Below are 72,089 nucleotides of genomic sequence, written 5' to 3' on the forward strand. Positions count from 1 at the left end.
ACAGAGCAAATCATCATGCGGAATTGAATATTACAAATCCTTCACATTAACAGAGAAGCCTAGGAAGGCACTGCTGCTATTTTCTTGCAAAAATGTTATGGCATGATTTGAATTCTTGACCAGAAACGGGTCATCAACTTCTAGAACTTTGAGTTTGGCTTGTAAAAAGCTAGCAACCAGTTTTTGGCAAGCACGGTTCTCCGAAAGCATAAAGCGGAGCGGGCACTGTGGTTTATGCGTCTTTGCGGTGAAGAACACACTGAGGGACATTTTTTTTTTGCTATTCATTATCGAGCGGGAAAGCCTATCCAAGTTTAACCGTTCACATAACTTCTTTGCTGTGCTTCTCACTTCGGTTAAGGAAACACCGTTGCATTTGTCAAAACAGGTATTAATCGCTGTGGACGCTTTCTGACTGTAGACATCCTTAGGTAGGAATACGAAACCTCCTTCCTTATCGAAGGTCAACAAAGACAAGTTAGTCTTTTAGATACGATACAGTCTCTTGAAGAGGGGGCTTTCGTTTGCTAGCGTTCTTTCTCTGACAATGAATAATCAACTCGCCCAGCAACATACCCAGTTGATTGGTTGTAGAGTACTCGGTAACAGAATGGTAGCTCATAAATTCGTTTAAAACGCGGTATTTAACCTTCGTGTGGCATCCAAGATAACTTCAAGAGCCTGAAACTTTCTACCTATGCTAAGTCTATCGCCATAACATGGTAAGAGCGGGAGGCTCCAATGCAATAAAAAAAAAAAAAATCGATTTCTTCGAAGATGCCCTTTATAATAAGGGAGGCATTCTTTGGGTGCAAAACGTTAGCGAGCCTTTACATCATGCATTTGCTATATTGCCAAACATTTTTGAGGCAGCTGCAGTTCCTACTCAAATTTCTCGGATCCGCTTTTGCGTTACGATCGCCAAAACGTTACAAACGTTTGTGCGTTAGCAAGCAGCTGAAAAATTGGCATTGGCGGATTCCTCTGATGTGTAGCAATAGCCGCATTTGAAATAACGGGAAAGATTACCTCGCTTTTCTCTCTCATCCAGATAAATGATGCGTCGCATCCGAAGACTAGGAATTGTGGGAAATACCATATCGAATTTTTGAGCAGAGTGTCACATATTACGTTGGTAACAAGAAAACAGCGTGTATTTTCCAACTGGTTGCATTTACAGGAGCTGTGTATTGACGGCAACTCACAAGATGTCGTAACAAAGAGCGCATGTGTCACGGCGCCAGTCAAACCTTTTAGAGGGGCTCAACGCTGCTGAACCGAATGTGGAGCGAATGCGGCTGCGGAACCAGAGTATTCGACGGCGAAACTGATCGCCGGCAGCTGCGTTTCAATTGAGGCGAAATGGAGAGGCGTCCGTGTGTTGCGCGATATTAGCGTATACGTTTAATATCCCCAGGTTGTCTAGATGACTTTGTAGTAGGCGGAATCCACTTTCATGCCCTGCGCATGCGACATCGGCAAATGCTTCCTTTTATTTTCTTTATTGTCGGCTGTCTATACAGTTCATAAAATGCCGCACTTCGGCTAGCACAAAACAAATCTTCTCAGTAACGCCAAGATCACCAACTACAGCCGTCCACTGAGGTAGATCTGGCAACGCTCGACAAACCTCTCGAAGACAGACAACATGAAGTGTTCGCGCAAGGGGTGAAAAAAGGCGCGGCATGTTAAAACTATTTTCGTTTTCCACAAAACATGGAAGACCATAATTAAATCATACGGCATTTCAACCGATGAATCCACAGGCAAAAAACTTATGCCATATGGATCTAGCTGGAGCTATTTCTTTATTGTGCGCTGTAATGCATTCCAGAAAAATATTGGGACGCAGCAGTCCAGGGATAAGTGTTCTATTCTATCGGGTTTCTTGCTAATAAAACAGCTCGTTGTCCATGGTATAGGGAATCTGCAATCGTCGGGCGGCGGCACCAGTGCACTTTGATCTGCGCAACCAACGGTGGTGCCGCCAATCACGCAGACGCTCCATCGGGCGTCGGCGCCGTTCTAGCGATTCTTTCGGTTGCTGCTTCGGGCTGTGCTATCGATCTTCAAACGCAGGTGCATTTGTTCAGGGCGTGTTTTGTTTTCACTATAGGCATCATAGGAGACAAAGAGCGAGCTATATACCCGCGACGGCGTGGTTCACAATGCGATTTCAGGTCTGTGGATGACTCGGACGCTACTCGCTCGAAAACTGTCACGTGTTCAGAGCCTAAATTAGAAGTACACGCTTCATGTATTCTGGCAGGAATATTTTTGTTACCATCGAGATGCAAATAAATGCGAACAGTGCAGCGCCTACAGTTCCCGCGGATAAAATTTCTTACCGTCGCGCTTGTAATTAGGTTCCAACAAAAACACGCTGAAGTCACTCATTGTTACATCGTAGACGACTCTAGCTCAATTTCGTTAGTACCTATGCCCATGTATAGGGCTAGAAGAAATCGAAAATCGGGAAGGGAAGAAAAAGAGAGTTCTTTGAATTTCTTTTTATCTGCCCTATAAAGTGCGGCAGACTGTATTCAAATGCACTCGGGTACTGCTGTTTTGTTCCAGCGGGCAAGCCAACAAACGTAACTAGCAAAGAAGGTGGCGCATGCAAGGCCACAAGCTGGCAACTCTTTCGAAGGGATAGACATCATAATTCTTACTATAAATTTTCAAGCAAGTACTTTTTTATCAGAATAGAACAAGGTATGATCTCCTTATTCACAATACAGTATCTAGAAAGTATCGACTGGTATATGTTCGGAATTTGTTATAGCAACCTCACAAATACACTAATACAGCCCACCAGCGATATGATGTAGGATGCAGTAAGCACAGACCAAAACATATCAGCGACCAATATGCACACTAAAAGCAAATGACACAAAGAGGAGCTCACGTGTAAATCCCAGCGGTAGACAATTTCAGCGTGGCATTGACGATTGAGTCGAAAGTTTCACGACCTCCCACGATCAACCAGTTCCAAGATCCTACCTTGCCGTTTCTTCACACGCCACGAGCTTATAGCGCTAAGTACTTCAGACAAAGCGAGAAGCGTATAATAGCGGAGCAAGAAGACAACTTCCCGCTGACCGCACGCAAAACGAGAAAACGATGGACTGCCAAAACTGGGAGCCAGTGGCGTATTAGTCCGAACAAACTGCAATGACTGGGAAGCAGCTATAAGTGTGCAAGCCAAAAACATTTAAACCGACACGCTTTGAGACAAGAAAGTGAATTTCATACCATTCCCGGCCGGACCAGTGCAGGCAGCGGGAGGGCAGCGATAATAAACTGTTTCGTTGCATGCTTCGTAAGCGCTCGCTGCCGTGACAGAAAAGCAAGACAAGACATGCAAAGTAGCGCTGCATTTGCAAATTCACTCAAACAGTAAGCGAATTGAGAGCGCTAGAAGAAAGAACTACAAAAAATTTAGCCTAATGCGTCTAGCAAAACACGAAGGTATACTTCATAAAACAGTGTGTTTGACGTTTAGGCTTGCTGTCTTGGAGCGCAACAGCCTGATTAATAGTTCAATAATTTATTTCTGAGAATGCTCTGAGAACCACGAAACGAGGAAAGTTCTCTCTCTCTCTCTCTCTCCTCATGGTGTACCTTCATCCAACTGAGAACGTGTATGACCAGAACACATTTCTGGTCCCTCTGAAAGCATCCTGGTTAGGCATTCAAATGCTTCAAAGATGGAGAAGTTCTAACCAAAATAAGCTTTTAATAAGTCTAGGGCGTTCGAAAACGCATCATAGTCACTCGCCAATGAACGTATTTTCTACATTGGCAGGAAAGTACCTACTTTTTCCAGTGCTACTACCTTGGCGAATGCAGATAGTACAGATCTGGGAAGCTAAAACAACTAAGCTTTAAATTATGTGCCCGCTATTGTGTGAACAGTAGGTGTGCACTCGGAACGTTTTTTGTTTTTGTTTTCACCCCTAACGCCTCTCAGAAGTCGAGACAAATATACTTTACCTTACTGGACGAAATACTAATACAAATTTATCGCGGCGAATCTGAGCACAGAGAGAAGCAAGACCTGGAGACTAATTATTTGTCTTCTAGCTTCTTGAGGAAATTTGTCGTTTAGCTCCGCGCTGAATTCTATGAAGTGTGCAAGCGTAAATCTGCAGTTATGGTCTCTTGGTTGGGCAAGAATATGAGACATTATTCAACTTATGCAGGCGGATTTGAGAAAACAGCTGCTGATTAAGCTCGCAAGCATGGAAACTGTGAAGAAGAGTGCGTTCGCCATTGTTGCCTTGGCCATGCTTTGTGAGCTAAAGAAACAGGACTCAATACTCAAATTCATACAGCAAATCAGCTGCAAGTCACTTCATTGATATACTTTTCCCTAACGAGGTTGTTCGTGGCATCTGTCAAGTGTAATTGATTGAGGCTGAACATTTAATATTACGCAGCGCTCAACAGCAGCTACACTTCAAAGGCCAACGCTGTCTTGAGCGTTACCACTTACCACTTTGGAGCGCCAGCTGTCAACGTCTAAGATGTCAGTCAAACGCAGCAATGCCCTCAGCTAGACAGCGAAAGCTAAAGCCCACAAAGACTTCTTTTTTTACTTCTTTGACTTCAGCACCACTCATTTCTTTTCGAAGCCAGCTTAGGGTTTCGGTTCTTGCAAGTACATTCCATTCCAGCTTTAGTGAAGACTGCGCCTACTCCAGAAATGACAAATTACGATGCCAAATAAAAAGGAAACCCTAAACCTGGAGTTTGAATTACGATGCTTAGATGAAACTCATAGTGATCATCTCACCTTCGTCTCCTTTTTAAACATAAGGAAGAGGAAAAAATATTGTGCGTGCGGAAAAAATGGTAAATCGCTAAATGGGTAGTGAAAGCTGTCAGCGGGGTGTGATGAGTGTGAATGCGCTGTTAGTTGTAGGCGGTATACCCACATGCAGTGGCTAGGCCGGTTAGCTTGGCTGCGCTGCTGCGTGCTCACGCGACGGTCGCTGCGGCTGGCACGTGTCTCGTGATCGTGCCAGTGTTAGCAATGAATGAATGAATGAATGAACTTTTATTGATGGGGAAAGGCCTGAGGCCGTAGTTAGAGGATGAGGAATAAGGGGAGAAAACGTCCGTGAGGTAATAGTTCAAATCGAGGACAAGAGTACAAGTCACACTCAAGGTCAGAGAAGTCCACTGAGCTGGGTGAGAAGTCCCGCCTCACACTGCTCGTATAATAAACCTGTCTTGTTGGCATCTCTCATTGTGCTAGAAGTGGATCAATTCCCCAAATAAGCTCAGCCACATGCAGAAAGGCTGCTTCCTACCCCTTTTTCAGTGACGCACTTTACAGCAGCGTCTACGGCCTGGACTACATGCTCAGAACATGAGATCTTTCGTCATACAACTACCCGAGGCTTTCCGCTTGACGACGCCTGCCGACTGGTTGAAATGGAGGAAGCATTTTGAGCGTTTCTACTCTGCATCCGGTCTCTGCGACAAGCCAGCGTCGCACCAAGTCCACACGCTGCTCTACTTGATAGGCGACCAGGCTGATGACGTCTTCAGTACTTTCCAACTCGCCATTGAGAACGTCCAGAACATAGACCTCGTCTTGGAGCAGTTCGACAGCTTCATACCACGGCGCAACGTCAGCTATGAACGGGGATGCTTCAACATGAGTGTCCAACATCACGGCGAATAAGTGGAAGACTCTGTGACTACGCTTCCCTCTTTTTCCAACAACTGTGAATATGGCACCCCGAGACGATCTGGTTCGATACAGACTGTTCGCCGGCATTCAGGATCAGAAATTGTCAGCGAGACTGGAACTTGACGCTGATCTTACTCTCCAGAAGGCGCTTGAGTCTAAAAGGCAGGCCGAAAGCATGCGTCAGCAACAAGTGGAGCTTCACCCCGAAACGCTGACCTTCAACAAAGTTGCTTCAGGCAGACAGCACGTCAGGCATCCGACAAGCGCTACTCACGTCAACGATGGCCGAGAGCACTTTGAATAAAAGCCACTGCCGCGTAAAGCTAACGAAGTTCTGGCTTTGATTCGTTGGTGTGGAAAAGGCCGACACCCGCGTTCGCTGTGCCCAGTGCGGTCACAGGTATGCAAGGGCTGCCACAAGAAGGGCCATTACGCGCCTGTCTTGTAATTCTCGGAACCGTCTCGTCCTTCGATACGTCGACATGGGAGACAACAATCCCCGTGCAAGGCCAATCTATCAAATTTAAGATTGATACAGGCGCCGACGAATCTGCCCTCCCATCTAAGATTTTCAGCATGCTCCGACATATCAGCCTACGTTGTCGTGTGCTCCTCGGCAGCTGTATGGTCCTGCTGGGAGGCATCTAGCAGCTAAAGGTGTAGAGTGCCTGTAATTCGCATACCATGGATGCGAAACGTTCCAAGACGTCGACGTGCTCGAATATGTCCACACTCCCTTACTCGGTAAGCCCGCCATCAGACATGTAGATGCTAACTTTCGTCAGCGCCATAGAAGATGAGCCCAAGATATGAATTTCCTTCATTGTTTCAAGGTCTCGAGAAGTTACCGAAAGAGCTACACATTCGCCTGCGCGAAGGTGCGAAGCCATTTTCTTTCAGCGCCCATCACCGAATTCTATTTCCGCTCTACAGGAAAACAAGGCTTGAACTGTAGCGAATGAAAACATTGGTGTCATTTCACCTCCTGATTAGCCGGCTTACTGGTGTGCGCCTACGATGGTTGTCCAAAACCCACGCGGGGACGTTAGAATCTGCGTGAACTTCACTGATCTCAACCGCACGTCCTGATAGAGCGGCATTCCAATCCTTCCGTTGGGCATACACTCGGGCTGCTTCATAGGGCCAAGATGTTTCCGAAGCTCGATGCCAACTCCGGGTTCTGCAAATACCACTCAGTGTAGACAGCAAGAAGTTACCTTCATCACGCCATTCGGTATTTTTTCTTTTAACAGGCTTCCACTTGGCATTGAGTCCACTCCCGAGCACTTTCAGAAGCACATGTCAAAATTCTGGAAGGTTTCAAGAGAGCTTTGTGTTATATGGACGATATCCTTATATGGGGCTCAGACGAAACATAGCACAGCGAGACGCTTCGCACCGTTCTTCAACGACTAACTGTAGTAGGTGTGACGCTAAAAGAGAGAAAGTGCCTCTTTAACCTAGACTAACTCACATTCTTAGGTCACAATCTTGATCGACACGGAATTAAACCCAATGAAAAAAAAATAGCGGTGGTTTAGCTTGCGGTTAAACCTGGAGTTACGCGAGAGCTATCTGCATGGCTACGCTTAGGTTCGGCTTGAAGGTAAATGTATGGCTTTTGCACATAGTAGTTTACTCTATGGTTTCACCTTTATTTATTCCATAGGGGGCACTTTTGAATAATAAAGTGCGATGAGACGAAAGCCTATCGCACGGCGGTCCGAAGCCCCTTTCGCTTCTGTTTTGACTCCCATCATCGCGATGACGCGATAGCTTAAGCTACCAGCCAACATATAACGCCCCGCTTTAACCGAGCCGTATGAACGTGCAGAGTGGCCTAAGGATAACGTGAATGCAAGGGTTTTGGTAGCCTGATTCTGATATCTCTCTCCCATATGGAAGGAGAACCCCGAGTTGGCAGCTCCTGTCAAACGTAAAGTCAGGAAGCCCTACGTTCAGTTGGTGCTCGGCCATGTCTGCCCCCGACTACCTCCTCCGACGACATCTTCTTCTTTCATCGTTTCCCGGACAGGCACGGGGAAATCGCGAGAATGTGGCCAATGTAGCTCTCACTAAAAAAGGTTAAAGCCATCTCAAAAATGCCCAGTCCCATTAACAAGCGAATTGCAAAGGATTCTCGGAATGGCTACATATATTTTCCGCTTTGCACCCAGCCTTGCGGATATACTACAACCGCTTACTCGTTTTTTGTCTAAAAAGCAGGAATTCGTTTAGAACTTTCCTCAACAGCAAGCATTCAACAAATGGAAGCAGCTACGTTCGTCTCGCCCAGTGCTAGGGGTGTACGATCCTGCTAAGGAGGCAGTGGTCAATGCAGACACTTCTTCCTTTCGGGCAGTGATTCGACAAAAACGTACCAGTGGCAAGTTTCAGTCAGCGCCTATGCCTTCCGGCTTCTATCTGACACGGTGAAACGCTATGCGCAAATAGAGAAAGAGGCTCTTGCCTTAGTTTGTGCTTGCGGGAAATTCAGTGATTACCTCGTCGGCGAGCTGTTCACAATCTAAACAGACTTCAAGTCGTTGGTAGCAGTGGCCAAAGACATCGAAACCAGCATAAAGCATTGTCAAGAATGTGGGAAGACGTCCAGAGAGTTGCAATGTAGCTTTTCTTCTTCAACAGCCACTGATGGTTATTCATCAGAGATTGTTTTTGCTCTAGATGCCCGGAGCTCATCCATCTAGAGAAACTGTAATCGGTTATAGCTATAAACCACTGTTAATCAATATTCGCCCGGCATGGTATTTCATAGGTGGTATTGGGTCTCCGACAACGGTTATCTGATTTCACCAAGTTTTCTAAGGAATGCGGGTTTAAACACCTAACTTCAAGCCCACACTACCCTCAGAGCAAGACTCACCGAGGCTGCGGTGAAAATCATCAAAACTGCAAGAAAAAGACCCAAGACCAGTACTTGACCCTCTTATCGTACAGGTCAACTCCACTGAACAATGGCTACAGCCCCTCCGAACTATTTATGGGAAGGCGATCGAAGACTACTCTTCCTCTGACTCCTGGAAGTCTTGTTTGCCAGACATCTCTAAACTTCGCAATTTCGAAGCCCGATAGCGCGAACAGCAGCGGAGAAATTACTATGGACAACCTGGCATACCGCATCTTCCAACCCTTCTGGAAGGTGATGAAGTCTATGTTACAGACTTAAGCAAAAAGGGAACGTGGTGACGCCCACAAAAGAGCCCAGGTCATATGTGATTGACACCGGGAACGACACTGTACGGCGAAATCGAACCCATCTAATCCCTTTTCTCAAGCCTGCAGAGAAGAATAGACAAGCAAGACGTCGTGTACTAGACGTTTCTGTATGGCGACACACAACACACACAGACGTGTCTCCGGGAGACTCTCAAACAACCTGCGGTGACGCCTCCCACCAGCACACCCCGAGTGGACGTTGCGTCATTCCTCCCAAGAGACAGCTTTTCTGTCAAGGGAGATGTATGCAGTAACGACATAGGTCGGTAAGCGTGGCTGCGCTGCTGCGTGCTCGAGCGACGCTCGCTGCAGTTGACACGTGTCTTGTGCCAGTGTTCGCCTGGAATAAACCTGTCCCGAAGGAATCTCACGAGCCCGAGATCCAACCGAAAAACTCCGGGAAGCTGCAGCTGAGGCATCCTCACTTTGAAAAGACTACTCGGATCTGGCGACAGTGCTCGATGAGCACTACTTTTGAAGCGAGGATCATTGGCATGAGGACCGAGCTTTGTTTGTTTTCATAATTTCCTTATAGGAACAATATATAGAGGCTTCCATGTGCTTCGGGGTGGTTTTTATTTTCCCGCGATATAGGCCTTATCAGCATTCTTAAATTGCTGCACCTGAACTGGTGTATTTGCAGGTACCGTGCTTTTTGTCTGCATTGCATGCTTTCATATTGCATCCTTCTACGTTGTAGTGTTCAGTGCGGAGCACCAGTCCCCAGTCTCACTCCTTATGCACCTTCGAGAGAATAGCTTGGAGGGTTATTTACAGGGGAGACGTGCGTAGATTGAAGATTGCTTTACTGCAGTGTTGCTTCGAGGGATAGCAGAGCTTCGCTACCGTTGCGAATCATCGTATCACTCCGAGCAAGGTACTTTTCTTTTCACAATTAGCGGGAACATTCGACATTGTTGCCGCCTTCAAGGACGTGGATCTCACGGACTCTGGGCAGTCCGTCTGTATTGTTGGCAGGCACTGGTATGCAGCCAAGTTTTCACGGTGGAGGTTCGAGAGCAATGGTGTAGGAGCAGTTACAACACAGGAATTACAGAATAGCTGCACTGCTATGCTCAAAGCACGTCATGCAAGACAAGTATGCAAAAACTACAACAGATATACAGATACAGTAATAAAAACTGGTTGCAACCCATAACATTCGTAGCAGTTAGAGAGCTAAGATCTTGAAGACATTCTAAAGTACGCTTGTATGAGCGTGCACGGCTCTGCGAATCGCTAACAAGGTTGTACGGAAGCGAAACACTAACATGTAATCAGTGTCAGCAGAGCGAGGCACGTTTTTGTTCCTTTGGTGTCAGTTCAATGTCAACTGTTCATATATATCTTCGAAATTCATTCGTGGAAGAGTTCTTATTTGCCAAACCGGGTTGACACAATCTACTGGTGGTTAGGATGAAGCACAAGTGCACCAAAAATACTTCATGCATGAGAACCAAGACTTTTGAAGGATTTCAGAAAAGAGCCGACAGCCTGAGGGGCTTCTAATGAGCTCTTTCTCTTTTCAGCTCGGCAGTTTGCCGTGACACGCCGTTTGAAGTGCAATTCAGTTTTCTTGAAGACACCGTGCCCCATGCAGCAGCGGGAACTCGCCTCAAATAGCAGAATTTTTATAAAGACGATGGTAACAACATTATGGCCATTCGCCTGCAGATGTAAGACCAGGATCCTAATAGTCTGCGCCTCCGGAACCTGCCCCGCTGTCACCCGTTAATAATTAGGGGGATATTATTAACGATGCGCCCTTAACGGTGCGCACACTCCCAGACACCCTTATAGTGAGTGGGGGTAGCTGTTCCGGTCGCAAAGGAGATGCCCTCGACCTGCGTGGCAAGCTCAGCCGGAATTCAGTTACCTTGTAGTGACAGAAGGGGGTGGTCGTTTTGTGCCCAGCGGTCGCCGGTTCAAACCAGAGTAAGGATCGGAGTCAGAAGTAACAAACAAAACACAATTTATGCACAGCAAGAGACGATACAAAGGAATACACAAGATCACTTGAAACACAACAGACGAGAGGTTCACAGAATACAAACGCTAAGCCTGCAATTACACAGGTATCCAATAACATAGAGGCTTTACAACAGATGAAACACGAGAGAGTACATAAACAAACACCAAATTGTTCACCGGGCACTGTTGCAGTCCGACGCCTCAAGAGTCACGATGTGGCCGCCATACGAGACGAGCGCCGCTCCCTTGAAAGTCCGTGGGCTTGCCAGCAGCGGGTGATCCCCGGGAGTCCAGCCGAACACGTCGCAAAGCACTGACGAACTGACTGACTGACTGACTGACTCATCAAACGGCGCGGTCTCTTTAAATAGGGCGCGCCGCGTCTGTTTGTTAGCACGCGTCAAAGCTAGCGCGCACACACACATAGCTTCGCTGGTTATAGCTCCCTCTTCTCCTCCCGTTGAGCCGCGCGTCGTCATTGGCCAGGTCCCATAGAAAGTTCTCGAAGGGCCTGGCACATTCCAGGCCGATGAACCACCGTCCTCCCCGGGCAATGGGAAAGAGGGTCACGGCAACGCGTACAAAGCTACGCGCTCTCCCGCGCGGGGAAGGGGCTTTTCTCTCCATGCTCTCCACGCGACGCTGTGCGGGCCTCGCGCCGTACCGGCTTGATGAAAATGGGCGCCGATTTCGTGACACCCGCACCTACGAGAATTTGAATTTTTAAATGCTATTTATTTCTGAGCGCCCTGTTCTTGTATACGAATAATTCCGACTTTTTTGGAGAATACTCCAGCCCCTTTCCGCCGCGTATGCTACAGTACAGTTGGCTGCCACCTGGAGAGTTTGCTCAATCTCTCCATCACTGCCCTTATCTATCCACAACGTAATGTCATCTGCATACATGCTGAATTTAAGATTCGGGTTACCAAGCACCTTTAGCTGCCCTGGCAACTTCCTCAGGCCAAATTAAACAGTAGGGGCGACAGGACCGCCCCTTGCGGTGTCCCCCTACTTTCTATCGGAATCACTTCCGAAGTGTTCTCCTGAAACACTATCTCGGCTCTCCTTTCTCTCAAGAAATCCCTGATATAGTTATAGGTTCTTACCCCTACGCCTACCTCATTCAGTCCGCCTAGGACTGCCGAGTGTTTTACATTATCGAAGGCCTTCTTTAGATATTCTGGCCCTGATGTGACGTGCTCATATTAGTTAAGACCTTTATTACAAGTAGAGTGCGCTATGCGACACCTTACTTGAACTTAAAGGCGGCAGAAAGGATAAATGATGCACTTATGAGAAACTGTATCAAGAGGGCTTTGGCGCTGCCTATGATGGCATCCACATAGTGATTGTTTACTATGGGAATGCATAATACTTTAGCGAAACTGATTGAGGCTGTAAATGTCTCGCAGCTATAGAAAGGCTCAGCACCACAAACGCGGGGAAGGTAATTTTGGAAAATGCGGGGCTGAATCCGGTTAGGGGAAGGGGTATGCAGGCCACCATAGGGTGGAAGGCACGAGAATGTATTCGGGTCCCCCATTTGTTGTTATTGTGGCTGCAGGAAGAAAGAAAATGCACGGGCCAGCTACTGGCTCTGTAGATGAGCCACCTCCGCTGCCTCGTGCGGACAGAAGAGAAAACAGACAAGAAAGAAAAAAGAAGAGGGAGAGAAAGACGCGCGCCGCAACAACAGCCGTTGTCCACCCCCACCGAAGCGGTGGCGGGTGCAATGATGGCCTACAACAGAAAAACATCAGTGGCAGGCTAGCCCCGCCGCAGGCGGCGGTGACCTCCCTGCCCCAGCTCTATCGCCCCCATTTCCGAGATTGATTGATTTATAGGAAGGGAAAGGCGCGGTAATTGTCTCACTTTTCTGTGGACACCTCAACCGCGCCGTAAGGGAAGGAAGGAAGGTGGGAGTGAAGGTGGGAAGAGAGAAGGAGGAGCCGTAGTGGAGGGCTACGGAGTAATTTCGACCACCTGGGGATCTTTAACGTACGCTGACATCGCACAGCACACGGACGCCTCTTCGTTTCGCCTCCATCGAAACGCAGCCGCCGAGGTCGGGTTCGAACCCGGGTATTCCGGCACAGTAGTCTGGCGTCTTACCACTGCACCACCCCGGCGGGGCCATTTCCGAGAAGAAACACGCACCCCGAATACAATAGAGAAGGCAGAAAAGGGCTGAGGCTGTGAAACGCATATATTCTAGGAAGCCGGGGGAGGAACTCACATTTGTGGACGCGGCGGGCGGTAAAGGGGGGAAGGCGCCTTAGCGGTACTGATGTGGCAGAAGAGGTTGCAATCGCTCTCGCTTGCGTCGGTACAAAGGCCACGTATGTGTTGAGCGACAGTAAAACTGCAATTCAAAAGTTTGGTAGTGGGAGGATATCTTCCATGGCACTCTAAATTCTAAAACAAAAAGAATTGGATGGGACAATTAATCTGATTTGGACCCAGCGCCTGAATCTGTTAGTGGCAACGAGGCTGCTCACAACCTGACTCGAGATCTCTACTGCCGAGCAGGTCGGGAGGAGCAAGCTGAGGAAGGCTACAACCGAGAAGGGTGTCTGCTGTCGTATTTTGATGTGTGCGCAGTATTTAAAACGCTACCCCCTCCAGAGAAGACTCTAGATGGAAAACAGATGGCGGAATGGAGGCGTCATGCAAGCAGCTGTTTATCCTAATCCGGTCCTAAATAAATATATATTCCCAGATTTTGATGATGAGAGCTGCAGGATTTGCGGGCAGAGGAAAACCCTGAGACATATAACATGGGAGTGTTTGTATTCTCCAGGCAGAGCAAACAAAATTGATAGTAGCGAACACTGGAAGGCTTTGCTGGAAAGCCCCACCCCGGAACACCAGCTACAAGCGGTTCGACTGGCTGAACAGGCCGCCGAGACGCAGGGGATTTTTGCCAGTATCTGAAGCGGAGTAAAACTGACATTCAAACGCGTTGGTAAAGCATGTTGGAAAATTACCAGCGCGCACAGGACAGGGACAAGGAAGAGAACGCCACAAGCGCTGACTCGCAACTAAGCATTTATCCGCAAACGCAGAAAATATATACTAAAAAAAACAGAAATGTATGCAATCAAGCGGCTTCTCACCTTTCCCAAGGCGCCTCTCCTTAGAGGGAAAGGCCTGGGGTAGAAAAGAGCCTTTTTTGGCGGACAATAAAGTTGATTAACTCACTCACTCACGAAGGCGAGTGAGAGCACAACGAAAGAAAATGCTAGGAGCACTTTGGACACCTGAAATGCGATGATTGGTTTGGTTTGTTGGGTTTAACGTACCAAAGCTACTGAGGTTATAAGAGACGCCCTAGTGGTGTACTGCCGAAATTTCGACAACGTGGGGTTCTTTAACGTGTACTGACATCGCACAGCACACGGGCGTCCAGCTTTTCGACTGCATCAAAAAGCGGCCACCGAGGTCCGGATTCGATCCCGCACCCTTATGAACAGTTGTCGAGCACCGTAATCACTGCGGGCGAAAGCCTTTGCAGCGCGGTGTCCGTAGCCCTCCACTACGGGACCTCCTTCTCTCTACTTTCACTCCCACTTTCCTCTTTTTCCTTCCAGCTGGTCAGGTGTACGTGGAGAATTGTGACGGATATTGCGCCTTTTCATGCATGTAAACCCATTTGAAACGCTGCTGATGCCTGCTGTTGTACTTAGTATGCTTCTATGTTATGTGTGGTGTGGCTTTCGACGAAGTGTCAAATGAAAGGCGCGCACGGACGCCTGGATCGGACGTCCGGCTGGTGCCTGTTCGTATATGCATATGTGTGTGTGTGTGAACAACATTTATTTCCACCAGAATGGAGGCACCCAACTCCCCTCCCCCGGCACACAGGCTCAGGGCACGGGGGCCGGGGCCTCCGCGATTAGAGGCCGGCAAAAAGGTCGTGGTTTCTTGTGGCCTCTTCCGCCAGGCGGATGGCTTGCGCCTGAAGAGTTGAGTCCTTGCCCCGCAGAAGGATTTCCCAGGATTCTCTACTAAGTATTTTTGTCTTAGCCGCTGGGGAGCTAGCGCATTCCCAAATTACGTGGTTGAGGGTCCCTCTTTCCCCACATTGCTTACATTTATCGTCCTGTCGCTCATCTTTCTGGACGAGATTGGCCCAGATTGGGTGGTTGTAATTCTCAGCCTGTAGATGCCGCCATACGGTCGCCTCTTTGTTGCTCAGACACTTATCTGGGGGTGGCACCGCAATCAGGCGGCTCCACGGTTACCCGGAAGTAGAGATCCCGGGCTAACTCGTGTGCCGCCTCGTTACCAAGAACAAACGCGTGCGCTGGAGTCCATATTAAACTGACTTTTTTATTCAGCTGTTTTCCAGTCAGGATTATCCCCGCTTCTGGTGCGATCCTGCCCTTTGCGTAATTGTAGATGACTGTTTTGTTGTAGCTAATTGTGAATTTTGCTTCCGTTCCTACGCAAGCGAGCGCTATCGCAACTTCTTCAGCTGTTTCCGAGTTTCGGCTTTTGATAGTGGCTGCCGATACTGGGGCGCCTCGGCCGTCGACTACTGAGGCTACCGCCGCACCCAACTTCCCACTCGCCGCATCGACGTATGCAACTGCCTTGCTGTCCAGTGGTTCTAAGCACTTTTTGAGTGCTTCTTCTCTCTTTTGCCTAATTTCCGCGTTGTATATGGGGTGCATGTGTCGAGGAAGAGGGGAGATGGTTAGCTTATCTCGGTATATCTGTGGGATGCTGTACTGTCTGCTGGCATACCATATTTAAAATGGCTCTTCCTGAAGTTGTCTGGCTTAGCCTTTCGAGTTGCGACTACCTCTGCTATTTCTTCCCACGTATTGTGTACTCCCATAGCGAGCCGCATCTTTGTGGATGTACTCATTGGTAGGCCCAGAGCGCTCTTTATGCATTGTCCAATAAGTGCTTTTAATTTTTTTTCTCTGCTCTAAGGTTTAAATATGGCGTAGAGTAGCTTATGCGGCTTATGACATATGCCTGCATAAATCTGATCGATCGTTTCTTTTAGGCCTCGGCCCTTCATTGTTATTCTTCCAGTTTCTTTAGTATTCCGTCGTTGTATTCATTCTCCTGAATGTATAGCCCTAGGATTTGTATTTGATCAACATTTGTTACGGACATTCCTTCCACTTTGATATCGAATTCTCCGATCTGCTTGCACCTCAACGATTTTGGGTTGTAGACTAGTAGTTCTGATTTGTACGGTGAGCACGAAAGTCCCCTACTAGCCGCGTAGTCAACTACTGTCTCTGTCGCTGCCTGCAGTCGTCTCTCTATGCTCGCATCACTCCCCTGGTTTATCCAGAGATTGATGTCGTCCGCTTACATGCTAAATTTGAGCCCCCCGATGTTGCTCAGCGCTTTTGGGACACCCCTCATCGCCACGTAGAGGAGAAATGGAGAGAGAACCGATCCTTCCGGTGTGCCCCTGCTTCCTAGTTGAAATGTGGGAGACTCAACGTCTTGGAATTTAATGCAGGCTGTTCTGTCTGTTAAGAAGTTTCTTATATAGTTATATGTTCTCGATTTCACTCCGATTTCTTGTAGACCGCTGAGAATCGCCTCATGCCTGACGTTAGCGAAGGCTTTCGTTAAATCTAGTCCCAAGATTACTTTGGCGTCCCTGTATCGTGAGTCTATTATATGCATGGATTGTCTTGTGGTGTCATGACCGGATGTGACGTCACGCCAGCTCATGACGTCACGACCAATGACGTCGCCATGTGATGGCATCATTGTTAGTCATCTCTGTCATTAGTCAAGACTATTAAGTAAAGAGTAATGACTAATTAGTGCTAGGTAATGACTAGTTAGACATAAGCTAGAACTAATTAGTAACTAGTTTAATCATTGTTAGTACTGGCTAGTGATTAGACGTTATCAAACTAAAGCGTCACGAATGGACGGACACGATCGGGGCCGCGAGCATGAGCCAGGCTTTCGCCTTAAAAGAGACCTCCCTCCCATCGTTTCGGTGGTGCAACAGATCACCGCATCATCTTTCATGTAAAACATAAAAATGCAAATCCACTAAGTAAAATTTTTGTCCTTATTTTCAGTGACACACGCAAATGATTTACCCCCTTCCCTGGGTGTGGGCCACTTTTTAGGTCACATTCTTGAATTCTTTTCAATCGTAATGGCCGCAAAAAAATGAAGTCGAACCAGAAGACCGAACCGAATGTTATCGCATTCAACCATTTACAGAATGCAATTAACAGTACCTATACGATTGTCTGTCTTCGCTATAGATATGTGTAACCCTACAAGTTACATCCAAAGCCAAGCCGTGATGCAAGCCGGTGTCACACATCCTCATGATCCCGGATGTACCTGCTGACCACCTTCCCTATACTGACGTCTTTTCTTTTCACAATAACATTGATTTGACATGACTCGAAGTTTCATTCATAGACCCTCTGCATCGAAATTTGAATAATGGTTGAAATTTAATTCTCTTGTCGGATATGACGATGATTAGTTTTTTTTTTAATTGAAAATCTTCATGCACTTTCCTTCTATGCTGTAAATTGGCAGCCCGAATGCTGAGCATACACGCGCTGTAAAAGACGCTGAAGAAGAATAGCACGTGCTAGAGAAAGCGGGACAGAAGAAGAAGAGACACGGGTCACGTTGCACGCGCTGTCCACTGCTCCGTGATCGTCCGCACGATAGGCCTTCCTTGCCTTTCGCTTTTATTCTGGGTTTCGCAGGAGCCCTATAGTCTGGGTACTTCGGCCTTGCAGTCTTCCATCCTCGCCTGGACTCACCTGATCTGCTGCCGTCATGACGGAAAGCGAGGAAAGCGACGGGAGCGAGGTAGGTCTCGCCTTCGCGGGAGAACCTGAGCATATATCCATAAGATGGCGCCACTATTTTACAATACTTTAAGGCTTTCTGCCGTGCGAAAGCAAACTGATACGCTTAGTTCTAAGCGGCAAACCCGGTAGCATGCACGATCGGTATGAAATCGAAATATGCTGGCTCAAAAACTATTCGCTTCGAGATAATAGATAGAAATGCTTGGTTGTCTTTATCCTTCACCCGCTGATATTAGCAAGGTATAGCAGTTTGACGCTGGCGAGCAATTTCCATTTCCAGCAATCTTTTCTGAGAACGGCCATGTGCGTACTCAATAAAGGACGTTCAGCGCTAAGAGTTGATGCGCCTTCGTCACTGTGCAGGTTGCAGTAAAAATTGCTTTGTAGTTGGCGCCACAACAACTCAGGCACGGAATTTCGGCCCGCAGTGTTGACCGAGATTTTGACGAGAGGAGGGAAGGGTGCCAAGCGCATCCATCTCGGCTGCGCTTGGCACCCTTGCAGCGTTAAATATAAAGGGCCACTCGATGGCCGTTCATCGCAGAACGCTTTGTGGTAAGCAAACTGCTATAATTCGTGCATACTGCGTTTTCGCAGGCGACGACGCAGCTGGGCTTTCAAAGCCGCGCGCACAAGCTGGCCACGCTGTTCATCATGACTGCTGGCAGCGCCAACGCCACTCGCTTTCCCGAGATGTCCATCGCTCACGGCGGAGGTGCGTTTACCCATTATCTCTCCAAGGACCACCAAGTGGGCATTTAGTAAGGAGAAGAGGAGGTTGGTAGACTTAAGAGATTCTAAACGTTTCTCTTGCAGTAGAAAAGCAACCTTAATCACAACACAAGCAGCGCGTCTAGTCTGATTGTTCGGGTGGTTAAGACTTTATGCTGGCCTCCACTGAGGCAACCCCTGTAGTAAGATACACAACTAACCCTTCAGAAATAGCCACAAGACACCGTAGATTTCTGCAGGAGAACCATAGCAACTTTCACAACAACTAAGCGGACCTATTAAGAAAACAATCCCTTTTGCTAACTGAAAAGAACGCGGGACCCATTCCAAACCATTGAAGAAAAATTTCTCAGTCTCTGATGGAACACTGCTTTGCTGCAATGGCTCAGTGACGTCGATATTCGTTTCTGTGCAAAGATTGCCATACTGGAAACCCAAGAGCCACGGATAAATTTCTTATGTTAAATTCATATGACCGCTACCATCTCTAGTGCCTAGATTTACTAGCTCAGGCACAGTAGCTGCTCGACTTCTCAGCACCGTTGTTGCTCTTGTGGAGTTTCCATCAGCATCGAATTCATTAGCGACTTCATTACGGGAAATTGTTCTGTCTGCAGTTCCGTTCATGCTGGCCTACCTGACGCTGCTGTGCGCCGTGGTGATGCCCGTCATGCACCTCGAGAGCAGTCTGGCCCAGTTCTCCGAAGATGGCAATCGGGGCATCTTTGGCGCCGTTCCACTCTTCATAGGTACGTCGCTGCCAACGGACATTATCAGAACTTTGGGTGTGGACTGTTTGGTTATCCATAATGACAGACTGGTTTTGTCTGCCTTATTTACCGGCGCGTTTATGCACCAAATTTGGGCATTTGCTGTTGCTTTTCAGTATCCGTTACACTATAGCCTGATACTAGAGTCGGGTACGTGTACTCCGCCGGGGTGGCGCAGTGGTTACGGCGTTCGACTACTGTTCCCAAGGGTGCGAGATCGAATCCTGGCCTCGGCGGCCGCTTTTCGAGGGAAGCGAAAAGCAAGACGCCCGTGTGGTGTGCTATATCATTGCACGGTAAAGAACCCCAGGTGGTCGAAATTTCCGGAGTCCTCCCCTACGGGGTCTTTCACAGCCTGAGTCGCTTTGGGACGTTAAATACCACAAACCAAACCAGAGTCTGGTACAACCCGACAACGAAGCGGCAACAGGAATTCAAAGCAGGTACTTCACACAACGTCGTTTTCTAACTGCCCTGACTTCGCGGTCAAGCGCACTGGACTTGATGACGGGGGATCACAGATGCAAGCGGACTGAGTGCAACGTGAGGGTAACACTTCGATGCAGTTAGGCAGGAAGCCTCCTTTTCAGTGCACTTGCAGCTCAGTTCCTAGTCTACGCGTGTTCGATTCTGACTGGAACATTCACTAGCAGTTACCACGTCTGGAATCACGAAAGAGGAGACTGTATTCTCTCAAAAGCATGTTGTCGATTCGTTTGCTGAAGTGTGAACATGCATAGGTATCACTGGAATGCAACAACAATATGGGTTTATTGATCACATGCATGGTCCCCTAATCTTCCGTCGTAGTGTTCAGGAGGAGTGCAGGACGTCAGCAGAACGTACTCCCCAATGATTAAGAAAAATAAAAGCTACACAGTGCCTTTTCTGAAACTGCTTCAAGCGAAGAATGGTTCTCCCAGCAGGTTGAGGTGTGGGATGAATAGTGGGCGAAAGGGAGCGCAATGCGAATGCTTGCGAAATGCGGGCCCTCTAAGTTTCAATTTCCTTCGCATGCGCATGGAAAATATGCGCTCAGAAAAGGGGCAATGCTGTCTTATACTGTGCCTGACAGAAACACTAGACCCCAGCGTCCGAAAGACTTAGATAATGGCAGCTGGTCTCCGCGCCCGCAGGCCTGGGCTACACTATGAGCCTGTGCGCGGTGGTGCACATCTTGGGCGACTCAGTGTTGCTGTCTCAGCACCTGCTCCACCTGGTGTCCTGGCTGCGCAACCTTTCGTGGACTGGCTGCCCCGGCGGGGAGATGGTGGCCAGCGACAGGGCATGCTACGCCGCCCCGGCGGTGAGTGCTTGTGCACGCGTTTCCGCCTTCTGTGAGTGGACACTGATAACGCGACAGTTTGTCTAAAGCTCCTGACCCACTTAGCGTGCATGGAGTATGCAGAAGTTAACTGGTGATGTAGGCGGCTTCTTCTTCTGTTTATATCCCCCTTCTCTGTTTTTTTCCTTTAATCCTATATTTCTTCTATATACTAGGGCGTAGTTAAGGTATGATACATTCTCCTTTATTACCCTTTTGAAGCTTGCAGCGTCGAAAATCCGTTAAAATTCTACCCCAATTCCCTCTTAACTGTCATATAACTATTACAGCAACCAGTCATATTGCTGCTACTGCAACTACATGCAATTAACGTTGTGCATACGCTCACTAAAAAACGTATTATGCATTTGCTTAGGTAAAAGAACAGAGTTCAGAGAAAAAAAATATTCCGATATATTCAATGTTTGGCAGAAGGAACAGCGCGAAAGGACCAGGACGATGAAAGAAACGAGACGCGCGAAGCGCTGTCAACGGAATTTAAATGAAAAAAAAAAAAAAATTTCGTTTATAAAAGCTCTAAAACCAGCGGTCGCAGTCGCAAAAAATCTAAAAGAAAGTGAAACAAGAATTTTAATTAGAAAATTAGGAGTGACAAATTAGAACGTGACAGAGGGCTCGGCGACGAACGGAATGTGCGATCAAGCCATCAGACACGCTTTAGTTGTTTCGTAAGTAATCTGATTTTTGTGTTTTTGACACACGCTGGTGCACCCCAGGTCTAGTGAGCACTTGGTGTCAGTTTCTTTTACCGCAGTCGTGACAATGGGTGGCGAAATGTTATATCAGGGAGCATTGGACTCCATCTAACTGTCGTTGTTGAGGCTGTCGGGCACGCTCAGGCACCTTCCTCTCTCAGGTTTTCTACACGACAGCGGTACAGAGCTCTAGTCCGCCACGGCGCTATCTGTTGGGCTGTATTTACAAATCACACTCCAGTCTGAGCCTGGACACGTCCAGCTTTTTCCTGATCGGAACACAAATTGGACCGACGTATCCAGAAATCGCCTTGTTTCTTGAGAGTGTCGCACCTCTGTCTTTTTTTGGTTTCTCAGGGTTTTTTCGTTCGGCTTCCTGCGCCTGCTCGCGCATGTTTTATAAGCTTATAAACAAGATCTTTTCATATAGAAGTTCAGTTGATAATTGGCGCTTCGCGTGTTATTTTTTCTCGTCCTGGTCACGTTTAGCACTCTTCGGTGTACTCTTAGCTCTTCAGACTTAGGGCACAGTGGCGGAGGTTCGAGCATTGAGTGACCTAAACACTTATTAAAATGTTAGGTAGCAGCCTGTGCTGAAGCAATTCAGAGCTTGACTCTGCGCACACACGGAGCACTAGACTCACTGATAGGGCAAGGTACTCACTCGCAGCCGCTGTGTAGCAACGTACGCTCGAGAATGGCAGAATTGTTCCGCCGAGAGCAGCTCGACCAGGGGCTACCAATATCCGGTGACGATGGCCTGGTGGTCGTGGTGCCCGTTAGAGACTACCACGACGAAGCCGCTGGCTGCATACCAGGCGTCTACGACCCTGTGCACCAGTCACAGCCGTGAGTGGAAAAACTTCGCCATTTTATGCGGTGTCAGAATTCGTGCACTTTCAGAGTTCCGCCCACTGAGCGCAGGGCACAGTCATAAGCACACTATAGGAAGATGGAGGCTACAAGTCTCTCTTCTTTTTTTTGTAACCTGTACCTCGTCGTCAGTAACTTCCTGCGGTTTCTTTTAAGCTATTGTATCGTTTACCAGGAAGTACTTCCACCCAGAGCGGGATACAGAAGCGATTAAAGATGCAGTTTTAACACGGCAATGATGCAACTGGTGTGAAGATCAAACGGTCGTTCACAGAGTATGTTTTACGGAGTACAGTGAGCGTGATTTCTTGGCTTGACATAACAGATTGTAGGAGAAAACGTGGCTGGGCGCGCCAGAGACGGGGAACGCTGCGGAGCAGGCGCCACATCTAGCACAAGACTTTTTTAATTGAACATCCATTAGAGAGGATTTTTCCTCGACAGGACGTAGTCGGGCTAATTATGATAACATATTAACGTGAAATTAACACACGTTGTCTTCACGAAGAATCATCACGAAGCTCTAAAGCGGCAAATATAATCCGCCACCATTTCATCATGCTGTACACATACCGCTGCGGGAGCATATATGAGCGGCGGACATGAGGCAAGTGTTGGCTGCGGCACAGAACGCCGGTTTTTGCGCTTCAGGTTTTCGGCGCGCATTTCGTTACCTACGCTACTCAGAGGTGATCCTCTTTAAGGCGAAAGCTCATGGGTGGTGTCCGCAGAAACTGTGCGCGAGAGCTGTCTGCAAGATTACGCGGGATATTGGTAGGGGTCTGGTATATAGTAGGACATAGTGATAGACGATAGTTCTTTCGCTTTCCCTGCCCTTTCTCCATCTACCCATCTCTCCTTCCCTCTCTCAGCTTCTCTCCTTCTCCTCTTCTCCCTCCCTCACTCTCCCTGTCTCTCTCTAGAAAAAGTAGAGAAAGAGAGTCAGCTTTTCCAGAGAGTCACTCTACTTCATCTATCTCTCTAGAAAGAGAAAGTAGAAAGAGAGGCGGGGGAATCTAGAGAGAGGCGTCATACTTAACTTTTTAATCTCTCTGAAATAAGCTTCGACAATGAAGAAGGGTGCCACTCTCAGAGAGAGAGAGAGAAACTCTCCTTCTCTTCTTTTCTCGACCATCAGGGGCTTTCCAAGGATCGCAGCACGGTGGCCAAAATGTTTTCGGCTTGATACAGCACGTAAGGGGACTGAAGTGCTCCCCTGAAATTCTGAAGTATATCTTCACTACACCATGTAAAGCCAAGGTCCCTGGAGCGGGCGGAGGTCACAAGTACGCATGCGTCGTTGCCATGACGACCGGTTGCACTTAGCCGCAGATGTGCGCTGTGAGAGCCGCCGCTGTTCCCGCGTCGCCGCGAGCAACGTCATCACCATCCGCGCACCTCACTGCGCATGCGCTGTACTCTTTACGCTGCTGAGAAAAGTCGCGGCGCGTGCGCTCGCTTGACAAATGCACAATGGATAAAGAAGCGAATCGCAAGCGTACCGATGTGTAAATAAAAAGCTTTACCATGTGTAACCATGAATAGGTACGCTGCTGTGAAGTATAGGTAGAACATCCGCTTCGTATGCAAGAGGATCGCGGCTAAAATCCCGGTACCGCCGGATCAAAAAACAAATCCGCGTGCCGATGGAATTGCATAAACAGGTTTGGAGTGCGACCTGATGCCGGTCAACACCTCCGGCAAAGCACTCCCTCACTAGAATAGGAGTTGGCCACCCTGATATAGTAATTGGCCGTAGCAGGGGGTGCTAAGAATTTCTGGCCTGCTGAAAGGCCTCCATTTGAGACTGACCTTGGCAACGTTTAACGCTACAACCTTAGCTAGTGAAGCTAGTTTAGCAGTGCTGTTAGAGAAACTAGAAGGTATGCAATGGAATATCATCGGCCTTAGTGAGGTTAAGAGGCCGAATGAGGCATAAACTGTACTGAAAGACGGGCATGTGTTTTGTTATCGAGGTTTACGGGAGAGGTGAGAACTAGGAGTAGGTTTCCTTGTCAATAAGCGTATAGCTAGTAATATAAATTCATTCTATAGAATTAATGAGAGGGTGGCAGCCATCGTAATTAGGCTTAAAGGGAAGCTGCACCGGTTTTAGAATTTGATGCGCTTAGGAGGGTCGAATCTGCAGGGTTTGTATGTTAAGTATACGAAATATTTTGGCTTTAGCTTTTGAAATAGTGACGTAATCATCGATTAAATTTGCTACCGCGTTCAGGCTTCTCCGCAGTGCACAGCGTTGGAGGGGGGATGTCAGTAGCAGACGACAGGAATACGACAGGCGGTAGTGACGTCAAGGACGGCGTCTACCTTTCTTCCGCTTCTATTGCCCGAGCAGGCTGTGCATCACCTGTCGCTTGCAGGCTACGCAGTGCAACCGTTTTCTTGTCTCGCGCTTGTTTTCTTCTTGCGAACGTTACCGCAAGCTTTTTCAGTGCAGCTTGCACCGTTCTTCACAAAAAGAACGACCATGCCGTGGTTCTGCGCAGCCTATGGCTGCACGAACACTGGCGGCCGAGAGGATGTCGCGTTTCATAAATTCCCAAAGGAGCGCAAGCTATCGGCGCAGTGGGTTGCCGCGGTCAAGAGGAAGGATTTCAAGCCTACAAAATCGTCGGTGATCTGCTCAGATCATTTTCGCGACAGTGACTATCTCCAAAGCTTGTCGTTGATGCGATCTTTGGGATACCGATCAAATCTGCGCGATTGAAAACCGGTGCTGTGCCTTCTGTCTTCGCACACAAGAGCACCTCTCTGCCACCAAGAGCTGCTTTCGCAAAAAGAAGAAAACTCGAAGTAAGAGGCCCAATACATCATATTGCTCTTCTGTTCTGTTTACGTTTTTGTTCTGTGGGGCAGATGGGTGGCCGGGCAGATGAAGGCACAGGTGAAAGTAAAACTATTCAGTATTGACGCCCGCTGACGCTGCTGGAAAACTGTGAGAAGTAATGTCAGAGAGTAGGACTTTTTTTTTTTTTAAGAGGAGGGAGTGGGTAATTAGTGGAATGTGAGGAGTGCCATACCTTCTCCGCGCGCTCATGCATAGCCAGGAACCCCAACGCCACACCCAGTGCACGAAGTGCGCGCCGTGCTTCGTAACTAGAACCGGGAGAACGCGAACGACCGCGCTAGCCGCGCGCGCCGGACTGGGGCGCGTTATATATCTGTCAGTGGAACAAGGACACACGCTAGACTTGCAACTGAATTTTACTCTGAAGAGGATGCGTTTATGCATTTTTTTTATCTTCCTTGGTGTCACCTGGATAAAGATAATAAAATGCGTATAAACTCGTTCTTTCCGGAGTAAAATTCAGTGGCAAGTCTAGTGTGTGTCTTGTCCCCCTGCCTTCTGTGTTCATCTTTCTTTTGAGCTACCCACTGTCAGACTCATTTCAACAACTATCCCAATTAAGAAAAGAAATCGGGGCAGCTGATGTCTGTGGTCGAAGATGTTAAGTGCAGCTAAATGAAGTGCGCTAAATTCGCGACATGGCCGCGCGTGACTGCCGATAGCTGTCCTAGCGTTTCGGTATTTTTACCGGTGTTCTAAATGGGATTACACGCGCGCAGCAAGACAGCGGCCTGGCTTCTCGTCGATACCGCGCTCCCGCGTTAATTTGCTAAATACCGCAAGAATAAAATGTATGTGTACTCGAGGTTGCGGGAGCTGAGAGCGTGACTTTTGCTGCTCTTGCTGACATATAAATGACTAAATTCACGCAACAAAACTGGGGCGACGGCTCGTCTAGATGAGTTCATTTGTTTACAATCGGCACATCAAGCGCATTGATGTGACACTGCTTCGTTCGAGTCAGGCAGGAGATTCAGGGCACAAGTAACGCAGATATGTTCAATTGAGAGCGGATCACAGGCTCATACAGCAGTGCAGCGCAGCGGTACGTACCAGCTGTGAATTTCCCATGCGGGAAAAGGTTAGCGCTGTCTCCTCGCTCGTCATGTCGCCGCTGCCGCCAGTGTCACCTTGTTCCAAAGCCGCCGCTGGTTCGAACAAGTACGGCTCAATATCATATTCCCCTGAGCAGCGTGATCGTTGCATGTTCAGCGGCATACATCCACAGAAAAGCACGTGCGTGCATGTACAATCGCTTGGACCGCCGCTACCACTGAATGGCACGCCGTCATTGACATCACGGCGCGTTTGACCAATCAGAGGCAAGAGCGCCACTTTCAAAACGCTCCACGGCGTTGGTGCACGTTTTTCTGAATAAAAAGTAGTTTGCGGTCACTTATCACTAAATTTAACGTCGTATTCGTGTTCAGGTGGTCGTAAACTATATATCTGTATTCCGAACTTATTTTTTTTTAAAGTGATGCAGCTGCCCTTTAATAAGCTTTATAAACCAAAGATTGTGCAGGCCTGCGCACCTACATGTAGTCATGATGACCAGGCAACTGAAAGCTTCTACGAAGGTGTAGTATCGGCAATGAGGAAAGACACAGTATACTGTAATAATGGGCGACTTCAATGCCAAGGTAGCAAAAAAGCAGGCAGGAGACCAGGCTGTGGGTGGCTATGGTATCGGTTCTAGGAATAACACGGGGAGTTACTGGTTGAGTTTGCACAGCGAAATAACTTAGGAATACTTTCTTCAGAAAACGGAAGAACCGGAAGTATACATGGAAAAGTTATAACGAGGAGACTAAAAATGAAATTGACCTCATACTGCTCCGCCATTATGCAGGATGTAGAGGTAATCTGGAAAGTGCGATGCAGTGACTACAGGGTGGTGAGGTCCCGAATTAGTCTAAATACAAAGAAGCAACGAAACAAATTAGTAAGAAAGAAGTTCATCAACGAATTAGCGGTGAAGGGGAGGTCAGAAGAGTTCAAGATCTCGCTACAGAATAGATATTCAGCTCTAACCGGGGATGACGACATTAACCAAGACACAAATAACAATAATTTGGGGAGATATTATTACCGAGTGCACTGTAGAAGTATATAGGCGGTAGGATAGTACGCATGCGTCGTACTATGAAAGTATGAAAGCTTCCAATCCAACAGACCAGATAGAATTGGCCGAGATATCAAAGCCAATCAATAAGCGCAAAGTGGCCAATATAAGGACGTATAGCATGGAGAAAATTGAGCATTCTGTAAAGAATAGGGGAAGAGATAAAGCGGTGAAGAAGAAATTGGGTATAGGCAAAAAATTATATACATGCGCTAAGGGACAAGGCAGGCGATGTCATCGTGAATATGACAAGATAGTTGAAGTAGCCGAGGAGTTCTATGCAGATCTCTACAGTAGCCAAAGTAGTCAGGGCCGTAATGAGATTGTCGGTAGGAAAAAGCAGTCAGGCGTTCCACCAGTGACAAAGCACGAGGTTAAGAAGCATTACAAACTATGAAAAAGGGGAAAGCGGCTAGAGAGGATCAGGTAACTGTAGATTTGTTGAAGGGCGGGGGGATATCGTGCTATGAAAACTGGCCACCCTGTTTACGCAGTACCTGGTGTCATAGACGGTACCAAACCATGGAAGAACGCGAACAGTATCTTACATTATAAGAAAGGGGATGCTAAGAACCTGAAACATTCGATCAATCAGCTTATTGTCTGTTACGTATAAGGTATTTACTAAGGTAATTGCTATTAAAATCACCACAACCTTAGACTGCAATCCAGCAAAAGATCAAGCAGGTTTTCGGAAAGGGTACTCTACTATCGATCATATTAATATTATCAACCAGGTGATAGAAATATGCTCGGAATTAACCAGCCCTTATTCATTGATCATGAAAAAGCATTTGACTCGGTAGAAAGCTCGGCGGTCATGCAGGCATTGGGCAATCAGGATGTAGACGTGCCGTATGTGAACGTACTGCAAGATATACTATAGTGGCTGCACAGCAACCATAGATCTGCATAAAGAAAGTGACAAAATTCCTATAAAGAGATGCGTTAGGCAAGGAGACACAATCCACTGAATACAATTCACACATTGCTTCAATATTCAGATACTTGGAATAGGAACAGTTAGGGATTAGGGTAGCCGGATAATAACTAAGCGATCTGCGATTCGCTGACGTTGCCTTGCTTAGTAACTCATGGGATGGACTACAAGTAATGATTGATGTCCAAGACAGGCAAAGTAGAAAGGTAGGCTTGAAAAGCAATATACAGAAGACAGGTAATGTTCAACAGCCTCGGGAAGGAACAGCTGTTTACGTTAGGTAGCGAAGCACGGGAAGTAGTAGGCAAATATGTCTACTTAGGACAGGTAGTAACAACAGATCCGGACCAAGAAGGGGAAATAACAAGAAGAATAAGATTGGGATGGAGCGCACTTGGCAAGTACTCGCAGATTTCGACTAGCAGCTTACCGATATCGCTCAAGAGGAACGTATACAACAGTTGCATCTTACCTGTACTCACCTATGGGGCTGAAACGTGGAGGCTAACTAAGAGGGTTCTACTTAAGTTGAGGACAACCCAGAGGGATATGGAACGTAAAATGGTAGGGGTAACATTAGGAGATAGGAAACGTGCTGAGTGGGTCAGATAAATAACTCAAGTTGCTGACATTCTAGTGGAAATCAAGAAGAGGAAATGGGCATGGGCAGGACATACAGGGCGAAGAGAGGATAACCGATGGTCGTTTAGGTTAACAAACTAGATTCCAAGGGAAGGAAAGCATAGCAGAGGGCGGCAGAAAGTTAGGTGGGCGTTTGAGGTTAAGAAGTTCACAGTGGCCAAGTGGATGCAGTTAGCACAGGACCGGTGCCATTGGAGGAATATGGGAGAGGCCTTCGCCCTACAGTGGGTATAGTCAGGCTGATGATGACAATGAACCATGAGAAATGAAGCTTTCGCTTACAAACTACGTTTAGTCAAGCTAAGCCATCGGCAGTTTTTTGTGTGGATCGCAGGCGCCGTGCCGGAGCTTCCTGGGACGCGGGATCCTTCGATGAGATCCGGATGCAGCCGCTGCTCTCGCTGGCCGCTGTGTGGGTGCTGGTCTTCGCATTCGCTCGCCACGGACTCTGCAATGCCAAGCGTGTAAGTGAAATAAGCTTGAGGCGAAGAGGGCGGCCACATGTTATGAGATATTGAAGGCGTAGTATCTAAATCAGGGAACGAATGAAGGAAAGACTCAATGCAGCAAAACTATAAGGTGACCATTTTGTGCGTGCGTGCGTGTTTGTGTGTGTGTGTGTGTACGTGCGTGCGTTCGTGTGGGGGGAGGGGGCTCTCAATTTCACCCTTTTAGTGTGCTCCAATTTATCACAACTCAGCAGGCCATTGGCGCTTATAATTAGAAGTCGGCTGCATGGGCCTGGATTCAATCTCTCGGGGAGAGAGAGATGGAAATAGCATTTATTGGCACGCGTCAAAAGGTTGGCGAGGATCCCATGCGCAGCTCTGTCCCAGCCATGTCCTACCCCTCAGCCGTCGACCTGGATCTCTTGGATCTGAGCAGTGGCCAGGTCGAGACGGTTGACTTCACGTTGCCCTTTTTTCGTCATGCTTGAGAAGTAGTGCCGTCCCAGGACTCATCTGTTCTGTCTGGTTCTCCAAATCTAGGACACTTCAATCTCTCAACTTTTCCTCAACAGTAGAACACGAAGTCAGTGAGCCGACGAGATTGTTGCATTGCAACAGCTAACATCTGCGAGCCAAGAGGCACAGACGAAAATTTATGTGGTCTCTTTGTCAGCAAGTAGCTATACGGCCTCCTATGCTACATAGTCTGAAACTCACGTCATCTTATTTCATAGCGTTCACTCTTATCGTTTACTCAATTACGACTGAACGTAGCTCATTCGAGAATCAACTCATTCGTCCCGCCCCTTTCCGAAGCTTTCAATTCACCACTTCTATAGGGGTGTTTCTGCAAAATGTCAGCCTCTAACAAAAATGGCATCGCGCTGTATAGTGGTTGGAGTTTATCAGGGTTATACCAAGTCGTCTCGTTCAGGCCAGTCTGCATTAAAAACGCTAATGTGCTAATCAACAAAAATTCACTTTATTGGTCTAGTTTTGCAGCAACGTTTTCATTGTGTCCTTCGAGATATCTTTAAAATGCCTTTTTTTTTCGAGCTGAAAGCACATGAGATTGAAATATTTTAATGTAACTGCGCGTTTTATACCTAGGATGTTGGCACATTCAAACAAGTCGCGAATGAAGAAACAATGTACTCAATACCTGTAAGGCAAGCAATGCTTCTTTGTGTTATACTCGTGATCTTACATCCGGAAAGAAGACCCTTCACATCGCTATTTTCCTCTGTAACGGAGACAAATTTTTTCTGTTCAACATTTCGTGGTTACGTTTCAGCATCTGTACGTGCCTGTACTATGGCGCCAATACTAATTGCAGATTTTTATCTGTGACCAGTGATCTCTTCATCGATTGCAGCCTTGTGTCACCGCGACATCAGATCGGCGCACCTCTGAGGGTGCCAACATCGCGATGCACGAGTGCACTTTCACGCGATAATCACAAACGCCGTGCGATATCTTTTAAGCGACATTCAAAATTTAGCAAAGTACCTTCATTTAAAGTTTAGCGTCATAGTTAATATTACAGTGCTTACAATATGTTAGCTTAAAACATTTCATATATGCATCCAAACCCGTCTGAAACTAAACACACCACAGTCGAGTTGTAGCACCTCACCAGTTTTACCGCACCAGGTTGTAGATCATTAGTAAACCTTTTTGATGGGACTTATTTTGACAAAATTCCAAGGTATCAAAGCCGAGGTAGCCGGTTCGATCCGGGCCGTAACAACCGCGCTTCGATTGAAGTGAAACGCAACTGGACGCTTTAAGCGATCGAACTGATCGGGAGCTTTCATAACTCGAGTCACCCCGGGCCGTTAAATTCGATGAATCAAAGCAAACCACACAATTTGACGTAATTTGTATAGCAAATTTCACTATTTCTTTAGGTTGACCCGAATATCCTGAATAATCCGTCTTCCCAGATAACGCGATGTGCAAAAGTTTCCTAAACGCGACCATGCGTACAGTCATAGAGACATGTGGGCCTTTATTATCATCCAGATGAACGTGGGCTTCGAATTTTGTTCTTGTTGTGGCGGTAGGAACAAGGAAAAGAAAACGCACGGGCCTGCTACTGGCTCTGTAGCTGCGCCACCTTCACTGCCTCGTGCGCACAGAAGAGAGAAAGTAATGAAGGAAGAAAAAGAAGAGGGAGAGAACGATTGAACCTCACTGTTGTTAATGTCATGTGCACATACGCTGCCAGATGCATGAATATGCGCGGAGATGAAGAAAACGAAGACGGAATGTAATGATACATGTAATGCGTTCCATCCAGTAAAAAAGCTTCAGGGCATAAGCCCATAAGCCGTATTCAGCGTATATACATACTGACACAATCTCCTTTTGTGCCCTATACCGCAGTTCTTCTACGCTATGGTCTTCCTTCACCTGGTGACCACAGCGATACTCCTAGTACGCGGAGCATCCCTACCTGGAAGCCTGGACGGACTCGGCATGTTCTTCTACGCCGACTGGGGCAGCGTAGTGGACGTGCAGGTGAGCGATAGCGCTGTCATCATCATCAGCCTGATTATACCCACTGCAGGGCGAAGGCCTCTCCCATATTTCTCCACTTAACCCGGTTCTGTGCTAGCTGCATCCACTTGACCCCTGCGAACTTCTTAATCTCATCCGCCCACCTAACTTTCTGCCGCCCCCTGCTACGCTTTCCTTCCCTTGGAATCCAGTTTGTTACCCTCAGCGACCATCGGTTATCCTCTCTTCGCAGGACATTATGAAGTCGATTTCATTTGTAGTCTCTCCGTTAGGACTTTTTCATGTCCATTTCCGGTTCTTCCGATTGCTGAAGAAGGTATTCATGATTCGTAAGTTATTGCGCTCTGCAAACTCAACTAGTAACTCCCCCCTGCTATTCCTAGAACCAATGCCATAGTCACCTACTACCTTGTCTCCTGCCTGTTTTTTCCCTACCTTGGCATTGAAATCGCCCATTAGTACAGTATACTGCGTCTTTACTTTTCGCATTGCCGATTCTACATCTTCATAGAAGCTTTCAACTGCCTGGTCATCATAACTACATGTGGGTGCATAGGCCTGTACAATCTTCAGTTTATACCGCTGATTGGGCCTAATTACGATGCCTGCAACCCTCTCATTAATACTATAGAATTCATCTATATTACCCGCCATATACTTATTGACAAGCAAACCTACTCCTAGTTGTCGCCTCTCTGGTAAACCTCGGTAACACAGTACATGCCCATCCTTCAGTACAGTATATGCCGCATTCGGCCTCCTAACCTCACTAAGCCCTATGACATCCCATTTCATGCCCTCTAGTTCCTCTAACAGCACTACTAAACTAGCTTCACTAGCTAGGGTTCTAGCATTAAACGTTGCCAGGGTCAGTTTCAAATGGCGGCCTGTCCAGCGGAGCCAGGCTTTCTTAGCACCCCCTGCTGCGTCACAGGTCTGACCGCCGCCATGGTCAGTTGTTCCGCAGCCGCTGGTTATTGAGGGCCGTGGTTTTATGGAGCTTATCATAGGAGGTTGCGGCCAATTACTGCACCAGGGTGGCCAACTCCTGTTCTGGTGAGGGAGTGCGTGGCCGTAAGCGTTCACTGGCATCAGGTCGCACCCCAAGCCTTTTTATGCAATTCCATCGACACGCGGATTTTTTTTTTTCATCCGGTGGAGAATTGGGCGGCACCTGGATTTGAACTCCGGTCCTCTTGCATGCGAGGCGGATGTTCTACCGCTACGCCACCGCTGCTCTCATAGCGCTTTAACAGCGTTCAATACCCAGTATTGATTAACGCGGTTCCTCAGCGCAGCCCTCTCCTGTGATATACTCAACATATTAGTTTGCAACGCAGTCAGATTGGTTACAGATGTTGGTGTGCATGACACTGTACACTTTATATGCCACATGTGTCTAAAACTATGGCCTCTTGTTACTCCACTTACATAACGCAAGATACAGCGATAGCTTTTTGTTGTATTGAGCGCGCCGCTGCCGGTATTGTTGGGAGACGCCCTTTATGCGCAGTGCGTAAAACGTTACAATCAGTACAGTGACAAGCGCTGCTTACAACTAGTGGCGCTGGAAATAGCGTGCCGAAATGTGACATTGCCTGTCGCACTCCGCTTCCTTTTCGCCTTACGCCAACGTCTCCTACGCCGCAAAAAGAGGAAACGTCCTTTTAACAGCTCGCTTGTAAAGCAAGCGACGAAGGTACAGCCGCGCTCAATATACGGTCTATAATTAACCGAGTGTAACGGACTCATGATTGTATGCATCGCGCTTCATAGCAAGATTTTTACTGGGAGATAACTGCATGATTTTGGCCAAAAGCAGACTCTCAGCACATTGCAAAAATTTTGGACCGACCTTGTTTTTCTTGTGTATTCCTTGTTAAAAGCACACGTAGAACGACTTGACCAGCAAATGAAAATTTTGGTGATAGCTCTGTATGCAGCAGTGATCATTTTTCTTCGCTTTTAGATGTGGACTAACGCCCTCTATGTGTGCCTTGAGAGCGTGGGCGTCACCGGATCCGTGTACCTTGGAGTCGCGAGGCTCAACGACTTCAAGAACGCCTACCAGGAGTGAGGATCGGACGCGTGATTTTACATTTCTCAGTAGCCAGTCATTCCCCTAAAACGTGCAAAGCTGTCAGATCTTGACTACGAAATATGTTGCCCTTTGTCAGAATATTAACAAACTTTGTCATCTGACGTCACCGACTCTTTGACACGAGAAATATGAGTGTTACGTGAGATGATGCGGTCGCGATCGAGTGTAACAGCAGTGAGTACATTGTTGAAAGTGTGATAAAACATACCGGGCCTGGACACGAAGGGCAAGATTAGGCGCTTTTCGTTATACCACGTCTCTTGCGCAGCGTACTTCAAATTCTCTAGAGGTATGATCGGGTGTTTCCTGGTCGCTAAGGGAACACGCTAAACTCGTCCTATGAGATTTTGTATCGCTAATAAACATTGGGAGCTACCACACCCGCGGTGCTTTCGTTTACGAATGAGCCTTGGTACAACTACTAGGCGCGGCGCTGAGTCAGCTCTGGTACGCGGGCGATGCACGAGCGAGTAATTACTCCCTTATAAAAGAAATAACTGCGTCAACTGTGAGATATTGTAGTTCAAAATCTCTTAATTCTTATACTCGATGCTCATCCTATCTGAGATTTTATTCCCGTCAACAAAGTGTGTATTACTAAGGCAACTCTTGCTTTAGTCTTCGCATACTGAAGCAAATGAACGGTCGCATTTTGGTGGAAAATAGATGCTAGTACTAATCTGCGAGTGCTTTCCAAATGCGCTCCATCCTAATTTTATTCTTCTTATTTCCTTTCCATGGACCGGATCTGTGGTTACTACCTGTCCTAAGTAGACATATTCGCCTACTACTTTCAGTACTTCGCTACCTAATGTAAACTGCTGTTCCTTCCCAAGGCTGTTGAACATTACCTTAGTCTTCTGCATATTGATTTTCAAGCAATATTGTTTCCGTTCGTTGATCGCTAATGGAAACTATTCAGTGTGTTGGTTTTGGCAATAGTGTTCAGTATGCGTATGCGCATGCTTGAGCCTGGTTTGCAGTGACAGTGAGGCGGATGCATATTTAGACATGTTTATAATGTTACGGGCGTCAAGCCGACGATCACAGGGAACAGAGGTGATGTCCAATGACCGTGAGATGATATTAATGAACCCCAGCCGGCCGGGCGCGAGCGCTCCTGCCGGCGCCACTGCCCGCTTCTTCCTCATCCGTAACAATAATATAGCCGTTGTGTAATAACTGGCATATGAACTTTAGGCGAGATTCTTTAGCCCTAAAGGATAGTAACTGAAGTCCAGGTAATGCGACGAAATTAGTAGGGGAGTCAGGTGAATAGTATTTGCTATGAATGAACATTGAAGCCTTTCGTTGCACTCTGTCAAGCCGAGGGACTCAAGTGATTGATTGCGGGAACCAAACAGTGCTTGCGTATTCTAAAATCGGTCTTACAAGGGTAGTGTAGGCAAATAACTTGGTATCCTGAGAAGCTAATCGTAAGCATCTTCTCGGAAAGAATAGTTCTCGCAAGTCGTCAGCGGTAACATTGGCGATATTCGGGTCATATCTTAGATCAGACGTTAAAATTAACCCTTGGTATTTATGTTATGAGAGCCTTGTAAGTGTTGATCCATTTATACTGTAGTTATAGTTATATGGCTGCGTTTTTTTGGTGACTGTCATGCAAACGGATTTTTTAATGTTTAATGTCATCTTCCAAGTGGTGCACCATTCATCAATTTTGTTTAGGTCGCTGCTTAGCTTAAGGTGGTCTGCGGAATTTTCTGTCATTTTGTAGGGGATACAACCATCGGCGAAAAGTGCTATGTTGCAGTCAATATTTTAAGTCATATCATTGATGAAGACTAAAAACAATACTGGTCCAAATCGCTGATGTAACGGGAACTGGTCTTGATTGAACGTGTTCGAAATTTACAAATTGCGAGCGGCAGGCCAAAAAATCCTTCATCCAACGTAACCCTTTGCCATCTCCAATTATGCTTTGTAGCTTCTATGTTAGTTTGTTGCGGCTGACACTGTAAGATGCTTTACAGAATTCTAGTAGATTGATATCCGTTTGACTGCAGTCTGTCAGCACTAAGAGCGAGGTCATAAACGACCTCTGTTAGTTGAGTGATAGTCGATACGCCACAATGAAAACCGTGTTGACGGGGTGACAATGTCGCGTGTCTCCAGAAACTGCTTTACGTGTTTTGAGATAATGTGCTCCATGATTTTACACGACGTACTGGTAATCGAAACTGGTCTGTAGTTAACGGATGGGTTTGAATCTCCGAATTTATGAATAGGCAGAAGCTTCGCTTTTTTCCAGTCATCGGGTAACTTCGATGTTGCTACGACTTAAGCAAAATGACACCTAGGTATTTGCTTCACCATTCTTCACATATTGTAAGAAATTGTTTGGGGATGTCATCTGGACCACTTCTTGTCTTTGTGTCTCCGTTTATAGGAAGGTAAAAACACCATCATCTGTTATATTAAGAGGACCAATACATGACGTAGTTGTGCGGCAGCGGTTAGGAAGAGTGCCATTATCTTTTGTGAAAACTGACTTGAAGATATCGTTGTACACGTTAGCTTTTATCCGTTTTTTCTTGATGGACAGATTAGATATTTGTGACTTATTTTTGAGAAAGTATATCCATATTCTATAAGGATTGTCTGCAAGAAATGTAGGGAACGTCACGTTAAAATATTGCTCCGTTGCATGTTTTGATACCTCTTTCAGCTTCGCTATTGCATAAGATAGCTTCACTGATTGGGTAATATTTTGTCTCTTATCTTCAATTGATCTGCATAGTCGCTTAGCTTGTTGCGCGTGAATCACGTCCCTAGTTATCCACAGGTTGTTTCTCTTAGGTTTTATTTCTTGTGAGACCAATTTACCTCCACAGTAGGTATCATATCATGATCATCATCATCATTATCACCACACCATAATTTATTTTAAACATGTCTTTGCGGGTCCCCTGAAGAAAAAGATGTTGAGAAACAGCTTGGGGGTGCCTGGGGCCCGTATTCCTAAACTCTTGTCATAAAGTGTTTACGTTAGGGATATCACTCGATGCAATTTCAAAATACGATTGGAATTCGCGAACGAGGTTTGTTACTATACTAGTGTTATCTGCTTTGGCAAAATTAGTTATGATTTGTATGCTTTTCTTATATACGGCTCTCTAATGGTAATCGGCAGGTAGGTATACTATGGTCCGAGATGCCTTCTATGACGTGAACCTGAGCACGGGATTCAAGAAAGTGATCGCTGATTAATATAAGGCCCAGAATATTACCTACTGATCGTTGGGTACGTGTGGGTATTAGAACAATTTGTTTAAGCTTAAAATTTAACATTAAATCAATGAGGACCTCTGAAGCTGCCGATGTATAGTGAACTGTTGTCCAATTTACTCTGGGAAGGTTGAAATCACCCATGATAGTAATCTGTGAATTTAGGCCATGGTTCTGAAGGAATTCCTTAATTTCAGAGACGCATTCATGTCCCTTAGTAGGACTTCTGTAGAAGCAGCCGGTAACTATGTCTGTATTTTTACGAGCTATCTTGCAGAAAACAGCTTCCGCGCAGGGGACTTCAGGCAGGACAACGAAAGGTATCTACTTCTTTATCAATGATGCCACCGCCCCCTCCTCGTGAACCACGGTCTTTTCTGATTATGAAATAATTCGGTGGAGCGATTTCATCACTAGAAATTTCTGGTGAAAGTCACGCTTCGGTGATTTCATCTACGTCTGGCTCATGACAATATAAGGTGTTTTCAAGTGACGGAGTTTTGTTTGCTATACTTGTTGCATTTGTATTTATGATGCACAATTCTTTTCATGAGCATTCTGGCGAGTCACTCGCAGGTTGAATTCTGTATCGTGTTTTTGAATAGGAATTCTGCTATTTGTTTCTTCGTCGCAAACAAAAATATTTGTGATGAACTCGTCATATGCTAGCGCGACCTTTTCCTTATTTTCAGGTTCTTGCCTGGCCCGCAGTTTCTTTCTACCTCTCGAACTCTGGCAGAAAAACTTTCACCAATAGCGTATTGTGCGTGTATTGGTCTTTTAGTTTAAAGCGGTTTTTCAATATTTGTGTTTTTTTTTGTCTCGAATCTACCAGTTTCAGAAAACTGACCCAGTTTTGTAACTTTCCTGCCTACAGTCTGTGTTTTCGCTCCACGGCGACAGACTCTAGAGGGTATCTTGCACAATAGTTTGGTTACCTGGTTGTTCAAAAATTTCATTGGTTTCTTCTTCCTCCTCCGGGAGTCCGTATATATTTAGGTTTGACCTTCTGATATGATTTTCAGGCTTGTCCATTTTTCTCTCCATAGTCTGGATTACACGATTCATGCGAAAATTTTTGTTTAGGCAAGGGGCGAGTTTTTTTTTTTCTTTCAAGCTGGTTACTTCTTGTCGATTTCAACTAGCCGTAGCGCCCTTCTCTTTTATATCGCTCACTAGATTTTTTTGGCAATTTAGGATAGATTTGGTCCGGAGTTAGTTTCAATATCTCTGCCTGGAAGTAAAAACATGCGTAATACCACAGTGACACAGAACAATTGCTGCGGGCACGGCAGCACGAGCAAAAAGGGGCCACTTGAGCGGACACATTTGCTATACTGTTTTTTCCCCTACACAAAATAGATTAACGGGTTAATGTTCCTCATATTGGTAGTGGTGCCATTTCCAATGCTGGCAGAGTCTTCGTAGCTCGTATATATATCCCGGTATGGTGGCGCTTGCAGCAGGCCATGTTCTCCGTTAAACACGCTCGTGACTATCGGCCGCTGGAACGGGCCATCCCGTGCTGACAGCGATGGCACATCGCGCATGAGAATGGAGGTGCCATCATCTGCCAACAAAGCCAGTTGGGTGGGCCGTGAGGCTGATCAACCTTTTTTTGTTTTTCTTGAGACTACGCATCCCTTAAACAATTGATGGCGATATAGTACGAAATGGAGCGTCCTGAGGCAGGTGGGAAAAAATTATCTGTTTTCTCTGTTTATCGGGCGACGCAAATCTTCCGCGGTGAAAAATGAGACAGCAGAGGCGCCTCGAAGAAGCCAGACATAGCTATCGCGGGAACAGTAGCGGGTGAGTTACGAAGTCGCTGATGCTCGGATTATTATTTCTGCCACCAAGTCAGCATGTGCGAGGAATTTCCATCACCGTCACCGAAATGAACTGCCATATCTCTGCGCATGCGTGCGACAGCGTGTTTCGAGCACACGTTACAACACAGACGTGACCCTAGAGAAGAGCGGCTTTGTGTTTTGTGCTTCGGTGAAACGCTATCGATATAGAGGGTTCTTCGTTTTCAGCTATCGCGTCTTGCGCTACAGGCTCAGCTTAAGTGTAATTTTCGCGACTTCGGCACATAGCGGGTGCACAGGCTACTACTGAGCTCACGCAGCCTTCGGTGAGTGTGTGCTCGGCACCAGTTGAAATACTGTAATCGGTTACAATATGTAATGGATGAGTACACTTCATAAAGTTGGGGACTGTCAACAAAGATTTATAAAGCACGCTCATCGAGCTTGCCGCTTGTAAACACCCGCGTGAGGCTGAATTGCAGGAGCGATGATATTAGGCTATCGGCACCAGTTGTAAGAAGAAAAAGTAAATGAGAGAATGTTCACGACATTCGTATGCAATACGAAGTCGTATAGCCGTACGTCTTAAGTGATATTTTGTCTACCTACGACATACTGCACCAATTTTGCAAGTCATCTTGAATGCGTCACTTCGATGACATCCTCTAGTTCTAGTTAAGACATACCACACCAATTGCAAGTCATACTTAGTCATATAATATTACATCATCAATTTCTAGTTACATCTACACGACTTGCAAATCACACTTAGTCATGATTTAATGTCATAAATTCTTAGTTACAAATACTACACCACATTTGTCATACTTTGCCCAATAACTTAATGGCGTCATCAGTTCCTAGTTACTACAAACTACGCCACTTACCAACTAATATTTGATCATATGACACTCGTCTCATATGGCGCGGCCCAGGTGTCCAGGGAGAATGTGTGTGAAGGATACTGCGCCTTTCCTACACACCAATTACCAGTTTAGGTGCTGATGATGGTGGTAAAACATTTATTGAGGGAACCAAGGTGTACTAAAGGTTTGCAACTGTTCCTGATCCCGGGTGATGTCCGTCACGCCGTGCCTGGCAGCAACCACTTCTACCCTGCCGACAAGCCTCTGCTACGAAGCCAGGTCCAAGCTGTAGGCAGCGATCTCCGAACCCTCTTGATACGTGAGGCCCCAGTGGGGCGGCGGCTGAAATCCGTGCATATAAACAATGTCAAAAGTGGCCCTGAGTGCGCCGCATAGAGCATGTGAGGTTCTAAGGGCCGGGGTGAGCCCAGGCCAATTAAGTAGGAGAGGGAAAATTTTGGCTTGTAGCTGTCACCAGATTATTTGATGGGGTTTTAGAGAGCGATGTGAGTTGGCGGATATTTCGGCAGAAATTGCAAGGCTGTCCTGTAAGCGCGATGTAAATTCATGTTAAAGAGCCCCATGTGGTCAAAATGCCCGGAGCCCTTCCGCACGGCGTCTCTCATAGCCTGGGTCGTCCTGGAAAAGCGCAGTGCATGCCTCACTTCCCGGTGGGCACTACATGCATTTCACATGCAAATTTCAGACGATTTCGTTAAACTCTGAGCATCCGGATGAAAGCTTTGACACTAAAAATTGATTCTGCCTTTTACTTTCTTGATTCGCCCTCATAAGAGTCGAGCTGTAGCCCCTTTGACGTTCATGTGAAAGTCAGACTCGTCCCCGCCGGCAGAACGTAGCGTTCTACGCATCACCCTGTTGTTGCCAGTCGCTATGGCTGACCTCGCTTCGATGACAAAATGCACGCTGTAATTCAGCACATTTTTTAGTTACACACTCGATTTTAGCAGGCCTAGCTCAAAATGGTCTTCCAGCCGTTCTGAAACCGTTTAAAAAATGCTCAGAAGGTAACAGAAATGGATAATAGCTTTACATGGAGTTAAATGCCTTTAAATGAATTTTCGTGACAGTTCCAAATAACTTGAAGTAATTTAGTACGACATTTCTCGTGATGAAAAATATTCTTGCGGGAGTGGTATGTATTTAGCATTTTCTTCACAGCGGATAATTTATTGGTGGAAATAAGCATTTACGCATCTAGTGATCTATAAAACAACCTTGTGTATAACATTTTGGTAAACTGGCAATATTTGCCAATGTTTTAGAGCGCCCTCTTTACTTCGTGTAAATTAAATCGTGTTTGACATTTTCGGACCATTATGCTAAAGCTATCTTTCAGGATTTGCTTATAGCACAATAACACTGCAAAAATTAAGAGTAATATGTATAGATACCCTCTTTGCCTTGATCTTAGGCCACGTTGAAGGCAGCTTGTCAGCAGTTGCGCCTTTTGAGAGTCAATTTGCCGGTTATGTTAGTTGTGCTGCACGCTTTTCTTACCGGCAGTGTAGCACTTCGCGCTAGTTTTGAGGATGTTGGGAAGTGTTCTTTAAGAGGGGGGGTGACAAGACATACAAGACATAGAAATCGTCTGCGGCACAGGAGCGATTGTTCTGTAGTACTCTTAAAAATTTGCGGCATAGTAGGACTATTCCATACACTTACTGCAGTCCCAGTTATTCATAGTTATTCATAGGGTTATTCATAGACATGCATAGATGTCCTTCGGAAAGTTATCGACCAGCCTGTGGCGTGGACTACTAATAATGGCTCAGTAGATATCGTTGCATGTTGTGCTCGCAGCATTACACCCCTCTTATTATTCTGGCCCTTTCAGTGACGTCATCTTCGTGCTAGCGGCGGACACAGCGAGCAAGGGTTTGCGCACAGTGATCACTTTCATGTTGCTGGGACACCTCTCCGCCAGCATTGGTGTCGATGCCCACATGCTCGTCGACCCGGGTGTGTCTTTTTAACTTATAATCTCGATTACATTTCGTGGAGCGTGCACGTTTTGCAAAATAATTGCAGAAGGTAAAACTATATGGGTTGAAATCTCGAAAGATTTAGCATTCCGTCAGTACTAACCAGCACATTATTCTCATTAAGAAACCTGCGGCGTGTAGAGAAATGTTTTATTATACAATGCATTTAAAAATTTTGTATTAACATTATTTCTTGGTGGAAATGCTTTCCGCGCCTTGCTTTTTTCCAGTTGATTTGTCTGTGTGCATGCTTCTTTTGTGCCTTGGCATCTTTCTTCCCAAAAACCAACGTTCGTCCCTATTAGTCATTTCGGTCCTGTTTCTTGAAGAGAGGCCTGAGAAGTCTCATCTTGTCTAGCGTTTGACATCTGCAATCCCACACTTCAACGCGCGCCAAGGAACGCTACGCGACAGCCGCCGCCGTGACACTTTGTCCACGACGGTATCAGCCATTAAAGGCTTTCGCCTTAATATGTCGGCCACTGCGCACTTTTCACACATGCAGAGTCGGACCATGAAGTGAGCATTATGCCCCAGGCCATTAGTGCGGTGCCGTGGCACCAGTTCTGGGGTCAAGTCCACTCCTTATGGCTCATCTCCACGGTGCTCCCCAAGTTTGTGAGTATGCACATTGTGACTACGTTCCTTTTCTGCCATGGAGCAGAATGCTGTCTGACTATCCAGTTTAAGTCTCAAAGATGCACATTCGCTCGAAGTGACAGGGTGCTCGAGGGCAACGGATTAATGTCTTCCTGCTGTGATCCCTTAACCTGTGTGCGCAGCGTTTTTTTATATTTTTTCCGAATCGAAATTGAGGTACCTTAACCCTGAGTCCGTGAGCCTGATTTTAACAGCCAACTGTCAAAGCCAAGGAGATACCGCGGAAAAATGGCGTAGTGGTGTGTCCGTGTGCAGGGGCTTTGGAGTCTCGTGTTGTGGTGTCTGTTGCCCTGGTGCCCTAACTGCCTCGTTAACACGAAACCAAAACAAACTATCCGAAAAAAATCGAGGCAACTTTGTCTTCCCGAGCTATCATATTGTTACGAGGCGCCAAGCCGATGAAAAGAGAACAGAAGAGAGAGTTGTTGTTGTTGAAAACATTTATTGTCCAACAGAGAAGGACCACACCGCCTCGACCGCTCTGTCTCACCCCTCTTTAAGGGCGAGGGGACTTAGCGGAGAGAGAGATGAAGTTCGATGATCGTGAGATGACGTTTAATGAAATGTTGGCTGGCCTAGCACGAGCGCGCCTGCCCGCGCTACTGCTCGCTTCTTCCTCGTCTATAACATCCCCCGGGGCCACCGAGCGATCGTCCCGATCGTGGACGAGGAAGTTTGTCGATGTTGATGAGTCCATGACATGATGATTGGCGTGACCGGATCGCTGAGGAGGCAGAAGACAACTGCTTGCCGCCATGATTCTTGGATAAAGCCTGGCCTAGGATGCTTTCGGACCGCTGGTCTCCAAGATCCGATAGCCGAGGCTAAGGCACGCACCGCATGACATGGGCAGGGGTCATGTGTTCATGTGTGGCGGCGTCTTGGGTCGTTGGGGTCTCAGGTCGGCAAATCGGGTCAGTAGATCGTATTCAGATATGTGGCGCAAACAAACACAAACACAGGACAAGATACACACCACACGCGCACGGTGGTGTGTACCTCCCCTCCCGCAGCAAAGCCAATTCAGGGGACACGAGCGCGGACAGCGATGACGAAGAGGAGGCCTGGCTCGAGGCCCTCGAGTCGGGCAGGCTAGAGGAGGTGGACGACGAACTGCGCAAGACGAAAGACCCGACCCTTATGACGGCCAGGCAGCGGGTACTGCTTGAGAGCAAGTCGCTCAAGGACAAGGAAGAGGACAGTCCCACGCCGCTCCAACAGGTGGAGCCCGCTAAGGAGATGACAGAGGAGATGATTCAGAGGAGGATGCAGCGTGCCAAGAAACGCAAACAGCAGGTCGAAGAAAAGAAGGAGAAGGACAAGAAGCAGACTATCGAGCGGCTACTCAAGAAATCAGACTCGCGGCTCAGAGCTGGAAAAAAAGCTGGCCAAGAAGGCTGATGCGCCACCCAAAGTGTCACTAGTGCGCAGTGAGGCTGGCACAGTGCTCCTGTTCCCCACTGGTGTGCCATTCCCTCTGGCACCTGCCGGTCCTCGAGAGTACCCCCAGCGGACACTGTGTGGCATTAAGGGCTGCACCAACCCGAAGAAGTACTCTTGTTCCAAGACTGGTGGGACTTTGTGCATCCTGGAGTGCTACAAAGCAAACATGCTGCAAATGTGTGTGTGAGCAGGCGTTCATCAGTTTTTCTAAGATGCCAACTGGATTTCATCACATTGCTATGTGCTGAATTGGTGGTCAGTAGAGTCACATGATCATCGGTTCTCGCTGTGTCTTGTGATCGTGTGGGTGGGGTCTCGGTAAGTCTCCTTCGGCATGTGTTGTCAGGGCGGGGGGACGGTGTGGAGGAATGGCAAGGTCACTTCGGGTGCGTCAGGCTGGGGAACAGCCAGATGATGCGCTGCATGGAATTCGCTGCCGACGGCGCAAGCAGACACAGGGCACCGAAGCTCCGGGCTAGGATGATGATGGAGGATGACATACCCAGCGCCTGCAACCAAATGTTACGAGGCGGCAAGCCGATGAAAAGAGCAGAACAGAGAAGAGAGATAAAATTCGATGACCGCGAGATGACGTTTAATGAAATGTTGGCGGGCCTAGCGCGAACGCGTCTGCCCGTGCCACTGCCCGCTTCTTCCTCGTCTGTAACAATATAATACCCTGCATCTGTGATCTTTGTTGCATCGAACAAATGGAATGTCACAGGAATCATGGTTGTGCATTGTGCATAGGTTTTACTTTGTTCTTGTGCCGCCAAAACCAGTATGCTCATGAGGGATACACTAGCGAAGTTGACTTAGCCAGTGTATCGCGAAATTTAACTTCGTCCCATTTTGACTACAATGAGTGTCTAACCTAATTTAAGTATGGCCAATTCAGTGGTGCCTTACAAATTTAACTGGACCAACCCCACAATATAGACCCCTGTCCCCCCGAAATTTGGTTTCGTCCGAGCTTGACCAAATTAGCATCTAACCTAATTTGAATATGGCCAACGCAATGCCGACTTCCATATTTTGGTGGGCCACCCCATTTGTTACCTTGGTACCCAAACTTTTACTCGATTCGAACTTGACCATGTGGCACGGCAGCTAACCAAGGGCACTGAGCAAAGAAACACAAAACTCATAACGGAACTAGGCTCGGACCTCGCAATGCTTTCTCTTCGTGTAAGCTGTCGTAAGGGCGTGCACCCTGCAGTGTTTTATGTATTATACACACATCCGAATAGTATTCGGGAAATCATTGTCTGGAAAAGAGAGGGTTAGGAAAAACGGGATGAGCTTTGTCCAAGTGTCCTATTGCAGACGCTAAACAAGCAGTGTGTTAAATTATTACCATTTCAGTAAAGTGGCGCCAAAAGTGATGACTGCTAATCGCGGGATAACCGGCAGTCGCACCCTACCGCAGCTCAGTTCTGTCATGACGACAACCTTGGTCCCCTAGTTAAAGCGGGTGCGTGGAAGTTTCGGAAGCTTAATTCTCACCACTCTTGAAAGTGCCGCCACTATGGCCAGAGTCACTCCCTGCTTATATTTTTTTTTCTAACGCTGATAATGCGCCCGTTACAGTATACATTAGAGTTCGCTTGCCTGCACGTTTTAAATTTCCCCTTCTTCGCATCGCACCGCAGTTTATGGTGCCGGACATCCTCCTTGAGCTTCTGGCTGCCTCGCACCCTCTGGTGGTGGCCAATCGGACCCTCGTGCACTTCTTCCTCTGTGCGCTGCTCGTCACCGCCAGCACCCTGGTCTGCAGCCCCGTGAGTGTCTCCACGCTGCAGTGAAATTCAAAATATCAAACGTCGCAAGGTTTACATTACGCTCTTTCACGATCTTCTAGAAATAGATTTTAGGCCAACGTTTTGAGACCTATTGATGCCCTTCTCCAGGGGCGATTGATAAATGGGTGAGGAGCGGCAGGGGACGACCTCTGCGGTCCGTTTTTAGCCATGTGACAATTCACGGCAGCCTTTTTACCGTCGTCTTCGAGATCTGTAGATACCACGACTAAACGCGACGTCTCGCCAATGTATGATGCCGGACACTGGGAGCATGACAATCTGCACATTACGCTCGGTTATTATTGTAGGGACGCTGTCTCTGTGTGCATCACTGATGTTGCGCCTCCTCAGAATGCGTGCCAACACCTCGATTATGCCCTTCGCGTACGGGGGCACAATGGGAGCAGTTTCTTCGCTTCGGTGCTGATTGGTTTATCTAAACTCCCCGGGAAATGTGTTAAATAAAAACACACCTATAGCAGTTCTTATCCAGATAATCCAGCACCACTAGCTTCTTCTTTTTTTTCTCTCTCTCTATCCGCTTGGAAGGAGCAGATGGCATCCGCTTTCGTCAGGACGCTCACCACGGGATAGCCCTTCTGTCTAATGGTGCGATTGCCAATAAAATTTAAGTATCTGCCGATATGCGCCGGCTCCTATACACACAGTCGCGGTCTTATTTCTTTAGCAGAACTTTACATGTAATCACCACGTTAACCACAAGGCCTCTGTCGACGTTAGTCTGGGTTATTTCAAGCTCGCAAGATGATGCACTGCGACCTGTAACTTTAGCCTCTCTGCTCCGGCAATAGGGTGGAGCCACAATGGCTTCCATCTTCGTCCACAACCACGACCGAGACCTGCGCTTCCTGGTGCTGTTCCTGGAGTCTGTCGTAGTGCTGCAGTTCTGCGGTGCGTTACTTTATTTATTTATTCAAATTATTCTCAGGGCCATACGGGCCATAAATAGTAATAGAACAAATCATAATTAAAGCGTAATGTTACAAAATGTTGCTAGTTATACAATTTCAGCTGATGCATTACTTAAATAAACGAGCGTTCATTGATTCGTGCCAGTAATGCAGGAAGGTGATTCCACTCGTCGGATGTACGGGGTAAACATGAATGAAAGTAGGTTTTCGCTCTGCAGTATGGTACTCCAACTATGTGGGCTTGACGTGTCCCCTACAGTGCGTACATGCTGTAGGGGTGAAATATCTTTTCGTGCGTGAGAATGATGAAACGTTTTGGTAGGCGAAGGCTAAGTCTTGTGCGACTAGATGAGAGGCATGACAGGCCGATGATGGCTTTCATGCTGGGATTGCTTGCACTTCTGCTATAATTGCAGAAGATGAACCGAACCGAACTTTTTTATGCAAGTGCGTTAATTTGTGGTGAAAAGAGCCCCAAGTTTATTCTGCGCATGTGAGTTTAGGTTTTAGGATAGATTTCAGGATAGATCCTCTTATGAAGAGAGCGCAGAAAATGAGGCATTTCGGGCAGCAAGATTTTCGCATGCCGCCTTTTTGCCAGCTGTCAGCCGTCCAAGATGACAAAAATATTGACGTAATTATTTATTTTTATTTATTTTAAAATACTGCAACCCGATTGAGAGCTATAGCAGGAGCGGGTATAAAATATTTCATACAATTCAACACATCAAAGACATATAACAACAACACAAAAATATTATCACAACACAATATCTTCTGACTCAATTGCCGTCGCAAATTCAGAAATGGATGATGAACGGATATTTGCATGTAAGGCGCCGTTCCAGCTGTCCACAGTGTGAGGAAAGAAACTGTATTTGAAAGCGTTGGTACGGGCAAAAAAAATTATATTAAGATTATGATGGCTTCTAGTTGCAGATGTTTCTGAAAACAAGATATGCTCTGAAACGCGATTGGAAGAATGCATTATATAGAATGAAGAAGTTTTAGGAACTCAGGCTTATGAAAGTCGTAGCGGTGACAAATAAATCGTACAGTTTTCCGTTGTACACATTCGATTTGATCAATTTCACGGTTTTTACATGGGTCCAGACATTTGACGCATATTCAAGAATAGGCTGAATTAAAGTCTGTACATCTGAAATTTGGCATCTTTAGGAGCTGCTCTTGCTATGCGCCTCAGGTAACCAACCTTCCTAAGACCTTTAGCAGTGATGTAATCGATGTGCTTTGCCCATGGCATATTATGAATAAAAATGATACACCAAGGTATTATTTATTTATTTATTTATTTACAAAATGCTGCGGACACTGAGTCCAAGCAGGGTGGGTGAACAAGTCAATCAAGGCACAAAATAAAACGCAACACTTCAAAAAAAGACAACACAGTATAGCAGCAATTGGTTAAAACTCATGGGACAATGGATTAACTAGCTGATTCCAATCTGTTACTGTGCGTGGAAAGAACGAAAATTTGTAAGTGTCTGTTCTAGCGAATATAGGGGTTAGGGAACTGGGATGGTGTTGACGAGTTTGTCTGGTTGGTGCCGGCGTTAAGTACGATGATGGATCCAAACTGAGTTTGTTATGTCATAACTGATAAATAAACTTTAATCTAAGCTTTCTTCTTCGATGTTCAAGCAGTTCAATTTTATTTGTCTCCATTAAAGTGGTTGGGGAGTCAGACCTTGCATATTTATTGAAAATAAACCTGACAGCTCTTCTCTGTATTCTTTCCAGATTTTTTTACGTTTGATTTAGTATACGGGTCCCACACTATGCATGCATATTCGAGTTTAGGTCTAATTAATGAAGAATAACAAAGTAGCTTAATGTTAGAAGGAGCATTTTTTAGTTGATTCTTAAGCAGCACAATTTTCTAAATGCAGCAGAGCAGATATTGTTTATGTGCACGTTCCACGATAGATTGCTACTTATGGTTAGTCCTAGGTATTTGTAGTTGGATACTTGTTGAAGAGGGAGAGAGCCTAATTTATATGTGTAGCTATGACGTATGGTTTTTCGGGTTATCGGCATATAAACATTTTTATCAGTATTCACAATCATGCCCCATCGGTCGCACCATTCGAAAACGTTGTTCAAGGCACTGTCCAGGTCACATTGACCTTGCCTATTTGTAACTTCTCTGTATAGAATACAATCGTCAGCAAACAATCGAATTTGCACTGGTGGGTTAACAACTTCAACAATATCATTGACATACAAAAGGAAAAGCAGAGGGCCCAGAACGCTTCCTTGGGGAACACCGAATGAAACTGGGAGAGAGCCCGAACGTGTGTCCCCCTACTTTACTTTAACAAACTGTTTGCGGTCTTTTAAGTATGCATTAATCCATGTTACTAACATATCAGAAATGTCAATTTCTTTCATTTTAAAAATTAGTTTATCATGAGGAACTTTGTCAAATGTCTTGCTAAAATCCAAAAATATTGCATCAATTTGGCCTTTATTATCTATAGAGGAAGCAAATGAAAGTATTACTGTAATTAGCTTTGTTACCGTAGAGAGTCCTTTTCTGAACCCGCGCTGGAAGCTAGATAGCACGCGATGTTTTTTCTAAAAATTCGTTCATACAATGTGCAACTATATGTTCTAATAGTTTACAGCATAGGGACGTCAATGATATGGGATGGTAGTTCTGCAAGAGAAGACGGTCTCCTTTTTTATAAACGGGAACTATTCGGGCTGTCTTCCAGTCATCGGGTATTTTACCCAATGACACTGAAGCGCGAAAAATTATTACGAGGAATTGAGCCAGAGTTTCGGCATAACATCGCAGAAATGCGTTTGGAATGTTGTCAGAGCCACATGACGTTCTGGTTTTCAAGTTCAGCAACATTGAAAGGACACCAGGATAAGTAATAAAATTCACTTCGGCGGGGTAATTAATACACTCGGCGATTGTCGGTACCTGTTCTCGGGGCAGAAAATACTTTGAAAATAACTATTAAAATGTTCAGTAATAGCCTTTAGATCACATAACGTAGTGTTGCCCACCAATATTTGCGTGACTGCTTTCTTTTTTTCACTAATGTAATTCCAAAACTTACTTGGCTCGGTTTTTATAAAGATTTGAAGGGATGTGTTGAAGAAATAATCTTTTGAATCACGTAAGGCACGTGCTAGATTGTCCAGTAATTCCTTTAGCACATCAGGATCTGCGCGTTTTTTCTTGTACCGTTTTATCCGTCGCCTCATTTGAATTATACTGCGTGTCATCTATGGCGTTTCCTTTCTTTCTTTTTTGTGCCTGTTAAGTACAAAAGTATTGATACAATACAAACAGATTTTTTTGAAACGGTCCCAGTGTGCGCAGACATCGGCGTCATCGAAATCAACAAGGGAAGTTTCAAGAGGTTCAGTGATAGACGCGTCATTGGCACGCGAATAATCTTTAAAGTAACGTGAAGATAAGTGTTTTTTTTTGTTTACCGTACTAGAGGAAAAGAAGCACTAACCAAGCGGTGGTCTGACAGGCCTTGTTCCACAGAAACCGTAAAATTCACGATGTCGCGAGGGACGAACAGCAAATCTAATAATGAATTCGTGGGACCGACAATACGGGTTGGTTCATGAACTATTTGCGTCAGGTTGTGGGTAAGCATTATTTTAAACAATATGCTGGCTTGCTTTGTGCAAGCACCGAGGCACTCATGAAGTTCCCAATCCACACCTGGTAAGTTGAAGTCACCCATCAATAAAATTTTTACTGTTTTGGTACTGTAAGAGATGATTTTCTAGTTTAGTTAAGTAGGCAGTTCTAGAACTAGGGGATCTCTAAACAGCATATAAAACAAAGTTTTGTCCCCAACAGGAGAGTTTCACACAGGCATTCAATATCATGTACGTCATCTTGCAAAACAGCTTCAATTTGTTTCTTAATTAGGACAGCCACTCCACCACCCCTAGATCCCATTTCTTTTCAAAATACAGTATAAGAGGGAGGGAAAACGTCCTCATCATTCACGTCACTGTGAAGCCATGTCTCAGTAATCACTGCAACTTGCGGATCATGGTGTAATAGCGCTAATTCGAACAAGTCTGTCTTATTAACTAAACTACGCGCGTTGATGTTTATTATGCGCGAACGTTTGTTCTGATCTTGCACTTCTCGTCATGCTTTGTCCTGCTGATCTACTCTCGTATTCTGGTACACTATCTTAACGCGTTTATTTTGTGATTTATCCCAGAAAAACATATCTTTATAACGCTTTTAGCATGTCGTGAATAAGGGTGACCTTTTTTTTTCTGATCCCTCTCTTCTTTCGCGCTATCCCAAAGTAGTTTTCGTGTCAGTAGCGTAGACTGGGAATAAGCATTCTGGATTGATATTCCTGAGCCTTTTAGCTTTGTAACATTTTTCATTGTTGTCTTTTTCTGCAAAATTCTGTAAATAGAGAATAACAGGACGTTTGTCGGTCCGACGCCCCAACCTATGAATGCGCCCGATAGATTGGCAACTGACTTGAAGCTTGTCCTCGAAAACTTCTTTGATTATTTTACCTTTCAGCGTAGCTTCTGTTTCCTTAGGTTTCTCAGTAGTACCGTGAATTATGAGGTTGGACCGTCTGCTTCGATCTTCGAGATCGGTCAGTTTTTTTTGCTTAAAAACCCATTACATTCTCTATTGATTTCAAAGTTGTGTGTACTTCCTGCGGCTGCTCGGTGAAGGATGATGTTTCGTTTAGCTTTTTCTCCATTTTTTGTATTAGGCTGTGCAGATCACTGACCATATTTACAGTCTTAACTAGCTCTGCTTTCATTGCACTGATTTCGGCTTGAAGAGACAACTGGCCATCTAAAATTTGTTCAATAACTTCCTTTTGAGTCGGGCCAGGATTCGTTTCGATGTCGCCACAAAGGATCAACTTGCACGGCCGCTCGATGGAAGCGCACTAGGTGTGGCCTGCTACGTCGCCCGAAACTGGTGGGAGGCGCCTACTTCCAGTCGCCACCGCCGCGGCGCCACCGTTCAGGGACAGCCGCGCGCGGAGAGCTGCGCCTGACTGCGCTTTGCGGGAGGCGTCGGCATGGTAGAAGCCTATTATTTTAAGTATATAAGAGCCCCGCTTCGCACCATTTGGCAACAAGAATTAGTATATACTGTCATGTCTAGTGTGACCATGTCAGCCCTTAGCGCTTGCTCGGCAAGGATGTATACTGGAGTGTACCCCGAAAAACTTATAGTGACGGTTGTTCAAGGCCAATCGATTGGAGAGCGCTCATTACCGTGATGTTGCATTCGAATCCAGAATGTTCAATTGGGGCAAGTTGGTAGACGTTCCTGTGTCTTTCTCGTTCTTGTCTATACCGTTGTTCGCGCTGTTTTACGATTCGAATCCAGTTGTTCGTCACATTAAAATGTGACCCGGCTGTGAACAATTCGAAGCTGTGCAGCTGCCATAGTAGCCTAATGCATAACCACTTAATTATGTCGCGAATTTCGTGTGTCATTTTCATACCATTTAGTCATTCCTGCATACAGCTTTTATACACAAATTGATATCAACCTGTTCTAAGCTGCCAGCGCTATCCAATAAAAAATGTCCCACTATGAGCAACCTCTGTGAAAATGCGACATGTAACCAACTTTCCTATCTCATTGTGACAAACTTTACGGTGGAAATATGAAGATGTTTATTAGGTTAAATCTAGATGATAACCTGGGATCTTCGACTCAGTTGGAGACCTTAAACTTTGTACGCCAGAACGCTATCCGTCATGGCTTCCCGCATTTTGCATGACCGGATAAAGTAAGCGCGCTTGATAGAGCCGGTCTGCCTCAAGGTGCTACGTATATGCACCGAAAGTTTTTATTACTATTTTTATTGGCTGCTCGTAAACCCATACAATTTTGCTGGTTCGTAATTTTCAATGGAAGAACGCGCATCGAGTGTTGCTGTTTTGAAACTCTTAGCTGTGATCACAAGAATGTTCACGCGTCAGAGCGCAACTGCAGCTGAGATTCAGCGAGCAGCCGAGTACGCTTATATAATGGCCACACAAAAAAGGAAGAAAATTACCAATCGCAGATGGAAAACCTTTCTTGAGCGAGGTTTATGCCATAACATCGCTCCACTGTTGAGTTGACATTTCCAGCCCAGCTCGCTATCAGGAGGGGGGGGGGGGGGCAGCAACTTAACGATATCTTGCATAGCGTCTTAGCATGGGCACGATCATTGTTTTTATAGATTAGCTGCAGGTACAGTGTACAGTGAGAAAACAATGATGAAACCAAAAGTTTACACAGCTTGCTACTTCGCCGGACCTCTTCAGATTTTATCATCCTGTGAAGGTGCTCGTAAGCTGGCAAAGCTTGATTTCTTCCTTTGCGCGGTACATCAAGCCTCCATTGTCCTTGGTTTTCATTAACCTGTAACTGATCCAGTTGACTCATAATTCCTGCAACAGGCTCTTGCACGACTGACATGTCGCCTCAAAACCATTACCAAATATCGCATAAATTAAGCAACAACTTGGTAGTGATAAACAAAACTTGGGGTTGTTTAGTCTCCTTGAGGAGCCTCGTTAGAGTGCCCGCACTTTGCTACCTGCTTATTCACCGTATCCAGTAATTGGTGCCTCTGACGCATATCATTAGAATGCAGCCTTAAGCCGCCGCATTATATGAAATAGCACCCTACACATAGCTATATAAAGCCCCTCTTTACCGAAGCCGTACGAACGTGCCCTATAGGAGTATAGTGTGCCTGACTTGGGATCTAAGGGTCCCGCTTTCAATAATTCCCATTTCACCCTTACATCTTATTGACTGTCTCTGGTTTGGCAGCTGCTGCCACATTGAACATGTCATGTGTTCTCATTGCGCCAAAGGTGTCTGGCCATATCACCAACTAAAGTGCCTCTTACCAGAGAGGTTTTTTTTTCCGACTTTCCGCCGACAGAGCGGGCGCCGGATTTTCTGTGGAACATGGCTTTTCATTTTATCGCATCGGCTCAAACAGTCTCAACAGTATAAACAAATGTTGTATGCACAGGCTCCTTTACTTGCAAGGCCACTCAGACTAGCGCGGCAAAATTTAAACAAATTGCATGCTTATATAAAAAAAAAACCCTTCGTAGCTTTTTCTGATATGTCCTTGCAACATAGCCTTCGAGAAAAGCTTCTGGTGCTACCTCGTCGTGTTCATCTGCTTCACAACACATCGTTAAAAATCCTAGTTCACTGGCCAGCTCCCTGATAACTAAATAGGTTAAATAACGTGACGGGAACACAGGAAAAGAGGACGACACAACTAGCGCGGTTGTGCCGTCTTCTCCTGTGCTCCCGTCACGTTGTTTGCACGGTTAACCAACAAGTCCAATCTGCGGTCTCTTGTAGCAAATTCAATGGCAGCTGATAGGGCATTATGCTTCAGCAACTGGACTTTTTAACCTCAGCGCCGCTTTCATTTCAGAGGAAGCGAGTGCATTTCCACTCCTCGCTGCTGTGTTTGCCTGAAGCGAGCTCAGCAGATAAAATTAGAGGGTCTCTTTGATGTCTCTTAAGCGGAGGACGGCGAAAGCCTACCCTTCTCCTATCATTTGCCTCTCATCGTTTGCCACAGTTCGTCATTTCAAGTCGTCGTTTGATATGTTGGTCGTTTCTCAGTAATGATGAGTCTGCCTGCGCAGTCATTGTAGCCCTTATCACTCATAACTAAGCACGTTACTCATTTAGAATCAGCAGTGGTCATTACATGTCGTTTCACATATTGGTCATTTTGTAGTCATTAACAGTAATGATGAGTCATGCCTAGCTATAGTCATTACCACACATCGCTAAGCACTTTTACTCATTTCTAATCAATTGCGGTCATTACATGTCGTAGTTTGATATACTGGTCATTACAAATTTAAGTCATTAGTAACCATTATTAGTCATTAGCATTAGTCATTACCTCTATCAATGTTTATTACTTTTATTGATAACCTATCATCATCAATCATTTTCATTCCTAATCTCCCTCCTTGCACGTCCGCTTTTGCGACTGACACACCTGTGCACAGATGCGACGCACAGATAACAGGCACAGCTTCTGCGCTTAGGTTTTCGCTCCATGAGCCTAGAATGGCTTTCGCCTTAAAAAACAAACGCATCCAGTCTCAACGTTAACATGCTTGCACACGTGCACACAAAAATTTTGCGTTTACCACGCAGACGCGAGGCGAACGCGCCCAGAAAGGAAGCAAACCGCGCTTCCAGAGCCGGCGACCCCGGCGGCGACGTGTCCCCGAACAGTGGCGCCCTCAGCAGAAAGAGCGGGCGCAACTGTAAACTCCCCAAGGACGCGTTTGCCCATTGACGGCGGCGCGACGCAGCAGGCCGCACCCAGTGCGCTTCCATCGAGCGGCCGTGCAACTTGCAAGCAATAAAACATTCATATGCCAAGGCAAGACAACGGCGGGGGCCGTTGTCTATGAAGGGATGAAGCGTAATATGAATTTGATGGGCGATTGGAGAAGAACGGTTTTGCTGAAGTTGACATTCATCTGGCACGTATTGCACCAGTCAAAGAACATACCAAAACGCTAGGAAGGAGGTGACCACCGGCAGTGTTAACAGTGTGGTACAATACACAATCATTTGCGTATAAACGGATCTTTGAAGCTATATTAGTAGGCAAATCAATAATATACAGTAAAAATAACAAAGGGACAAGCATGGAGCTTTACATCAGCGATAAGAATCAACGGAATTGAAGCGAACAGACTGGAAGCGGTGTGAGAGGAAATATGCAATCCAATAAACCAGTTGAGCATTATTGAGAATGACTTTCAGCTTCCATAACAATTTACAGTGGATGACGTATCAAAGGCTTTTCAGAAGTGGATGAATATGGCGTCGAGTTAGTTGCCGGCATACATCTTAAGAAGAATGTCATGTGCAAATCCAGTTAAATGAGTCAATAAATCCCCTGCTAAATTCCCTACGAAACCCTTGTTCAGCCGTAAAGAGATGATTACTTGTTTCAAGACACTCCATAATATGTTTATAAATTATGTGTTCTAAATTCTTAAATGGGCATGTGCTGTTAAATTGAGTGGACTATAGTTAGAAATCATTTGCTGGTTGCCGAATTTATAGAGTGGAAGTGGAAGTACAGTGGCTAGCTTCCATAAAAAGAGACGATGCCGGTCGGAAGAGAGTTTTGGAACATTATTGAGAGCAAATAACGTACAAGGAAAGTGTTTGGAATACCATCCGGCACAGCGTATTTTTTTTTTGCGTTAAGGCACAAGATGAGAATGCCTTGAGTGCTAACCTTGATATCAGGGAGTGAACTATCGAAATTAAGATGACTGAAAGATGAAATCGTGTCGTTATCATATAGCAAAAAAATTGAAAGTATTAAATGCGCCAGATATTTGAGTGGAGTCCAGGATAATTTCATCATCAATTACAAATGAGATGGATAATGAGTTTGAGGGTAGTATTGAGCTCCAAAATTTACGAGGGTTATTTCTTATTAGCCCTTTCAGTTGAACGCGGAAGTAGAAGTCTTTAGCAGAGTGGATTTTAATACGAAATTCCTTTTTTGCAGCTGGAAATCGAGCAACAGCATCAGGGTTATTGTTGCATATCATGTGCCTCAGCCGAGACACACGGCGTGACATGTGCATTGATCTAAGGGAGAGTAGGATTTCTTTTTTTGTTTTGTTTTAACGGGAAGAAACCGTTCAATGTGCAGTTTAACAATGTTTTCAAAATAATAATCAAATTCAATAACATCGCCTTCGCGGCTAAGTGCGCAAAAAGAGTCGGAACACTCAGCCAGTTTGTCGATTATGGAGTGGTCGTCAGCGTGACAGAAGTCAGAAAATGACGTGATGGTGTATTGCGGTCTACTAGAGAAATGGGATATGGTGAGAAGTGCCCATGGTCAGAAATGCCATCAACAACCACGTACTGAAAGCCGGTCTTTGTTGGGTTGGGGCTTAGGAAAATCAAGTGTGGAGGTTATTCGTATTTTCTTAACGGAGGCGTGGCAGGCAGCTGGAATTTAACACAAGTTGCGACCGAATGAAAGTTGGTCAGCATTCTCGTTCGTAACAGCCCACCGTAGAAGGACACAGTCAGGTATGTTTTTTATTCAGTTCGGTGCCCAGGAAGTGTTATAAAATTCATGTTATGTACAAATACACATGCATTTGTATATAGGTACAGTCTTCTACAGTATTGTATGCAAATTGTACCTGGGGAACATAAACGTTTCTTTGGTTTCAGAACAAAAGTACACTGGTGTGATTATTGGGTACTGGCCCTTGCTGATGGTGTTACGTCTTTCAATAGACACACGCTGTGCATTCTGCGGGCGTTTCCAGGTACGCATTGACGTGTGCCTCTCCTTCGCAGGAGTACACAGACTCAATATCATCTCGGCAATGATGACCGGCAGAGAATGCAACTTTTTCGTGAAGGTCTGCTGGACTTCGATCATTCCCATCACGGTGATTGTAAGTCGCGACCAAGTCTGCTTCTTTTCACTGCTAGTAATTTCTAGATATACACCGCCTGTCAAAAGCTGCACACGTTTGGAACACATTCATACCTAATTTTAACTTAGTACCTGCTAACGATGCAGGGTGGAATTATGACAGCAGTGTTCAGTACATAGCAACTGATTGGAAGCAGAATATTTCTTTTTTGCCGTGATTCTAAGCTGCAGCCTTACGACGCCATTAGCATATATTCCAGAGAACATCCTCAAAAGTCTCCGGAATGCTTCATAAACTTTTGTCAATTTTCCTTCTTATAGGAGATGAAAATAGCGCAGGAGACGGGACAAAGCAGTAAAAAACACAAGCGCTCGTGTTGTCTACTGCCTTGTCCCATCACCTGCTCTATTCTCTTCTACCATTATCAGTCACCAATTCGCCCAGCAACCCAATCTGATGCAGTTCCTTCTTATATATGCTTATTGCATACGGTTTAAAACGGAACTTTTGTTTAAGTGAGTGCCATATCATTCATCGCAGTTTAAAGGTTCTCTTAGCGTACCGATTACAACCTTGTGTCAGCTTTTAGAGCCCTTATTTCTTTTCGCAGTGCATCTTCTGCGCAGAAGGGGCCGTCGGTTACAATGGACCTAGCTTCCACTACCCCACGTGGACCTACGCCATCACGGCGTGGCTATACCTCGTACAGCTTAGCTGCATTCCAGTGTTCGCCATTGTCTTCATGAAAGAAACTGGCCTGGTGAGTGAAGCAACTCAGGTGGCGACAAAGGGAATGAGTGCGAATCAGCACCACAGGGCAGAAGGTATACAAAATTGTATATGTCTTTATATATCGTTACGTGGCAGGAGGCGTAGAGAATACGTAAAACACTGGTATACTCACACCGAACACGACACAAGCACAGGCCGCTCCCGACGTCAAAACACAGACTGCTGCAAAGGATTCGGGCCCCGAGCACGCGCCATGCACGCACACACACACACACACACACACACACACACACACACACACACACACACACACACACACACACACACACACACACACACACACACACACACACACACACACACACACACACACACACACACACACACACACACACACACACACACACACACACACACACACACACACACACACACACACACACACACACACACACACACACACACACACACACACACACACACACACACACACACACACACACACACACACACACACACACACACACACACACACACACACACACACACACACACACACACACACACACACACACACACACACACACACACACACACACACACACACACACACACACACACACACACACACACACACACACACACACACACACACACACACACACACACACACACACTTTATTTATTTATTTATTTATGGCGCTGAGTTTGCCACACGGCATAAAAGGTGGTGGTATAGCGTCACAGGAATGTGTGGAGCGCAGCCATGTGCAAGAAGTCACACAAACTGCGTGCATAAATGTTGTTTGTTGTCCATAAGTGGAAATGAGTGTCATTACTTGGTGAAAGTCCAGCTTTTTGTAGTATGGTGTTGCGCATATGCGAAGTTCCTGGGCATGTCCATATTAGATGCCGTACAGTGGTGTCGCAAGCCGGTTCTTCGCAGTGTGGGCATTTGTCGGGAACTGGAATAGTAGTACTTTGCCACTGGTGTCGAACGGCGGGCGTAAGAGCCACTCCGACCCTCAGCCGTCTCAGAGATACCTCCTCCACCCTTGTTAGATTGGGGGGAAGGGGGTACGTACACGGGGGAATTAGAGCACGTGTACGCTGCCTGAGGGATGCTGATGATGTCAAATGGGTCAGGAGTGGATCCGGTGGCGGATCCGGATCCGGTGTGTGTGTGCAAGGAATATCTTGCACACACACACTTCGTCTGCCTTATTGGCCTCCGGAGCCGGGTACGGGAAGTGCTCTCGGGGAAGGCGAGTTCTATCTCGTAGGTGACGGCGGTGACTTGATGCAGCACACAACATGGGCCCAAACTGCGAGAAAGCTTTTCCCAGAGCCCAATACGGCGAGACAGCACCGAGAGTAACACAAAGGTACCAGGTGAGAAGTTGTCGAGGCTGTGGCTGTTGTAGTGCTCTTGCTGAGAAGTTTGGGAGGCTTGCAAGTGGGAGCAGGCGACTTGGCGACCCCGGTCGACACGGGAAATTGCTTCACGGGCGCATAAAGGGGAGGACCCCACATTCGAAATAACGTGTCAAGCGCAGTTGAGGCTCATGGCCATACAAGAGGTAAAACGGAGAATAGCCGGCAGTGTCGTGACGGGACGAGTTATACGCAGATGTAACGTATGGGAGGGTGACGTCCCAGTCGCTGCGATCAGAAGAGACGCACATGGCGAGCATATGAGTGCGAGTAATCCGTTCAGTGAGGTCATTAGTTTGTGATTGGTAAGCGGTCGTCAACTTATGTTCAGTTGAGTACGCGCGAATAATGTCCGAAATGCTAAAAGGAAGAAGTGGCCATGGTCAGCGAGCATTTGGCGGGGAGCTCCATGATGAAGAATGAGACCGTGAAGCAGAAAGTCGACGACATCAGCGACAGTACTCGTGGGCAGCGCGCGTTATCGCGTACCGGGTGGCATAATATGTGGCTACTGCAACCTATCGATTACCAGAAGTGGACTCGGGAAACGGTCCGAGGAAGGCGAAGCCAACACGGTAGAACGGCTCCGGAGGGATGTCGATTGGCTGAATAAAGCCAGTGGGAGAAGATGCAGGCCGCTTGCAAAGCTTACACTCAACGCAAGCACCAAAGTAACTGCGCACTGAGCGGTATAGAGGCCAGGCCAAAAGCGACGATGGGCGTGGGCGTATAAAATACCATCAACGAGAGCAAAGCGGATCAGTGAAGGGTTGGTTTGGGCGGACGTTAGGCGATTAAGGACTTAGAGAAGCTCAACATCTTGACGCTGTCTTCACAAATAGTTTTAAACGGTGATAGAGAGAGCATGTCAATTGCGCATGCACTCGTGGCAGTATCAATCTAGGCAACAGGGTGAGAGGCAATCGGCATTTTTGTGCAACCGGCCGCACTTGTAGATCCCAGTGTAGCCAAATTCTTTGAGTCGTAGCGCCCAATGCCCGAGGCGACTAATAGGATTCTTCAGAGAAGAAAGCCAACACAGTGCGTGATGATTTGTGACAACTGTGAATGCCCTGCCATTTAAGTAATTTAAGAACGGCTCAGACGAGGGTCAAGCACTCTCATTCGTTAATAGAGGAATTCTCTGAAGAGGGTAGGAGGCGGCTGGCATAGGCAATTACGCGATGAGTGTCAGAGTGGTGCTGGGAAAGGATGGCCCCGATCCCATGGCCACTGGCATCAGTATGAACTTCCGTAGGAGCTGAGAAATCAAAGTGTGCCAAGACCAGCGCGATGGTAAACTTTCCTATACGCTTTGCAAAGGCTTGGCCTTGGGAAGACCCCCACAAAAACTTACATCCTTTCAAGAAGATCTGTGAGTGGCTGATCAATGTCGGCAAAATCTTGAATGAACCTACGAAAGTAGGAACAAAGATCCAAAAATCTTCGGACGTCCCTGCTCGAACGGGGCACTGGGAAGTTCTTTACTGCTTGGGTCTTGTCTGGATCGTGACGAACTACCATAGCATCGACGACATGGCCTATATTGAGCGGACGACGAGAGAATCAGCATTTTGAAGAGTTGAGCTGTTGCCCGGCATGGCGGAAGTCGGAAAGAACTTAGAGAGGTATGTTATGCGGGACGAAAACGTGGGTGAAAACACATTTACATCATCTAAATAACACAGGGAAGTGGACTCATTTAAATCCTTGCAGGTGTCCATCATGCGCTCGAAAGTGGCTGTGGCGTTACATATGCCGAAAGGCATAACCTTAAACCGATATATGCCATCCAGAGTGACAAACGCAGGCTTCTCCCGGTCATGGTCATCCCCAGCAATTTTCCAAAGCCAGATCGTAAGTCAATGGAGAAAAATTTGTCACCGTAGAGGCAATCCAAGGCAACATCTATTCGAGGAAGCGGATAGACATCTTTTTAGTGATCAGATCTTATTCAGGTGACGGTAATCGACGAAGAAGTTTCACGAGCCATTCTTGTCTTGACCAGGACGGCGGGCGAAATCCAGTGACTGAGAAGTGTCAATGATGTTCTTCCCTGGCATGTTTGCCATTTCCGCCTGGATTACCTATCGTTCTGCATGAGAGACCCAACACGGTCAGTGCGGATAGGACAGTCGCCGGTATCGATACGGTGGGTGAGATTAAGAGCTTGGTCGAGGGCGCTTTTATGGAGGTCGAAGATGTTGGAATAAGGCTCTAGAAGCATGCGCAACTGCAGGGAGCAAATCGCAGGGCATCATTGCCATGATTGCGTCAGTCGGAGTAGGATCGTGGGCAGGGTTTGCAGAAGCTGAGACATGGTTAGTGTCCAATGGGGCAACTTGACAGGAGCCAAGAGGTGAGAACATCACCAAGAGTATGCGATTGGAAGCCCCTGGGCCCAATAGCTGAAATTGATCAACGGCATTGACACAGTGTTCCCCTTGATTGTTGCGATGGTATGGGGTAATATAACGTTGTGGTGCAGCAAGAGATCAGAAACGTGCGCGACTAAGTAGTCGCCATTGGGTATAGATGAGGTAGGATGCAGGGTAACAAATGAGGCAGAGAAACTTGATTGTGCGAATACAGTCGGGGAGAAGAATGAAATGGTTCAAGATTGATGATTGGGTGAAGGACGCCTTGCGAGCAGTCGATCAGAGCAGTTTGTTCTGATAGGAAATCGAGGCCGAGGATGAGTTCATTGGCATAAGGGTTCAAAACAGTGAACTGCACCGGAAGGTCATGGCCAGCAGCACTAACGCCAGCAGTGCAGCGCCCGTCAACACGAACCGCTCCGCCGTCTGCGACACGCACCCGAGACCGAGCAGGCATGAGAACTAACGCAGACGACTACGAAGGTTTGCGCTCATGCCAGAGATAGGCGCTCCAGTGTCTACAAGCGCACGCACGGGAACACCATCGATACAAATGTCTATGCGATTCAAGCGTGATATCTGTAGATGATTTGTGGGCCTGGCCGTGAATGTAGCGTCACCTCCGGGAAATGCATTAGTTAGTTTTCCAAGTCAAGTGGGCCGTATGAGGCTGCAGCCGATGATCGAGGGGGCTGTGGGGATCGAAACCGACGGGCTCGTGGAGATGGAGAGCGTGAAGAACGACGCGGTCGGGAGCTTGCGAAATCGTTGGCCCAATCTTACTGGCCAGGCTGTAACGGGGGGCACATCTGGACGGCAGTCATAGGAAAACTTGGTGCAAGAAATCAGAGACCATCTACTGCTACCGGGAAATGTGGCCGACGCAGGAACACTTGAAACATGAGGGGTGATCATCAGGCGTCCGCCACTCTGCTCGATTTCGGTAGCGACGAAGGTACGGGCCCGGGGACGGAAAACATTCGTGCTTGGTGGCCCGACATGGGTTTTCCGATGGAGCAGACAGCAGGCGAGAGCTACAAGTTTGAAAATTCCTCTCGGACGACGGCCTGAATAAAGGAGACATCGGGTAAGGGGTGGCCGGGAACGGTGGGTAGGGTAGGTGCAGGGGCACTGGCCTCTATTTCACAGCGAACGATCCGGGTGACGGTGTCAGTGATGTTAAGAGGTGAAGCAGAAGGTGTGCTAGTTGGTGGCTACTGCAAAACACACGAAGATGTGGCGTCCGTATGGGGAAGTCGTTGAAACTGTGGAAGTATGCGCCGGCTCTTCACCTGCTCGAAGAGACGGCACTCCTTGATGAGGGGTTACACAATACCAGAGCCCTTGAAGAGGGAAAAATGAAAGCCGTCGTCCGCAATGCCTTTTAAAATGTGGCCCACCTATGCAGATCAACATGGTGGTGTCTACCTGGTGACATAAGGCTAGCCCGTCTTGAATGTAGGTGATGTAGCTTTCAGTGGGAGACTGCGCACGCGACTTAAAGTGTTTTCTGGCTGTGATTTTCAAAGCATCTGGTTGCCCGCAGAGAGCACGAAGCTTTTCTTTGAAGATCTCCTCACTCGTTATTTCGTCCTCATGGGTGTCGAATCACTGCCTCGCTGTGCCAGACAAAAAGAAAATTACGTTTGCCAGCATGACAGTGAGATTCCACCTGTTATCGGTGCTGACACGTTCGTAAATCGAGATCCATTTGTCCACGTTATCACTTGAGTTAACGGAAAAGACGTCGCAGTCACGGGGATGATCCATGACTATAAATGTAGGTGCAGTGGGGCTTCTCGAGTCGCCGGGTTGAGTAATGATGGCAGTGCCGGTGTAGCGACCGCTGCGAAGCTCCGTGGTGCAATAAGGCAGGACGCGGATGATGGGAAAATCCGCACCTGCACCAAGATGTTTTGGGGCAGGAGGCGTACACATCATTTAAAACACTGGTAAACTCACACCGAATGCGACACAAGCACAGGGTGCACCGGACCTCAAAACACAGACTGCTGCAAAGGATTCAAGTCCCGAGCAAGCGCCATGCACAAACACAAACACTTCGTCTGCCTTGTCTTCGATAAGCCGACCCGTAGGAATATCTTGCACACAAATAGACCTGTCGGATCGGCAATAATTTTGAGCAGCTTTAAGGAAACAATGCCATGAGTTTTCTCTTTTACTTATGAGCTTCCATTTCCTTGTTCGATAAAACTGTAAACTGAGCGATTAGTGGGCCTGTGAATTTGGCTTAGATTAACTCCTATGTGACCGGATGGCAGACCTTTAAGAATATTGCGAACACTGTCGCTCAAACACCTAACGCGCCCGCTTGAGTGCAAGAAAATGCATGCAGTGGCATCTTCAATAAGTAACTGAAAATATATTGTCACGATGCAGAAGAGACAAGCCCGCGTTCAGCACCGTTGCAGGTCCGATAGTGCATGAGTCCTCTTCTTTCTCAAACATCGTTGCCTTCGGGTGCCACTTGATGACACCTGGTGGCATTATCCCACTACGAAAAAAAAAACACTGGTGATAGTCAATCTTGCTGGTGCAGGTAAGAGACGGAAGAAATCGCCGAAAATAAATGGCATGCAACTACCGGCCGTCACTGCGTGAAGTATTGCTTCATGCGGAGCACGTGCACTGCCTCAGGTTGAGACTAATGGCGTGTACTGTGTACAGTGCGGTCGGGAGAACTTGATGTCACATCTTTGCGGTGCCTAAAGTAGCGGCTTAGCAACTTATCTGACAATCCTGGGCGACGGACTGTGGTCCACACCCACAGTTGGTCGTTAGGATGGTACTCGACATGTCGGCGGCGTTGGTTATAGCGACGTGTATTGGTCGCCTGTTGTCGCTTGATGCGCATGCGGCCATTCTCTGCGTACTGATTGAATTCCTCAGCATGCGGCGTGAGTGGCCGGTCGTCACTTGCACATGGGAGCATGGAATCCAACATGTTATGTACGTCACTGCAATAGACGAGACGTAACGGCGCAAAGCGAGTGGTTTCCTGTACGGAATATGGAATGCATATTGCAACCGTGGGAAGCGACAGGGACGAGGAGAAGAAAGCACAGGACAAACACGTTTTGTCCTATGTTTTACTCTCTTCATCGCTGTCGCTTCGCGCGGTTGCAATATGCATTCTATAGTCAACCACCAGCTAGTACACCTTCGCCTGTTACATGTGCTACTTCCTGTACGGAAGTGTTAATAGCAAATGTCACGTACGGGAGAACTTCGTCCCATGTCTTATGTTGTACGTCGATGTACATTGCCAGCATGTCTTTTGTGGTTTTGTTTAGGCGTCCCCTGGGCCCATTTAACTGCGGTTGGTAGGCAGCAGTGTTCCGATGGCACGTATGATTTATCTGGAACACATGGTTCTGGATGCAGAAGACTAAGGTTATGTTCAACAGCCTCGGGAAGGAACAGCAGTTTACATTAGGTAGCGAAATACTGGAAGTAGTAGGCGAATATGTCTACTTAGGACATGTAGTAACCGCAGATCCGGACCACGAAAAGGAAATAACAAGAATACGATTGGGATGGAGCGCATTTGGCAAGCACTCGCAGATTATGACTAGCAGCTTACCGGTATCGCTCAAGAGGAAAGTATACAACAGTTGCATCTTGCCTGTACTCACCTATGGGGCCGAAACGTGGAGGCTAACCAAGAGAGTTCTACTTAAGTTGAGGACAACCCAGAGGGCTATGGAACGAAAAATGGTAGGGGTAACATTAAGAGATAGAAAGCGTGCAGAGTGGGTCAGAGAAATAACTCAAGTTACCGACATTCTAGTAGAAATTAAGAAGAAGAAATGGACATGGGCAGGACATGTAGTGCGAAGAGAGGATAACCGATGGTCGCTGAGGGTAACAAACTGGATTCCAAGGGAAGGAAAGCGTAGCAGGGGACGGCAGAAAGTTAGGTGGGCGGATGAGATTAAGAAGTTCGCAGGGGTCACGTGGATGCAGCTAGCACAGAACCGGGTTAAGTGGAGAAATATGGGAGAGGCCTTCGCCCTGCAGTGGGTATAATCAGGCTGATGATGGTGATGATGACATCGTTCTGGAGCTGCACTGTGAAGGCCGGGCTTCAATATAGGATGACGTAGGGTGGGGCGCCATGCCGTAAAACAATCTGGTGCACATTTAATTGTGCGATTTCAGGCGCTGTTTCTCGCGATACAGTCTTTGTTTCCGCATAGCGCGTTAAATAGTCTGTCGCTACTACAATCCCCTTAATTTCCAGCCCAAAGATAATGGGAATGGGCCGAGAAGATCCATACCGACTTGGTCAAAAGGGCTCCGTGGCGCCGCAAGTGGTTGGAGCAGACCTACAGGCTTTCCTGTAGGGAACTTGCGGCGCTGGCATTTGTGGTAAACTCTCACATAGCGGTGTATGGTGGTTGAATGTTTGGGCCAATATTAGGGTTGACTCACTCTGGCTAGAGTGCGCGCAAACCCCAAGTTCCCGATGTTGGCTCATCGTGACAGGCACCAATAATGTCGTCTCAGAGGTCTGAAGGCACGACTGAAAGGTAGATTCGGTCTCCGCTGCTCGAGTTTTGCTTCTATAGGATGCCATTCCTCTTACAAAATGATGAAAGGTTCCGCGGCCTTCCAGGTGGTCGCAGGTCCGCGTTGGCTCGTTGCCTTGCTTTAAAGTCAGCATCACTGATTATACGGACAAAGCGACTGTCGCCCTCAGGGTCCTCGTCTGCTAACTCGACAGGTGCGCGCGAGAGCGCGTCTGCGTCTTCGTGCTTACGGCCAGATTTGTGTACAATCGTACAGCCTAGTTCCTGCAAGTGGAGGCTCCACCATGCTAGTCGGCCGGACGGGTCCCGGAGATTGGCTAGCCAGCATAAGGAATGATGACCGGTAACCACGGCCGTAAATATAAGGGCGAAATTTTATCGTAGCCCACACGACCACGAGGCACTCCTTTTCCGATGTTGAGCAGTTAATTTCGGCCCATGAGAGAGTGCGACTCCCATAAGCGATCACGCGTTCAAAGCTGTCTTGTGCTGGACGAACACAGCTGCTCGACCGATATTGCAGGCGTCGGTGTGGATTTCAGTGTCGGTGTCCTCATCAAAGAGAGCCAGCACAGGAATAGTCTGCAGCAGTCGACGCAATTCTACAAAAGCCTCTTGCTGCTCCTCAGTCCGCACAAATAGTATATAGGTGTGGTTTAAACATTTGTGGGGTTCGGCCATCTTGTAGAAATTGGCAATAAAGCGTCGGTAGTACGCACACAGACCCAGGAAGCGTTTGAGCGCTTTCCTTGTAGCAGGAACGTGAAAGTCTGCAACGACGGCAGTTTTGTCGGGATCAGGGCGGACACCGTCGGCGCTCACAAGGTGGCCAACAAACCTGTGTTGTTCGTATCTGAAGTGACATTTTTTAGTTTTGAACGTTAAATTGGCCGAGCACAGAGCATCCACTGTTCAGAGGCATTCGAGATGTTGGTCGAAGATTTCAGAAAACACATCATCCAGGTAAACTAAACAGGTTTGGCACTTAAGTCCAGCAAAGCAAGAACAGTGTCCACCATCTGTTGGAATGACGCCGGCGCTGAACATATAGACCGAAAAGCAGTACTTTAAATTCATATAAACCATCAGTTGTGATGAAAGATGTTTTTTCACGGTCACTGTTATCAACCTAAATCTGCCAATACCCGCTTTTTAAGTCGATGAAGGAAGAGTACTTGACGTGGGGCAGTCTGTCTTGTGAGTCACCTATTGGCGCGGCGGTTAAAGACGTCCTTTTTAGTGATGGTATTCAACTTCCTGTAATCAGCGCTAAAATGCTCAGTCCCCTCTTTTTTAACCAGAATAACAGGCGACGACCAAGGGCTGTTAGACGGTTGTATAACGCCGTCATTAAGCATCTCTTTTTCTGTTCCTTCAGTGATATTTGGTATGGTCGTTGGCGTACCGGGCGGGCATCATCGGACGTGATTATTTGGTGCTTCACAATAGGAGTTTGTTGTACGTTGGGCAACTACGTGAAACATGAGCTATGGTCGAGCAATAAAGCACGTAGGTCACGACGCTGAGTCGCCGACAGCTTGATATCCATCCGATGTAGAGTTGTGTCCGGACATAACACAGCCGCTGACGCGAAACATTCAGAAACATCGGCAAAGTGTTCAGCGAAAGTGATGACAGTATCACGGAAGAAGTATCGAGGCTCAGTGGTAAAATTTGTTACAGGATTTAGGACTGACCGTTAGACGTTGATGAGGCATCGGGCTGAACATACGCCGTGCGTCAACGTTTGTGATAGATTACTCTCGGCGACTGCTGTGCCGTCACTAAACCCGACGCATTCGACACAAACACTGGCACGCGACGGGATCAAAACACTATCTGCGGAAATACGAAAGGTGGACATGCGTTGTTGAAAATCAGCGTTGTCATTGGCATTTTCTAGAAAATTACGGTTCGCTGCCTCAGGTAGATGATGGCTCCGTTCTTGCGAAGAGAATCAATGCCGAGAATCAGGTAACGAGAACAGTAATGGAGAACCAGACAGCTGACGACGAACGTCGAGTCACTAATCTATATCCTGACGGTGCACAGTGCGAGCGGAGTTATAACACGGCCGCCAGCCGTGCGGATCTTCGCACCAGACCATTGTGCCGTTATTTATTTTACAGGTACTGCCAGCCTTGTTATCAGGCCTTTGGCAGGAGTGGGCAGTTCAGGCGAACAAAAGCAAGAACAGCAAACACTTTCTTACTTTCTTCGGCTCCAGTGTCTACCTAAGCACGAATGTCGTGACCGTTATGAAGTGCAGGGATGTCGAGCGATAACTAGTCCAGTAAATCAGGTGCTGTTCCTCGGAGTTCCATCAGCCAATGTCCGCGTAGACGGAGGATCTTTTTCTCGCCGATCTGTAGCGGCCCCGCCCCCAGAGGTCACGCTCGTCAATTTTCCCGGCGAGGACTTGGTGATATAAGCCCTGCACCGCTCTCGACGAGTTGGAGCCTTGCGGAAAAATTGATGGGGGTCGCAGTGACGGCGATCTGGACTGCCGTCGCGTTATGGGAGGCAAACGCAGCTGTATCATGCGGACGTTGGTAAAACCGTGGCCGAGGAGCGTTAGCCGGAAAGCCCTGCAGTTCGAGCTCTTGAAATGGGCACTGGCGGTAAAGATGACCAGGCTCCGCGCAGTGATAGCATAAGTCTTCGGTCGGGTGCACGTCAGATATCCGCTTTGCGCAACGGGAGATGGTTGGGCAGGAGGGACGGGAACAAATGTTGCTGAAGCCGGAGCAGGTCGCCGCAGCATATCGCATATAGCATAGGTAGGCATATAGCGCAGGTAGGCCAGACATACTGAGTTGGGAAGGGCTGCGATTAGTGAAACAGTGATGGGTGCCTAATCATGTGCTGCACCTAGTCATGAAAGACGCTAGCAATAAAGCCGGCCACTGGTTGCGACAGACCACAAAATTTCGGCAGCTCGTCTCGCACAATGGCACAAATCAAGTCGCGTTAACAGGTCAGTGTTGTTGCTGACTCCGCGAGGGACTTCGTTACTGAGGCGGCGAGGACAGGTCTGTGGGACACGGCGGAGCGCTGTTAAAGAACTTGCTCCATTGTGACTGCCTCCGGTAAAATCTCAGCAACAGTTTTTTTTTTTTTTTTTTCTTTATTTTTCTTGAAAAATACAATAAAGATATGTCCAACACTGTTTGGACCCGTAGCCATAGGCTAGTTATGGGTCCAAGAAATGAGATACAATGATGCAGACACTTCGTCTCGTGCACAATACAAACCAGGAACAGCGGGGAGTAGGATGTATACATCAATACAAATTCTAAAAACAAGCAGAACAATGAACAATCGCTTCATTTAAAAAAAAAGAGAAAAACATCGTGCGTGCTAAATTACAGTAATATATCAGATGCCAACGGTGCACAGTATTAGTATCACATATAATGAATGCGCTGAAAATATGTTTTAGCTGTAGACGCGAAAGTTCGAGCGTATTTTATTTCTTGTGGTAGAGTGTTCCATATTTTAGCACCTATGAAAGACAGCCGTCGTTCTCCATACACATTATGGGTGGGCGGTAGATTAAAGTTTCCTAATACTGCATTTCTGGTAGTACGTGATGATGCATGAAAAAGGGATATATGGAAGGGGTGGTTATATCTTACGATGCTGTTAACTACAGTTGCTGTTTTTAGCTGGCGCAGTGAATCGAAGGGTAGTATCTGTAGGTCGCGGAATAATGGTTTGCTGGGGTGATCCAGTTTAGAATGTGTTATGATTCGTAACGATCGTTTCTGCAATTTTCTGATCGGCTCGAGATAGCTGTCGTACGTCCACCCCCATGATTCCAGACAGTATGAGAGATGACTGTGGATAAAGGAGAAATATAAAATACGCAGTGTATTGGTGTCAAAGAAGTCACGTGCTTGCAGTAGTTTATAGCACCCGGATGCCACCTTCGCCCCCACTGCTAATACATGATTTTGCCAGTGCAGATGCCTATCAAAGATTACACCAAGATATTTAAAATAAGGTGTATATTCTAGTACGGAGTTGTTAATGCTAATGCTAAAAGAGTTGGTATCTACTTGTTTGCTACGAGAGTGAAATATAGTATATTTTGTTTTCTTGACATTAACAGAAAGCTTGTTAGCTAAAAACCATTCAGAAAGGTTTGCCAAATCGACGTTTGTTTTAGCCTGTATCTCCTCGATGCTATTGCCTGTGATTATTATAGCGGTGTCATCTGCATACATCAGCATTTCTCCGAATTTTAAGGCACGTGGAAGGTCGGAAACATATACCGAAAAAAGCATTGGGCCCAGAACAGACCCTTGGGGCACGCCTGTACGTATAGGTTGTGGTGACGATGAGACATTATTCATGACAACTACCTGATGACGTTCATTAAAGTAACTTGAAAGCAACTCGAAAATCCGTTCCCTAAAACCATAGTGCTTTAGCTTGTACAGAAGGATGGAATGGTCGACCGTATCAAAAGCCTTTTTTAAATCTAGAAAGACTACAGCCACAAGTTTGTTATTATTTAAAGCACTGTTTATAATCTGGGCTAATGACTGCACAGCTGATGACGTTGAATGATTCGGCCGAAAACCGTGTTGCTGTTGGCAAATTATGTTGTATTTCTCTATAAATCTATTAATTCTGTTTGCAAGGATTTTCTCGAAAAGTATATTAATGGCACTGAGCACAGATATTGGTCGATAACTAGAAGGGTTTGAGCGATCACCGTCCTTGTATATCGGGGCAACTCTGGCTGTTTTTAGCGACGTTGGGTATTTGGCGGTTTGCAGTGAGTGGTTGAGGACATGGCACAATATAGGACCGAGGATATCGATGTTTTCTTTTAACATACGTACTGTAATTTCATCCATACCTGCAGCTTTATTACTATCCATAGATACTAACGTTGAATGAATTTCGTTAAGTTCAATGTCATTCATAAAAAAGGAATTTGGGAGTGGGTTCGGTAAGAAAGAATTTATATGTGTGTCATTTACACTGGTACCTGAAGAAATTCCAACGGTAGTAAAATATGAATTAAAGCTGTTTACAACATTCTGATCAACCACGTCAGGAAACGTCTGTTTGTGTGGTTTGCCTATAACACCGTTCACTATTTCCCACAGTTTTTTAGAGTTACCGGAGCTCTGTTCGATTAAATGCGTGTAGTATTCTTTTTTCCGTTTACGCATGAGTGCCACTGATTGATTGCGCAATTTTTTATACTGACCAAGGTAATAGCTATTATCCTTATGCTGTTTCCATTTGTGATACCAAAAGTCCTTCTGCTGCAGTACTGCTAAAATCTGCCTCGTCATCCAGGGCGATACGGGTGCCCTATATGAGCGAACAGATTTTTTACTACTACTGTTAATTTTTGCGCGGGTCAAAGTGTCAATTAGATTGGAGAATTCGGTGTCAACGTCATCGTGGTATAAGGTACTAGTGTCGATTGACTGGATGTTCGATCTCAGTAATTCGTAGTCAATCCTCGAACTTACTTTGGTGTGTTTTAATTTTGGTTTGGGGATGTTTCTGACCGTTACATATGTAGGCAGATGATCTGAAATGGGTTGGCTGTATACCCCTGCAATAATTTCCGAGGCTATATTCGTTAAGACATGATCAATGACCGTTGCAGATGTACTTGTAATTCTAGTTGGAATAGTGATCAAGTTTTGAAAATTAAAGGACTCCAGTAGATACGTGTAGTCACTATGGTTTGCGTGACAGGTGTCTATGTTAATGTCCCCACTAATTACAACCGGACCCTTGTGTCCTGATACTAGAGTGAAGAATATAGATTCAAGTTTTTGAAGAAATAAAGCTGCAGGTGAATTAGGGGGCCGGTACACGACACCTACGATAACAGAGTTGTCCAGTCTGATAAATAATGCTTCAATATCTGGTGTGCTGCAAGAAAGGTTGGGCAATG

General features: G+C 46.6%; 1 protein-coding gene and 1 pseudogene across 1 annotated transcript; both read left to right on the forward strand.

Annotated features, from left to right (window-relative positions):
- The first annotated feature begins 18,399 nt into the window (after positions 1-18,399).
- Positions 18,400-33,785, forward strand: LOC146188273 (sodium-dependent nutrient amino acid transporter 1-like). Its single transcript, XM_084605016.1, has 7 exons — positions 18,400-18,460; positions 19,095-19,226; positions 20,384-20,553; positions 21,958-22,136; positions 29,071-29,200; positions 31,574-31,708; positions 33,678-33,785. Exons 1-7 carry the CDS (start codon positions 18,400-18,402, stop codon positions 33,783-33,785), a joined length of 915 nt encoding a protein of 304 aa, XP_084461142.1.
- An 8,470-nt stretch (positions 33,786-42,255) lies between these two features.
- On the forward strand, positions 42,256-44,087 carry LOC146188274 (INO80 complex subunit B-like; annotated as a pseudogene).
- The last annotated feature ends 28,002 nt before the right edge of the window (positions 44,088-72,089 follow it).

Source organism: Amblyomma maculatum, chromosome 5 (assembly GCF_055883805.1).
Source record: "Amblyomma maculatum isolate TAMU_Amacu chromosome 5, ASM5588380v1, whole genome shotgun sequence".
Taxonomy (NCBI): domain Eukaryota; kingdom Metazoa; phylum Arthropoda; class Arachnida; order Ixodida; family Ixodidae; genus Amblyomma; species Amblyomma maculatum.

What these genes read in the sequence shown, in the direction of transcription:
- LOC146188273 (XM_084605016.1), top strand. Translation starts at nt 18,400, where the DNA reads ATGACTGCTGGCAGCGCCAACGCCACTCGCTTTCCCGAGATGTCCATC. An exon ending in CGCCGTTCCACTCTTCATAG is followed by an intron (nt 19,227 to 20,383) that starts GTACGTCGCTGC and finishes CCGCGCCCGCAG; the next exon opens with GCCTGGGCTACACTATGAGC. An exon ending in GACTCTGCAATGCCAAGCGT is followed by an intron (nt 29,201 to 31,573) that starts GTAAGTGAAATA and finishes CCTATACCGCAG; the next exon opens with TTCTTCTACGCTATGGTCTT.